At 37.4% G+C, this 62,256-nt stretch overlaps 1 protein-coding gene and 1 long non-coding RNA gene across 2 annotated transcripts; one reads left to right on the top strand and one right to left on the bottom strand.

The window, feature by feature from the left end:
- Positions 1-5,801: 5,801 nt before the first annotated feature.
- LOC149007322 (uncharacterized) lies at positions 5,802-6,214 on the bottom strand. The gene is made up of 3 exons (XR_016175345.1): positions 6,137-6,214; positions 5,978-6,053; positions 5,802-5,872 (listed from the first exon to the last, which is right to left on the bottom strand). It is a non-coding gene; the product is annotated as an uncharacterized LOC149007322 (long non-coding RNA).
- A 28,087-nt stretch (positions 6,215-34,301) lies between these two features.
- On the top strand, positions 34,302-38,803 carry LOC149007321 (strigolactone esterase D14-like). The gene is made up of 2 exons (XM_089166419.1): positions 34,302-34,798; positions 38,032-38,803. The coding sequence occupies exons 1-2, from the start codon at positions 34,413-34,415 to the stop codon at positions 38,477-38,479; spliced, it is 834 nt and encodes a 277-aa protein (XP_089022545.1). The 5' UTR covers positions 34,302-34,412; the 3' UTR covers positions 38,480-38,803.
- Positions 38,804-62,256: the final 23,453 nt, after the last annotated feature.

The following is a 62,256-nucleotide window of genomic DNA, read 5'->3' as shown; positions in this document are numbered from 1 at the left end:
CGAATCCCACAACTATGCAACCATTCTATCAACTATCTCGTACCTCTTCTAACTTTTTGGTGAGATTGAAGTCTAAGGTGGCATTTGGTTCTGCAATTCTGTTGAATTGGGTTCAGAATCATGTTTCTAGGGAATCATGAGTCTGTGGAATTAGGTTCTGTAGAGTCATATTCCTAAAAGAAGTCGTGTTTGGTTACCCTGATTCTGAAAGTGAATCTGTCAAAATTAGCATTTGGTTACCTTGATTCTGAAAGTGAATCTGCTTTGTTATTTTATTTGATTAACCAAAGAGCATAACAATAATTTACAAAATTCAATACATCAACCATGAAATTATTGAGACACATTTTTGGTCAAGATTAAATATCAGTAATTAAACATTAAACCTATTTTCACCCAAGTTATATGTTCCAACTTCCAACTCAGTACAGTTATTTAACGAGTTCATCCTATAAGCTTTTTGAACCCATGGTTGTTAGTAAGTTTTGGTGAAAGTGATGTCACTAGTAAGGTATTTGATCCTCTGGCATTAAAATGGTTTTTTTCTTGGGTTTTAATACACAAACTTAAGCAACTAATTCAATCCAATGCATCAATCTTATTTACTTTTATAATAACCTAATCCATCAACTTAAGCAACTTATTCCTTCCAAGTTGCACTAACAATTTGTTTGATTGTGTGTGTGAGCACTTGTTGAAAGGAAAAAAAAATGCCATTTTAACTGATTGTAATATTTTAAGTGACTGTAAATAGTCCCCTAGTCAACTTCCCTTGATGTAGTCCAAACACAGTTAACAAGCTATTTCCCATTTTGTCTTTGAGCTTAACTTTCAAACCAAATACTTGGAATTCTCAAGCACTTCAGTGTTTCGCATCAATCAATCAAATAGTCAACACAATAGCTTTGTTGTATGATTCAATCATTACCTATAAGAGTTTATTTCAAACTAAATACCATCTTGTCCCAAATATCATGATAAAACAGCACAACGAAGCCAAAATAAAAGAATTGAGAATTCAATTAGGTCTTCAGTTTCCCACAGGACCCACCGCTCTTAAAAAGGCCACCTAGAGCTACATTCGATTCTTAAGAGAAATGTTTTTACATCTTGGTTGCATAAAAAAATACATAACAAGAAAGTAACAAAACCCACACACATAAGAACAAGAATCCAATAGCCAACATTGTGATTCGGTCCATCAGAATTTGAATGTGCACGTGTTCACTTGGGGCTTGCCATCCAACACCCTTGGGGCTTGCCATCCAACACCCAAAATTTTTTTGTTGATGCTGTCATATGATGCTGAAGCTGCAGAACCCTCCTCAATTGTTTGACTCTCCCACATTTTATCTACCCAAATAAAATAATTTTGATGGCTACTACCATTTGGGCACCTATTAAATCTTCGACCTGGATTTTTTCTTGTTCTGGAAGTCATTAAGATCATCCTTCCTTGTCTGCAATAGGACAATGGAGGCTGTTGTTCCATTCCAAGTACAACCTTATGAAAATAAACCTGAAACAAATGACCCACCAACAAGAACATATTAATACACTAAACCAATATTTACCCACCTATATCTAAAAATTAGGCTTTAACTTCACCTGCATGGGATTCAGTTTCCACATTCAGTTTATTCAAGAAAAAACATTAATACTTATTAAACTTAAGTGGCTAGCTCTAATTGTATACAAATGGCAAAAAGATAGAGAGGAAACACACCCTTGAAAAATCCACCCACAAGGGGTCCAAAGGAAACTATTTATGGTTTTCCATGCACTTGTTCTTAGCTAGTTTAATGGTAAAATTTTCTTCAGGCTGCTCTCAATTTACAGTTCAGTTCCTCTCTGCTTTGCAAATGCACAAAGCAGCAAGTTAGATTTTATTTTATTTTTATTTTTTTTTTTTTCATTCATTTGTTATTACCTTCGTAGAACATCAAGCAATAAGTCAGTTCCTTGAAATTTGTTATTTCATTTAGCAAGGTTCATTCTTATTCCTACAAAGTTCACACCATACACAATGATTCATCTAGCTAGGTTCCTTCCCTACCCCTTATTCCTTTGTATTAGGAGAATATTCTGCACTTTGTGAAAGACTAAAGTAGAGTCTAGCTTTTATTTCCAGAGACACCAAAAATTCATCATCAACAAATCAAAAAGAAATGTCTCACCTTTTGGTTGAAGTAAAAACCTTGAAAACCAGCATTAACTAAATCAGCCAACAATGGATTTTGATTTTAACATCCTAAACAATGTCCAAATCTTCTCAAACATAGGTAACCAAGCTTACTGATTTCAAGACTTCACTAGCAAAAGGTGGTTGTTGATACATTTAACTAATTCACATTAAGAGCCTTCTATGGCAAAAGATAACCCATCAACTCTAACAGAGCAGAATAGAGAGTTAGCTGCTTCTTAATGATTATAAAGACAAATCCTAAAACCAATTTAACCAAAAAAAAAAAAAAAAATGTAAATCTGCAATTAACAGAACAACTATTTTTGGGGTTGATACTTTCATTAACAACTATTGAAGGCCTATTAGAGCCATGACATGAAGATATTACAACTGAATTCTTAGACAACACTACAAGAGCATTAGATACAGAAAGCCAAGTCTCAAGAGAAACTACTGAAGAAGAACTAAGAAGCCACCCCCTGGAACCCTGGTTTCTATCAAACCCTAATCTGCCTAAACTCCAGACTTTTAGTTCCAGTTCTGAATTTAAAATTACAGCAAGGTTTAGAATTGAATTCAATCAACCCTAGCTCCAAACCATAACCGAACCTAGTTTACTCTATTCCCAACTGTAGAACCATCATATTAAGCCCTAATCCCATAACCACAGGGTTTTAAAACCCTAACTTTACTACTGGTTCATTTGAATAAGATCCTGAAGGTAAACCCTAGATCTGGGGTTTACATCACCTTAGCATCTCTAGGCATATGTCTCAGAGTGCAAGTCCACATATTTTGTCTTTTGGTGACCTAACAAGATATAATGACATGGAACAGACATGATATTTGCATCACCATGACCTCTTGACATGAAAGTAACATGATATTCACAATATAAAGCCATAGTAGCTGACCTCATTGACACATTAGTTATGTCAACTTAGGAGGCCTGGGATACTATTTAATAAACACAATAGGCCATGTCAGAAACTATCACATAACCTGCAGATTAAATATGAACAGTAGCTGCAATTAAGAAAGCACATCCACATTTCCTACTTTTCAGATTTCGTTTGAATGAAGCATCTAACTACAAAGCATGTAACATGTGAAGTGTAGGCAGAGCAGGAACTTGTATAAAAAACTCAAGGTTTGAACTTATTGGTTAATGGCAAAACTTACTTGTATAAGAGCTTATCATTAATGAATGACACAATTAAAAAAGGATTGTGCCATATACCAGTTAACATAAGTCATTTTAAACATCTCAATAAAATTAGACATAAGTACCCCTCCAAATACATGAGTGTATCAACATAACTGCAAATACATGACTGTAGCCCAAAATATTGTGATCATTCAACAGCCCTAGGTAATTAGCCATATTTTTCTAAGAAGAACTTGATGACGGTTGCCCTATCCTCCTTTTTCTCCGAAAGTAATGCACCCGCAAGGTGGATGTGACTTAAAAAGAAGTCTTTTGCACGCATACGAGTCCCTAAGTCAATCTCCGTGACTGCATTAATGGCATCACATAGAAGATCCCCGATGTTGCCTTCAGCCTTGTCAGCTGCAGCCTTCTCTGCAGCTGCCTTCTCAATAGCAACCCTCTCTGCAACAATCTTCACCATGTCTATCAAAGCAACAGAGATATTCTCCAAGGGACCCACTACTTTCTCAACTCCTTTCTTCTTCTTGTTGGAATTTTCAGACCGATCATCACCTCTTTGCCTACTTCGAGATCAACTACTTTCAGCTGGAGATGGATGGGTAGACGACATGTCAACTGTATTAGTCTCAGGCTGAACACTCGAGTTGCCGATCTCATAGTCATCCAATTGGATGTTGAACTCATTGGCTAAAGGTGACTCCATTTGTGACTCATTCAAGAAATCTGCAACAGTTCCAGCTTGCAGGGAACGATTTTTAAGCAGATTCGCCCGATTCAGTGAGCGAAGCTGGCGAAACGGCGAAATATCGCGAAATTTCGGCGATATTTTCAGCCGATTCGCCATATTTCGCCATAATGTTTTTGGGTTTGAGTTTTGGTCCAAATGAGTTGAAATTTGGTGGGTAGCCTAATTTGATGCCAATAAACACAATGGAATGGTTGGTTTTGCTTAAAAACTCACTTAAATTGGTGTTATGGATCGGCATATAATCGACTGTATATACCGGTAAAACTGTAATTTTACAACCTTATTTTAAACAATTAAACTAACATAAATAAGCACAAAACTATTATATTAGTAAGAAAAATACAAGTATATAATAATACAAATACAACTACTCAATACCAAGTACTATGCCTTGGTGGATCCATGTCTTCGACTCTGCCTCCGTTGATAGTTGGGTACAAGGCCCATAGGCTACAACATTAAACTTCCGCTCCATTATTTTCTTGAAGTCATTCCAAGACATGTCATGCTGATGGTTGTTGACATACAAGGAAACCAGGCCTCTGTAGTTTTCATCATCCATGACGGTAAAACTACTCCCCTCAGGGGGGTAACGTGAACGGAGGTCTTCAATTGACATCGTAGCATCGAAAGGATATCTGTATGTTGCCTCCAACATAGCAGTTCTCTGTGAGCCAAATGGAGGCATAAGCGGGACACCCTGATGCTGATAACCCCAAACATCATTACCCCAACCACCATATGTCTTGCCTTCTGCGATGCCAAGCTCATGGAAGATCCATCATTATATCCATAGTGCGAACTCCTAGACGACATATCATCGTGTCCATAGCGAAGGGACACCATAGCCATACAGGTGTGGAGCCTACGGACTCCTCCAAGGTCATGGACCCCATCACTCCCCGACAACTTGTCCATCGGATCAAAATGGCCGTATGAGCCATATGATCGAGTATCATCACTATAACCATAGCCATACGACCCATACCCATGGTGGCCATGCATATGCTGCTGCTCCCCCCCCGAAACTCCCCCCTCCCTGGCCGATTGTAACTCGTAGGACGACCTTGATGAAGCTCACCACCATGATCGTCATCCTGGGTGGCATGTGTGTACTGAGTCTCTCTAGTGTATCTCTGGGGGGGATCTGTGCCTCGATAATGGAACATGATATCGTTCTGTACTCCTCCACCACCACCACCACCACCACCACCACCACCACCGTCGTCATCATCATCCCTCCGAGTATGACTGGGACTGGGAGCAAGGGTGTCATCTGGATCATCATCTTGCGTGCCAGGCAGCACCATCCAATCCTCATCCGCTGTGGCGGCAGCCGCCTGATGTACCTGCCCCTCTTGAGAAGCCATGTACTCATTTATATTAACTCCCGCAGCTTGAGCAATGATTGGGTCTGGCCTACCTCCAGGCTGGTCTAACACTGGCTCGCCCCTATCCAACAACCAATCCGTGAGTGGATGTTGGTCATCTGCAGTGAGCTCGAAGATATCATCGAGCTGGATGTCCTTGTCTTGCCCATTGTTAGTATTTAAACGGGTGTTCTCTAATTTTAGCCTCATGTTGTAGTGACAAAACACAAGGTCATTCAGGCGTTGACTTCCCAGCCTATTCCTCCTCTGCGAGTGAATCATCCCAAAAGTACTCCAATTCCTCTCACACCCCGGAGGCGAGCAAGTCTGGGAGAGGATCCGCACTGCCACTCTTCGGAGGTTCTCTGCATCGCCCCCATATAGAATCCACCACTCAGCTGCATTATCACAAATAATGCAAGTTAATACTTTAATTCTTAACAAAAATCCTACTTGTATCACTTATATGTAAAATGTAATGTAAATGTAATCATGCATCTAACCTGGATCATAATTTTGTCGGTTTTGAATAGCAGGAACTGAACCAAAGGTCCCCAGTGCATCTCTAAAGTATTTTATCTGCAATAATTTGTATTGATGGTTAGCTAAATTCTTTCACAAATAAAAAGCAAGTACTAAGTTCTAAGTTTTTAAGTTCTTACCTCCATATGGCAATTTGATTGGACCGTTACGTTTGGCTCTAATTTCCCAATAACCTCCATAACGGCACCGAGTAGGTCGACCGCAATCCCAAATTTTCAGTGTGCGATATTTTGGATTGAGATAATAGGCTGCATAATTCACAAACTCACAATCAAAGAATTAATATTTACTACAAGTTACAAATTATAATAATAAGTAGTAACACAGACTAACTACTTACCCGCCCTATGCATCGGATGCATCAGATGAGCGGTCCATCTACTATCAACAATGTTCAAGTATGCAGCAAAACCTCTGGGGTTAGCTCTTTGGATTCTTGTTTTCATTCTCTCCAGGGCTGCATATATGTGCGGCATAGTGGGCCCCCTGAGGGAGGAATCAACCATACGTAAGACCTTTATTATAGGATCTAAGGTCTCCAACACAATTTTCACATTCCTCCAAAAGTCATCAGACGAGATTGTCGTCGTGCGGTGCGCCCACTACTAGTATTGAATTATCACAAACACATTAAGTTAGTAATAAATAATTAAATACTACATACTAGATATTCATATTTCATAGTATAAATGTATAAGAAGTTAACAACTTGTTAAATCAAATAGTAGAGACTATAGATAAAAAATAAATAAAAATACTTACTTTGATCCAACCCATGAGAACCACTCCTCTGATGAAAACATGGATCTCAAGCCCGACTTCCGTTCCTGAATACTGTTGAGGGCGATGAAATTCGTGGCAAATCTCGTAGGACCGGGTCGCACTAGCTCACCATTGCATGCCTGCCTCATCATATTCAGAGCAACAATATGATTGTAGATGAAATTTGTTACCTGCTTGGCCCTCTCCACTGTGCTCTGGATAATATTGATCTTGCCGATGTCCTTTAACATGAGGTCGATACAATGAGCTGCGCAAGGTGTCCAATATAGGTTATATCCAGCTGTATTCATCAGTACCTCACCGGCTTTCTTGAAGTTGGCGCCATTGTCGGTGACAATCTGCACCACATTCTCCTTCCCAACTTCATCAATCACATCCTGCAAAAGTCCAAGAATATACCTGTGGTCTTTTGTCTGCCCAGTAGCATCCACAGATTTTAGAAAGACAGTCTTTCGATCACAATACACCATAAAGTTGATGATGGATTTTCTTGTCGGACCGGTCCAGCCATCACACATAATGGTGCATCCATATGTCTCCCAAAATATTCTCAAATTACTGATGTACTCTTGCAGCTCCTCCTTCTCCTCAGTCGGAAAGTGGTCAACACCTCCTTAGGGGTAGGACCAGGATGTCCAGGACCTGCCTTTGCAATAGTGTCAACCATATTACTATAATAAGGACCCTGTGCTGTATGTGCTGGAACCGCATTGTAGTACATCCACTTCGACACTGCCTTCTTCACTTTCTTCGCCATCCCTTTCCATGCACCTGTGATCTTGGGCTGCTTGGCCCCTTTATTTCTGAAAATATCAGGATCTTGCTCTAGGATAGGATCCGACCCTCGTGGATAGTCACGTGGACGTGATCCCCTTACATCGGCCGTAGAAGGGACCCTCTGACTCTGTGATCTGCTGAACATACCACGTATACCACCCCTGTCCCTAGATCCAGATGCTCCAGCCCCTGATCCAGATGCTCCAGCCCCTACAGGCCTAGAGGTACCAGCTCCTGTAAATCTAGCTCTGGCCCTCTCCTCCTCCTGGTACTGCATCGCCCTACTCTCAGCCATCGCCCGTCTAACATCCCTCTCCTCCCGCTCTCTCAAATCAACGGGATCAACCTCCTGATCAGAATCTGAATCAACTCTATAAGATGATGGTGCCCGCACGGCCTCATCCAATGCTTCATTTACCCTTCTCCTCTCTTGTTTCTTCTTCCCCTTGTCTTTCTCCATCTCCCTAACTGCCTTTCTGATATCCGCATTCACCTCAGTGCAGGTGGCCACATCTTTTGAACTACCAGTAATGTGAGCCTTAAACCTACTAATGCCACCAGAATTCAACTCCTTACCACAGAAGTTGCATCTTGTTTTACTTTTATTTCCATCGATTGCAACACAGTATTGCCATGCAGGATCAGCCCTCCCCTTCCTGCGGACGCCGCTCCTCGTGTGTCCGCCCCCGTCCCCGGCCCCCGTGAACCTGCTCCTCTCCCACCGCTAGACATGATAACAGTTGGTCTGTTGCAACAAAAATGATTTCACAAACAATTAAACAATACCAATATAATATTTTACACAATATATAAATTTTTTCCGACAAAAGAAAACGCTACCATATCAAAACTGACAATGAAACCATACAAGAAGCACTTAAAAATAATTATATAGGTATTCTATAATTTTCTATAATTTTCAAAATCATTTTCCTTATTTATTCCTAATTGTTTCTCTTTTTTCATAATTATTTATATTTTATATTCATATTTTAATAAATTTCAAAAAATCAAAAAATTATTTATTGGGTCGAAAATTATTCCGACTCCGTGAGTTTGTAGATTGACCCATGGGGATCCACATATATTTTTTCAATCACAATGCAACACATATATCATGCAAAAAGCAAGCATTTAAAATGTATAAAAATACAATTTTTGACGCCCCGAAAATAAATAAATAAATTACTTAGTGAAAAAAAATTCGACTCCGTGAGTTTGTAGATCAGCCTATTGTATTCAACATATATTAATTTCATACCCATCCAACAATATTATGGCATGCATTTTCAAAAAAATAGTTTAGTGAAGAACAGTTTACCTCTCGGATGAAAAACACCCAGATTTGTGTGAAATCTCGCTTGATCGTCGCGAATAAGGCTATATCCGTCAAGAATGAAGTGAGTACTGCGATTTTATGTCGAAGATCGGACGAAAATATGGCCAAAACACCTAGAACTAGGAGAGAGAAGCTCTGGATGGTGTGGGTGAGGAGAGAGAAAATCAAACGAAATTCATCAGATAATTAATGAAAAAATCCCAGCGAACCCGCATTTTATCGCCGAATTTCGCCGAGAAATCGGCGAAATCTCGGTATTAATCGCCGATATGGCGATATCTCGCAATCGGCGATATTTTGTAATTCTCGTTTCGCCCCCTGGTATCGTTTCGCCAGGGGGCGAAACTGGCGAATTTCGCCGATATTTCGGCGAAATTCGCCGAACTTTCTTTCCCTGCCAGCTTGACCGCCAGTTGCAATCTCATTACCTAGGGCTGCAGCAACCTCTAGGTGAATGAAACGCACCGAATGGTCCTTTCAATATTTCTGCTCCTTCAGCAAATTCAAAATATAAACATGTAAACTTTTTATCAACTATAGGGGCTGCCTATTCACTCACTTTTTCTGCTAATGTGCAGCGGCGAGGAAAGTGCTTTAACCTATAAAATGATGGTTTGGTGAAGATTAGTTGTTACCTTTACTTCAGCCCATAAATGGGGGGGGGGGGGGGCAGCATCAAACCTATTTTCCCTTGGATTCCATCCAAGTCCACTTTGTTTTTGCAAGTCGAAAAGTGCACGCAACCTACTTTTCCAAATCCTAAAATGATTGCGGCATTGCTCCCAATCATAATTGGACCCAAAATTTTCGTAGATTTCTTTTCTAATTCCCAACCAATGCTCCCTTCTTAGTCCATTATCTCCCGCCCTCCCACTAGAGTGGAAATGTAGGAAAGACTCTAGTAGAACAAGAGACACCTCGGTAGGCCATGAGGCTATGTCTCTTCCTCTTGAATGTGAGGCATTTTGAGAGTCCATCTGCTAAAATCAAAATTGAGTCATAAAAGTAAATACATCCGGCTAAATCATACTTCTAACATTTGAAGCAAATATAATTTGAGTTCTGACATGAAATAATACAACAAAGTTTGAGACAAAGTGAAATAATACCATAAAGTTTGAGACAATAAAAAAATAAGGTGCACTCCATAGAGTTCAAGTAATTTACAGCATCCTGATGTTATCTTAATCTAGGTCTAAGTGTTCAATTCTTAGTATGGTTCATAATTATCTCCACCATCTTGGCAGATTTAAATAAAGAAAAAGGCCTAACTCAGTTAACTGCCAAGTCAATCAACAGAGCTAGCCACATGATAATCTATATTGCTGTAGTGATCCTATCCAAAGAGCAGCGTTGTTAAGGGCCAATCAACAGGAAGCAAGTTTAAGCTTAATGATCAAATAAGTAAAAGGATATTGAATTCAAGTACATACATCTAGAAATTGGATACAACTGACAATCAAATTTAGGATCTTCTCCCATAGCTCATGTATCTCTTTAGGGCATCAAATAAAAATGGACTGAGGTTCGAATTTGAAGTAGGAAAAGCAAGCTGACACTCATAAGATGCAATTTTTTCTTTTTTTTTTCTCTTTTTAATTATAGAAAGGGTTTTTCCTCATTTGGTCAATGTGCCTCTATTAGCAAATCATATACACTAGGCAAACCATCAAGAACATCCCACCAATTTAATAAAAACCAAAAGAAAACTAAGCTAAATACAAATACCACTTAAGAACATCAAAACCAAATGAAAGATCACCAAAGGCTGTTTTTGGCATGGAAACCTAAGATGACAATGCATTCCAACATCATATAATCTCTCTCTGTATATATTCCACAACCCATTAAAACAAGGATGAAGTCCCAAGCAGAACACAACTAATTTTGGAAACCTTCAATCAATTTCAGTTTCAAACTAAGAAGAGGTTTGCTGCATTTGCTACCATTTCATAACCCACCTGGAAGGGGGGAACAAAGGAATTGAGAAACTTGTAAATGGGAATCAAATAATAATAACATACTTGAACCACTGAATTAAGAAACTATAACAAATACAAACCAAATCTCTAAAGAATAAGAAAAGAAAAGACTTTCAAAACTAGGACAGTTGTGGCAGGATGAAATAAAAATGGAATGTCTTACAAGATCAAAGACCTAGAGGCATACCTTGAGAGGATGATTATCAGGAGCCGAAGCCTCTGCAACAAACTGTGGTCCCAATGCTGAACCTCCGATAAAAGGGGAGAGAGAATACAAAAAGAAAAGAAGGAAAGAGGAAGAAGAGAAGAACAACTTGAACCGTCAATTGCAGGATTATCATTTGTGAAGTTTTCATTCTCTATCTTCTTTTTGAGAACTTTGTTTTCTATATTATTTTTTTGTGCGATTCTTTCAGTAGCCATGTTCTAAATTTCTTCAATTAGAGTTGTAGATGGATCCCTTTAATTTCTTCAATTCATAAGTTTCAATTCATGTGCTCTCTCTCTCTCTCTCTCTCTCTCTCTCTCTCGTTCTTAATGCTTTGGGGGTGACTGAATACCAATCTATTGATCTTTGATGCATTTTTTATGTATTTAATTGTGAAAATTCGTGTGTACTCAAGGGGAATTGAATGGTGAGTTGTTACACCTAGCGTGTCGTAGCTCTAGATGGCTTATTCGGCCTTGCCTGGTTTTCCACAAAATTTCATATTGTTTGCCAAATTACATCTGATTCATCACTGATAAGATGGTTTCGAGCAAATTAGGGACTTTATTACTAAAATAGGTGTAAGTGTCTATTTGAGGGAATTCTGCCGATAAGAAAAAGGGATTGATTGAATTTTGTTATTGAATTAAATTGTTATCCTTTGAATTAATTGGTGAAATTGAAACTCTGATATTTGTGCCACTTGATTTGTTACTTAAACTGCTTCAATTAGAAATAGGTTATAAGTAATTAAAAATTTGTATTGATTGGCTAGATAACTATAAGAGAAGTTAATATTGGTATGTAATTTGGGTTTCGAATTGGTCTTTGAGGGAATGATCTCTACTCTATCTATAATACTCGGTTTGATTCTGTGCACTTGCGGATTTTGTCGAACAATGTCTACTCACTGGTCTGTCAACTAGCCACGATTAGAATTCTTCTTGCCTTGGCATCTAGTGAACGCTATGTTGTGCATAAGATAGATATAAAAATAATCTTTCTTAATTGAGACCTAACTGAAGAAATCTACATGGACAAACCTAAAAGGTATGTCATGAGAGGTTTCAAACATATCAAGTTCGTAAATTAAATAAATCATTATATGGTCTTAAACAATCACCTAAATTATGGCATAAAAAATTTGACAAAATAGTAAAGAGCTTTGGGTTTCAAACTAGTAACTTTGATAAATCTTTTTACTATAAGTCTGTGTCAAATAAGGTCATAATTATTTTTTTATATGTAGACGACATGCTAATTCTTGGTTCTAACCATTCTGTAGTGAGTGACATTAAAGAACCATAGCTAAAGAATTTGACATGACGAATGTTGGTATTGTAGACACCATTCTTGGCATGAAAATAAGTTTTTCTGGGCAAGGAATTACCCTTATCCAATCTAGATATATTGAAAAACTAATCTCTAGATGGAGATATAGTGGATGCAAATACACTATTTGATTATAACAAAAGCTTATACCAAATGATGATAAAGCTATGAATCAATCAGATTATTTTAAATTGATTGATAAACTCATGTATGCAATGAGTTGCACTAGGCATAGCTTATACAATAGGCATGTTGAGTTGCTTCACTAGTAATCCTAGTAAAGAGTATTATGTTGCCCTCGAAAGTCTAATAAGATACCTTAAGGGAACTACAAACTACATCATTTAATATACTAGACATCCTCCAATTTTGGAAGGGTATTCTAATACATATTGGTGCTTAGATATAAGTTAATAACAAATCTACTAGTGGTTATATTTTTACCCTAGGTGGAGCAGTTAGTATGTGAAAATGTAAGAGATAGACTTGCATCACTTTGAGCTCTATGAAATTAGAATTATATGCTTTAGCCTTAATAGGAGTGAGGCAAAGTGGATAAGAGATTTGATCCTGGATACTCCAGTGGTTAACTTGAAGATAACATTTTTGAGTTTGATATGGGATAACCAAGCAATGACACCGATAATCAATAATTCACTATTTAATAGTAAGATGAGACAAATTAAGCTAAGACAGATCATGCTGAATTATCTTATTGAACAAGGAGTGATTACTTTGATTGATGTGAGATCAAAGAAGAACATGGTATACTCTCTTACAAAGGGATTGAACAAAGATTGCGCATTTAAAATTGTAATAACCCCCATGTTCCTAACCCGAAGCCCAAATTGTAAATTTGATTACTTAAGGCTCTATCAGAAGAAGTTGTGGGCCATCCGAATTGAAGCCCATGTTTTGGCTCCAGAGCCCATGGATCTGGATGGTGTTGACAAATAATTTGCCTTATTGGGAACTGGAAGAAGATCTAGCCGGAAATCGAATAGTTTGGTCAGATGGATATTGTTGCTTGTATCTCAAGATATTACGCAAGTGTACGTATCGCAATCAAGTAATAAATGATAAGTAAAGTATCGATCCCACGGAGAATTATATCATTAACTTTCAATGTAAAAGTAAAATTGATTTAAGTGAGATTAACAAGGTTGATTGGTGATTGACTAACTAAATAACCAAATGACAGGTAATAAAACTAAGGAACTAAAATGAAGATTAAGCAATTGAGGGAACTTAGTGAGTGAAAAGAGTGTTGGGAATCAAGTTTCCCCTCCCCTGAATTTTATAATGCAAGTACTAAAGTAATACTACAACCCCAAAATATATCAAGAACATGGAATGAATGGCAATATGATATTTTCCAATACACATAAGCTAGCATCCTAAATCAACATCTGCATATTCTTATGAAGAATTGATGTATGAATGCAATTTAAACCCAATCCAATCAATGGTAATGTGAGGTAATTGGGTATTCCTGCCCAACTTACTAATTAACACAACCTAATTAAAGATTATGCTAACTCACACAATTCAACAAACACCTAGACTCCATTAATTTTCCAATTAATGAAATCATAACATTCATTCAAGAAAGATCATTCAAGAACTGAAATTAGTCAATATAACATGCTGAATTCATTAACAGTAAAGTGGATTGCAATAAAACTAAAGAACACATGATTAGTTACATCTCAAAATTCAGGTTTAGGTACTACTATCATCCCAACACAGCAAAGATTTAGCCCATAACAGAATTCAAATACATAAAACCAAGTATAGTTGTCATGAGACTAGAAAGTAAGAAGATAGAGTTATAAAAACAAGAAGAAACTAAAGCTTCAATGCTTCCACACGAGCTCCAGCCTTCTTCTCCAGCAAATCAGCAACTCCAGCAGCTCCTTGCTTCCACAAGAGCTCCAGCATTCGTTCTCCACCTCTCCTTTCAGCCATGTGTTGCTATGTCCCTTGCCTCCTTCTCCTCTTTTGTCTCTCTTTCCTCTATAAATGTATTCAATCATTAGGGTAGAACCTAGTCATAGGATTAGAACATTCCTCCTGAGATCAATGGCTGAGAACTATCATGTATTTACAAGAATATTGTCCACTTAAGTTAGCCATTTCTGGTCATTTCCATTTAAATTGGATATGAGAATATTCTGTTCTGTTGCTGTATCAATGCTGCAGCAAACTTCACAACAAAGTTAGAGGACAGCTTCTTCTCCTATTATGGCTCTTTACCTACATTTTTCAAGAGAAAGAGAAATAATCAAATTCATCTACAAATCTGAAGAGAAATTCATGTAAGAGTGACAATAATGAACTAAACAAGATGCAACATGTTAAGACTAAATAAGACAACATCTAATGAATACTATCACTAAAATAAAAACAAAATACTCCTAAATCAAGCCATCTCAAGTATAAAGTTACCAATCTTAACTCTATGAAATATCCAATGAGAGAAAGGCCAAGTTGGAAGATGTCCACGAGTGAGGTAAGAGCCCTCCACATGTTGGTTAAGGTCATACTGAGCTAGGGATCAACTGGAAGTGCAAAACGCCCAAGTACATAGAAGTACTGAGGGCGGTTGCTTAAGGCAATTGATTGGAAATTGTGCTAAAAAAACCTTGTTTTGCCCCCGTCACCCTATTTAAAGCCTTCCATGACCTAACTTCATATTATTTTATTCCTGAAGGTTGTTGTGGACTGAGAAGAGTTAGAGAACATGTGGTTGGTTGAAAAGAGCCTCTTTTCGTGGAGAATCTTTCGAGTTTTCTTTGACTTTCGGACCCTAAGTGAAGGTAAATTTAACAACTCTCTTAATCTATTGAATTTCATCCTATTAGAGAGTAGTTACTCTTCCTCTAGTTCTGTTGTGGTGGTTTGGACTAATATTTTGTCTTTCCATCGATGACCTCGATTAGATCATGCCAAGAGGAACTGATTTATGTTCGATTTAATGGCAGATCTTATCGAAGAAGATGATGTAGATCTAGATTTTTCCCCTTCTATGATATGTAGTTTGAGTGGCTTCTCTGGTGTTCTAGGGACATGGTTTAGACGTGGATTAACCCAAATACAGATTGAGCATGGGTGATCCAAAGTATGAATTTAGGACTTGGAATTCTGCCCGAGACTTAGAGCAACCGGCTTAAGCAACCGGTTGGGTTCCAGAGGTTGCTTTGGAGTTGTCTTTGCTTAGTTTGAATCCCATACTAATGTAACTTTATGTTCTTAATCTAGGGTTTTTTTGGGATCATCTAGAGTATTTACTTTTGGGACATAGCACGTTTTTCCATACTTTTTCCATTAAGTAAGGTAAGGACACAATTGCATATGTATCCGAATTGCTTAATATGATGTTTTGATAATTATTTTAAGTATGTTAGTGACTTTAGAACTTTCTATAATTACTATCATGCTTGTTTACTCATTGAATATGATTGGTGAATAATGTGTATTGTATTTTACTTCTTTTGTGGAATGTGTTGTTATTTAGTGTGACTATGAATTAGGGAATACCTGGCTTGGTACTCCTAGCTTGGGATATCAAGGGTTGGGGTATGGGACACTATCCTCTGATCCCCCCCCCCAACTTGACTAGGATGTCTAGATGCATGGCTAGGTTACCCATACATGCTACTACTCTTTTGGCAAGGGTATTGAAGCCGAGTGACACATGATAGCAATGACGTGGCTTATGGGCCTCCAAAAGGGGTAACTAGTCCATGAGGAGACACGGTGGCCCAATGTTTATCATACAAATGGTAGGGTTGGGCTCATGGGTGTCCAAAAGACGGATTGAGTGTTGTGAGGAGACATGAGAGATAGTTTCCCCAACAATATGTGAATGACCATAGTGACACACCCCACCCGCCAGTCTTGGTTATCTGCTTGACAACCCGTGGGAGTGAACCGTCACAAGATCCACGGTCTTACCGATCAATAATAATAAATGCAAGTAAAGACAATCATGAGCAAGAATAAGTTCAATAATTAAATAAAATGATTACATGAGTCCAAATACTCCAATAAAATAATCAAGGAAAGAATAAATGATAAAAAAGAATATGAGTTCAGCGGAAGCAATAAAAAATAATTAAATGATCTTCTTTCCAATTTCTTTTTCTAAAGCTAGAAAATGTTTCTCATGTTTTTCAAGAAAAGGGGTTTTCCAATTCTTCTCCATACGATGGGCAAACTGCCTGGCAACCTGTCTCCTCCGCCCATCAATGGGTGCTATAAGCGCACTCCATGCACTCGCAGGAGCTCATGCAAAGGCTATCTCCATTTCTCATTGCCGGTGCCACATCCTTTTCATATGAGAAGGCTCCTTCATGAGAAACCAATCCATCTTCTGGCGTATATCCTCCATCTATACATGCTAATATAACATAGACAAATAAAAGAATGAGTTCTGGTGAACTCAGTAAGAACAACAATAATTCTCATCCATATGTCAACATCAATAGAAATGAATATATGATATGCATGAAGTGCAAAGTATAAATGCTACTAGATCTAACTGTGCAAATCTCTAACAATTGACATGCTTTAAGATATACACCAGCCCTCCTTTGGGTAGGTCTAGTCACTCTGATCCGGCAAGGACTGGCTACCTCTATAGGGATCTTCGGAAAATGGGTAAGTCCACACCTGGCTCTCAAACCATGGCTGGGGTTAAGTCAACACTCTCTCACCACGACCATTGGCATGAGTACTGGCGCATGTCGGGGTTTCTAATCCAATGCAAGTCATAATGGTAACATACTACATGAAGTCTAGATACATCCCCTATGGCAGCAACCAACTCGATTCAGTATCCTTTGCAACCTAGGAATGAGAACCCTCACGGACTGGTTAATGCTATTGGACTCCATTCCATAACCCTATGGTCATCCATATATTGTTAGGGCGGAATGCTCTCATGACTCCTCACGACACTTGGTCCGCTCCTTGGACGTCCATGAGCCTAACCCTAACATATGCAACCCTACCATTGTATGACCAACAGTGGACCACTAAGTCTCCGCACGGACTGTTTACCACTATAGGATAAAACATAGTCACATCACCGTCGTCATGGGTCATCCGGCTTCAATTCCCCTACCGAAAGGGTAGTAATATGTGGGGTACCATGCAACTTTAGACTCTACCTAGGTATGTCATCCAGAAGTTATGACAATGCTGGAGACATCAGCGAGCATGTATCCCATACCACAGCCCTCTGATTATCTCAAGCTAAGATATCCCAATGGAATACCATTTCCATCAGAACCACAAACCATCATCATCATCATACCACATGCATAATTGATAAAGTATATGTAAAGACAATACAAACAACAAGCATATAATAAGATTAGCATGATATTCATGGTTACAGCAGTATATAAAATGAAAGTACAGTATTGAAAGACACTAGACTAGCATGTTCAAGTCATTTCACAAAGATGAGGTTGTATGTCTTTACCTGTAAATAAGTAGAAATCCTCTAGATTGCAAACCAGAAACAATTATAAAACTTTTACTTGAAAAAGTGGACACCTATAAACAAGGTTACAATAATATGTAAGTCGAATGAATCAAATTGGAAAAAATCCAAAAGTTACTTGCTCACTGGAAACCAGCCGGTCGCTTAGGTTGAGCGACCGCCACTAGTGACCGCCCCAAAAACAATGAGTTTCAGATCTGAAACTCAGGCTTTTGATCATCCGTTTTCAATCCGATTTTTGAATGATCATAGTTCGAATTTCAAACCTAACACTCCCACAACCAAGGGTAATACGAAACCTAACAATTGACACCAAATTGGTTACCCAAAATCGTCCCCTTGATTAGATCAGTCCATTTTCACGAAAGTTGGGTTTCGTTTTCGGACTTGATCTCATCAAGAGCATTAAAAAGGTAGGTACTGTAATAAGAGGATCATGAACAACCAAAGAGGGAAACAAATCTACTTTAATCATAGCCAAGGGTAGAGTATGAATGAACAGGGAATCACTTACCTCAACCAAATAAGCTAGAAAAGACAAGAGAGCTTCTATGACACTAACAGCACTTCAGATCACCTTCCAACACGTCTCCACTGCCGCCTAACCACCAAAAACAGCAATCCCTAATATAATATTCGTAAAATAGGCGAGGGTTGCTATTTATAGAAGTTTGGGGGCAAAATAGGGCAAAACCCCGCAATCAAGAAGGCGGTCGCTTGGGGCGATCGCTTGGTCCAATCAACCGCTACTGGCAACTGCCCCCTAGTATATTGCTATACCAGGGTGCTTTGCTTAGGGGGTTGAATCCCAAGTACAACCTAACCTTAATGAACACATGGGGGAGGTCTTACCTTCATTCTAGACATCTCCAGACATCACTTGCCTTCTAGAGGTCCAACTACCAATCAAGATAGACTCTTCAAGAAAATACAGATCCATGGGTTTAGGGTATGGATCATGGACTTCTATCCGGACACTCCACAAATTTACCCGACTAGACCTTTGGGTTCTCAGACCTGCAATACGGATCCCGGGTTAGAAATACGAGGGTTGTTACACATAGGGTTAAAGAATGTGGTCCAAAAGGGGTAACCAATCCATGAGGATTTACATTCTTAGGTGGAGAATGATACTTGACCAAAATGGCATTAGGCATTAGGGAAGTATCTGGATCACATGTAGTGTGTTACCATATGACTTTGCATTGAGATAGAATCCCCAACATGCGCTAGTACTCAGACTAATGGTTGTGGTGAGAGAGTTTGGACTTGTACCCTAGCCATAGTTGATGATGAGGACCATACCTTTTACTCAGGATCCTAATAGAGGCAGCCAGGCTGTGGGGGCTCAGAGTGACAAGACCTACCTAGAGGAGGGCTAGTGTTTATCTTAAAGCATGTCTGCTTATATAGAGACTTGCATGGTTAGACTCATAGTTGCATTCATAACCTACCACTTCATTTATTCATTTCCATAATATTATGCTTTTATGGTTCATGTATGGAATTGTTGCCTTATGGAGTTCGTTAGAACTCATCTTTGTGGATTTTCTTTGTTATCTTCAAATGCCTTTACAGAAACAAGAGAAATTTCTTATGCATCGAAGACCCCTGAAGAGGTACTGGAGGCGCCAGTGGGACCTAGTTATGCTAAACATGCATGAAGCTTCCTGCGAGTGCATAGAATGCTCTTATGGCATCCATTGATGGAAAAAGAACTTTGGAGAAGGGCATGAAAGAGGGTCCTATGACTCCTTTCATAGAGAGACTTGAAGAAGAATACCCCAAATTGAATAGCAAACCATAAGGAGACATATTTATTATTTTGCTTCTGCTGATATTTTCCTATTTGATTCATTTAGTAGTCATTCTTGGATTTTAAAACCATTATTTTTATTAATTAAATATTAAACTATTTTTTTTGCCCTTGATTATGGGATGGTGTAGTGTAACTGAGATCGTGTGGCTGTAGATAACACCCATGGATTGACAAAAATTGTCGATTGCGGTGTGACAAAAATTGTGGGGGAGATAGGGTTAAAGACTATATAAGTATGTCATAATCCAACTCTATGTTATTTTGAATTGTTCGAATTTCATTTAGCCGTAGTTTGCATTCAGGACAATTTACATATTTCAGATAATCTAGTAGGATTGTGGAGTATAGAGGTGTGCGAAGTCATTCCACATTAATAATATAACAACATTTTTATGAAGCTTGAATACTTTATAATTTGAACAAGGATTCTGAAAATTATTAATATGTTTCATTAATTTTACTATTATCTTTATATCATTCCACATTTGATGATATGTCTTTCGTGGAAAGGTGTGTCATTCCAGATTTGATGATACAACCGGTAACTATGGTGGACATGATAACAATATCGTTCCAAATGGAAACATAGAATGACTCTTTGTAAAACAAACCATTTAGATCTTGTTCTTGTGTAAAAACTTGATGAAAACACAATATTTTGCATCAATTATTTGGATTGTACTAAGTTCTTTTTGTAGAATTAGATATTCGTATATACTGTTTAAATGATTGGATTCAAATGAAATTCATTAACAATTTATAGAGAATGATGAAAATGGGGGAGAACATCTTAATCTAGAGTTCAATGAGGATGATTTACTTGATGAGTAAAATTATTAAAGCCTACTAGGAACTATTAATTTTTTTCGTACAAATTACATAATTTATTTATGTAGAACATTTTTTTTGGTTTATATTTATTCTAAAACTCATGATTCTTGTTTAAGTTATTCATTTGAATTTAATTGGATATTATTCCCTTGAAAAATGATGATGATTCTATATTGAATTTGAACATTACATTTATGAGACTAATGCTAAAGTTTTTATGTAAAACATATGAGGATATTGTTGAGATATTTGAATCATACCCAACTTAGGGTTGAGGTATTCAAATTATACCCAACTTATGTACTAATATAGGCCATCGGATTAGTTACGATCCAACGATCTAATGGGTCTTTGTGAGAGAGTTTAATTAATGGTAAAACCTAATGTTGTTCTATAAATACTAGCTGGAATCAACGGTTTGGGTATTCCAAGCTAGACACTCATGGTGTAATGCTTTAAACAACTTTGTGCTTAAACCCTAATCTTTAACATTTTTTCCTCCCCTACATATGATCAAAAGTGTGTGTGCATTGTATCTTTAGCTGGTTAACTAAAAAGAATGACCATATACTTGAAGTAATGTAAAATTAATTTTATCAAGTCATTCAGTTGGCTGTAAAATTGATGTAATTTTCTTTTTAAGATTTATAAATCAACCTATTTTATGAATTTTCCTCCTCTTTTTGGACCATAGAATATTAAGACATATATATTACGTTCATTGCAAAACTAAATAGATCCTAACCACTATTTGTGATGTATAATATAAATTCATATTGAATCAAAAGAATCATGGCGGATTTAAACCACCATCTTCTTGAAACATGCTCGTGTTCCAAGTGGTCTACCACTTGAGCTAAAGATTCTCTTCTTTACGTGGGGTAGGAATTAGAGAATGATTTAGACTTTTTCCCCTTCCAAAAATAAATTGGTAGATGAAGAAAAGAAGATTTACCAAATCAAGTCTACAGGGAAATGAAGAATGTATCTGTATCTAAATCTATACCTTACAAATCCATCTGTAGAACAAAAACTACAAGCTGTGAACATCCAAAGGCAGGGCATAGAATAAATTTATAAATATTAAACACAACTGCAAATGAGAAAACTTTTGAACATATATATAAGATGAAAAACCAAAGAACAATGAGAGACCAACATTGGAATTTACATGTTCAAAATTCAGCCAAGCTTAGACATCTGTACTTCAATACTAGTTTGGCATGAGAACTTCTGAACATATATATATATATATATATATATATATATATATATTTAAGATAATTGGTAAGACCCAGTCCTAGAAATGAGAAAAGAAATATTAAGTGGCATCTAGAAGGTAAACCCATTTGAAAATAACTACTGAAGCTCAAAAGAACTACTTTTTTCTGAACTAGTAAGCTTCATATTTTGTTCATTCACTCATTATAGAAATTACTGGAAAAGAGGTGTTGTAGCTTGGAGAGGAACTACTTGTCTACCCCCCAAATTTCCCTCTCTCTATTCATTCTTATACAAATAGCAAATCAGTTACTAGGGTTAGAATCTCGCTTTCTACATAAGAAAATTTTAAAATATTTTTAAGAGTTGAGAGTGTTACCTAAAGGTGCTCACTAGTTAAACTGAACAAAGGACCCCAGTTACATCTCTTAGAGGAAAATTTCTTTTGATAGTCTTTACTGTTATTTCTCATCACTGTAGCCGAACAATCTTTGCTGAATAAACCAAGAGAAGTTACCATAATTTTGGCTGCAAGGAGAGAGGTTGAGTCCTCCCTTCTGCATTCTGCCCAAAATGGAATCCTCAAACATGAACCTCTGTTAGTACAAAAATAATACCAACGAATTCATGCATTAAACTTTAAAAATAATTAATGAACAGCTTTATACACAACTGAGAAAAAAATTAAAGAAGATGTGTAAACCATCTCACTGTAAAAGGGAAAACTTCAAGGGGCTACCCCAACCCAAACTCCCAGTTGAGGGTAGAATAAAATCATAAGAGTTTATAGTTATGATTTTATAGGAGGCTATAATGAATCTAAGGTGTACAAAATATAAAATTTGATAAAATTAGTGAATAAATTATCTACTGCATTTGCATGACACAGAAAAATGTGGCTTACTTGAGCGATGGTACAAATTTCAGTCCAAATCACTGAAATTTTGACTGGCATTTTTATTTTTTGAAAGAGCAAGGCGAAACCTGGGTAGAATTGAAAAAGTATTAGGGCTTGAGAGCTTCTGTCAAGGTTTTACCCTTTGAGTATTGACCCTCAAACCATTTTTTGCTCGATTTTGTGACTTCAATCTTGGTTCACCCTAACTCAATAATTCATTTGTCAAAACTTGTTGAAATTTGAGGGAAAACGTTAGAAACTCGTCGAAATTTAGGAGAAAAAGTTTCAGGTTTTGATGGAAATTTTGAACAAAACCACCATATCTCGGTTTCTTAACTGGTCAAAACTGGCCTCAAAACCGACTTGCCTTTAGTCGAAGCACAAGTTGTTTTCTGTTCAGGAGGTACTAAAAGCCATTTGTTTAGACGTTGTGGTGCCCTTTCGCACCTGAAAGCCTAAAGTATGGTAACCAGCTAACAAAAGAACCCAATACCCCTGAGAGGGAGCGAAAAATTAATGCATGTGTTTAGAAATCAAAAGCAACTTAGATGGAAAAGAAAACACATATTTAGAAGGAACCCAAGAAGGGGAAACAAAGTCTTCTATCAATTCACATAACTTGAATCTCCATGTGAGCTTAATGGCTACATTTAATACAGCGCTTCAGTAATTCTCTCTGCTTCTTATTTTATTTTTTCTTTATCTTATGCTATTTTGAATCTCTTTCAGCCTATTTGGATTACAGCATTTGTATATACTGTCCTGATACAATTTTTTTTTATCAAATCCCTACATCCAAGTTTCTTAAGATTCAGTTTCAATTGAGTGTTAAGAAAACATCCATTGCTAAAATGGATGAAATTCTCCACAACCATAACTGTGATTTTGAACTTTAGACTTGGTTCATTGAATCATCATTATTCTATGTGCGTCTGGTTTGTCTTTCTCTTGATTCTCTGTCATTCATAACACCTTCTACTCTTCTTAGTGACGCTTGTGCCCAAGCTTTATTCCCTTGTCTCGAAATTCTTCGCTCATCACTTCCAAGACAAACCTTGTGCTGAGGGCTTCTGCATAAGCAAAGTCTGGGAAGGCCAATTTTCCTATCCAGCAAGTAATGACTTATGCATTTATAATTTCAAAATAAAGCTTCTACTAAACCATCTATCACATGCAATCATGGTATCTCAAACGATCTTACTCAACCCAATTACATAAACCCCATTGGATGGTTTTCATTCCTGGGCACCTAGGCTTGCCACCCAGTATAAAAAGAGTAAGTTTCATGTACCCTTCTTGCATATACACGTCTTAAGATATTCCACCTGATCGATTCCTCATGAACAATTGTCAAATAATTGCTTAATAAGAGAAAATTACTTATTTTTTCGTATGCAATTTCATCCATCAAATTTATTTGTGTTAGAGAACTATGATTGCTAATGGGGATTTTGTTAAGTCAAGAGCAAATTCTACTCTATATTCCAAGGACTTTTTTGGGGTTATTCATTATGAAATTATCCAAAACATATGGTTTCAGGTTTTAAATCTCCGAAAGGAAAACCTGACTATATGAACCTTCATTAATATGAACTTCGATCCTGGAGACATATTTCCTTGGGTGGTTGCCGTGTCCAAATCACTCACTGTCCTACCAAAATTTTCCTGTTTTTCTTCAGGTGGCCCAGACCAACAAAGGAAACTAGAAACTTTCTACTTTCCTTTCTAGAAAGTAGAAACATCACACGTTTGAATTTTTGCGTGAGAGAAAAGAGAGAGACTCACACCCACCAGCCATCATGGGGTTGAGAATTTAACTGGAGTTCAGAAGATAAGGGTTGGGCATCATCATGGTTACAATGAATGTGGCTGAAGTCCCAACTGAATATTAGGCTCAGCATAAATGAAATAGATAAGAGGGCTTTGTAACAACCCAAGTTTTTTAAAATTTCTATACATATGCTTGCAAAAAAAAAGAAAAGGAATTTCTATCCAAAGGATATGACTTTCACAGTTGATGAGATAAGTCCTACACTTCTAGGGTGGATTCATTATCCCTCACGAAAGGCGAGTCAGGGAGAACAATGTGCTCCCTTAACAGTTTTAAACCACATAGGGAGTAGGTCCCATTTGTAAATATTAAAAAGAATGTAAAGAAATTTTTTTAATTAACCCCATCTCTTATTGTGTGGTTCAAAACAACCAGAGGATAACGGAGCACATTGTTCTCCTCTGACCTAAAACTTGAAAAGATAGTTGATTAGAACTCGTCATTTGGTTATAGGGTGAAAAAAGGTAACTTCATGTTTTTCTATATTATTCCAATTTTATGGGATGTCTCCAATGATAAAGCTTCATGTTTTTCCATACTATACCAACTTTGACACACTTTCGCTCAACTTAGGCCTACTAATTTAGGGTCGAAAATTTTCAACCAAAGCCCAACCTTGTTGGCCAAAATTGACCCTGTCTGTCCTTGATTAGTCTTGTTATGCCTTGATTTGCCCTAGTAGATCTTCACTAATCCTGTATAAGCATTAGATCATTAAAGAAAATACATGAAAATGAAATCTACCAAAGAGGCCGTTGTAAAAGGGGGGGAGGCGGGGGGGGGCTCCTTGGTGGGGGGGGGGGGGGCCGTGGGGGGGGGGGGGTTTGGGGGGGTTGGGGGGGTCTGTTTTTTTTTTTTTTTTTGGTGGGGTTTTTTTTGGGGGGGTTTTTTATAAAAAAAAAAAAAAAAAAAAAAAAAAAAAAAAACCCCTAGCCTCCAATGACTTAAATGGCTGAAGCGAAAAATCACCAAAAAATCAGGTCATTATGTTAGGAATAAAGTTAAGAGTTAAAATCAGGGCTAATTGGGCAAAGGCCTTAACCACAACCTAGCATACCCCAAACCGAGACTTGCACATTTTCAACCCTAACCCTATTTCAAGATTGAAAAAACATGTTCAAGATCTCTTCAAACTCAAGGCGGGCCAATGCAAGTTGTATTTTTCTTCTTTTTCTTTGTTAAAAAATTAGTCCCTTTTTTTTCGTCTCAAACATAAAGTGACTGTGGCCTGAACCCCTCCTCTCCCTGGGAGGAAAATATTAACATAAGGGTGAGGATTATATGAGCTAATGGAAAAGAGTGACTTAATGACCAGAAAAAAATTGGGAAAGTTTCTCTTTCTTCCCTAATACTTTTTCTCTATTTACTCTTACTCCCCCTCCCACTATTTACCCTTGTTCCGCCTACCAAAATTTTCACGTGTGGTTCCCCTAAAAAAATATACTTTTTTCTTTTGTTCTTCCCCGATATTCAAAATGGCCAAGTTACCTTTGTTTTTGTCTTTTTAATTTGTGATATTGATTTTTAATTTATTTTTTGTTACTTTACTTGGTTCTTTTTTTCCCTCTTTGTCGGAATTCACTCCTATTTCTTCCTGTTTTTCATAATTTTATTTATTTAATTTCTCCCTCCCTCTTTTTTTTTTAATAAGAATTCATTAGATGTGATTAAGATATGTTATTATTTTCTATTAAAACAACTAAAAAAATATATTTAAAATTTTTAAGAAATTCAAAACTAAGAAGAGTATAAAAAGTTGTTAAATTTTGAGATCTCAATCCTAATCCTCACCAATAAAATGATAAAAATGTCAATGGGCACTACATAGTTTAACCTTGTATTCAACCTGCTTTTAGGAGAACATATATTTAAAAATAAATAAATAAATAAGAAGAAAGAAGAAGAAGATAACTATCATTAGTACCATCTGAATCCATTTGAGGCTGACAAGATTATCCAATTCTATTTGTATATAATAGAATGTAAATATATCATTTTTTTTCTTCTTTCCTTTTATTTTTTTATTTTTTATTTTTTAAATACCAGGATAGATCTAGATATGACATGTTCAAAAGAGATAGAAATTTCCTTACATTTGACCAAGAAAACATAAGATTCATACATTTAGACTTTTTATGATTGCTCTACCTTATGGAGCAATGGTGATTGAAAGTTGATAGAAGCAAAGAAACAAGAAGTCCCCATCAAGAGCATGGCATTGAAAGTCATGTTTCGTGTAGCGTGCGAAGAAACCAACCTCATAATAATTAATAAGTACTTAAACTAATGAAATCAACTCATTTGATTAACATCAAAAAATTTCTTGAATCTACCCATACCACTAGAGAATTTTGCTCCCTCACACTCTTATCATACATTTTGAAGAAGGCCCCATCTTCTAAGTATGAACAAAGTCAGTGATAGTTGGATCCCCTTACTAAATATATGATAAAATGATGTGTACGTAAGAAGTGAGTAGAGGATCATAACTCCTTTTCTTGTAAGGTGAGAGTAAATGCAAAAAATTGTAACCCCACAATATAGGGTCGCCCGTTTTCATTGGAACATTTTCTTTTGCGGGGGGTGGGTAGAGGTGCGTAGATCCTATCTGTGTGACACCAATGTTCTTAATTTCAAATTGTGGAATAAAAGTGAGTTCTATCATGAACTTTTGTTTGTTGCAACATGGATATCTCCTGCATGATTCATGGCATTAAAAGTCCAGACTGTAGGAAATGACCACTACATTGAAATGTTAACTAAGGTGGCATATCCACAACTACCTCAAGCAATACAAGAATCATTGTTATGAGATGAATCTACCTAATTGAAATAATTGTTTATCCCTTTATTTAAAGTATTTGAATTACTTTTAAGAAATATAATTAAGCTAAGGATGTCATTAATGGATCATGAAGCTAAGGAAGTGAAGGAAATAATGTAGACTTCAAAAGCCTTGGTCTATTGCCTTGTTGGTGAAGCAACCCACGCTCCCTTTGAGATTTCTAGTATCATTATTCATTTTAGGGGTCTAAAGATATGTTTGCTTCAATGGCAAAGGAGAGGAAAATAAAAAAAAAAAAAAATAAATAAAGTATTTGTGTAAGAATAGAAATCATGAAGATTCAAAAACAAAAGAAGAGGAGTAGCTACAAACCATAGAGGAAGATGAAGACAAGTCAAACACAGGGTTTTGCTCAAGGGTATTAATTCTTGTCTTTTTGAAAAGTTGAACTTGCTTACATTAACATTTAACTTTGATTTTCTAACAGCAAGGGAATCACTGATATATTTCTCTTTCAGGGGGCTAATTGACAAATTATATAACTCAAAGAGTGACATTGATTTTAAGGGGGTAACTCTGAGGATCGTGCTGAAAATTTTTCTTAAAAAGAAACCATTATAGTGATGCAAGTTTCAAAACTATGTCTTTTGGGATTGGACTCAACAAGAGCAATCCCACTAATTCCCTCTTTTGGGGGCACAATCCCACTAATTCCCATTGCTTCTACTTTGTTCTTAGTCGAGCTATTGGAGGTTTGTTTTTCTACCAAAAAGAGGTTATTGGGGGAATTATCATCTTCAAGGTTTACTGTTCAAGGTGCCTATAACTTGTTCTTGATTTTTGTCCCTTCAATTGTATAGATGCATGGTATCGATGCATTAAATGATACACTAGATGGAATTAATGTGGGGCTTTTTTGGGATGGACGTATCCAATACATTAGCTCTGGAGGACTAGGAACTAGGAGTGACTTAAAAGTGCATGTCTATGGATTGTGTATTGGGTAGATCAAGTTCAACTTTCTAAAAGCCACTACCAAAAAATTTGGTGCAACAAGAAATAAGCTTTTGGTCTATTATCCCACCAAGAAGAAATATGGCTTCTAAATCTCACCACTCTTTTGGTAGAAATTGCAACAAAGTGTTGAAAACACAAACTTTTGTTCTACATGCTCATGACCTTGTTTACTAAGCATTATCTTCTGTAGATAATAGTAGGAAAGAGATGAGCTTTAGTGATCTATGTATTGTAGTTATTAATCGTATGTTTTAATCTTTCATTAAAAAACATATTAGAAAAAGGAAAAACAAATCTGATGCGAAAGGTTTCCACACAAGTAAGATCAGGGGCAACAAAAGTCTTAAATATTGATTGGATATTAAGGTATCATTTGTTTGAAGGATTTGAAGTGGGATGGAAAAAAAAAAAGGTGGGTAAAAAAGCAAAATTTTATATTGTTTGGTTGGGCGAGAAAATGAGTAGATTGTCTTGTGACATGACATTTCACTTTTACTCCCTATCTCTATTAAAGTCTTGGTACTTAGATTTTCAACTTTTTCAAATTTTTTTTCCTTTTCCTTTCATGTTCTCCTACCCCACTACCAATGGACCCCTCATGTTTATTTCTCAGAGTCCAAATCCTCTACTCTCATGGATATAAATTAATTCCAATCAACATGGGTAATTGCTTGACAAGTGTATAATTTAAAAATATGATCCAATTTTTTAGGAAATTAGCAAAATAAATTTTATTTCTAAATTGATAAAATCTAGAGTGTTTTACTTGGCACCTGCTTAAGTTGGGCTGAAACTCTTGAGTGCCCCCTTAAGTGGAAGAATATTATTGATTACCTCTTTTTCACAACTTGACAAATTACCTGTTACCCTTTGTTAGCCCTCAACCAATTTTTTGTTAACTCATAATAAGTGATTCCGCCCTTATTTCTAAGTTCAGAGATAGAGAGAAGGGGAAGGGGTGTGGCAGAGGTGAAGAGGGGTTAGAGATAAAGGTTTGAGGGAAGCATTTAAGACATTTTACATAACAAGGGCTTAATGGTCATTTCAAATAGAGCCATTAAATACATTTTATGTGATGAAGTGCAAAAGAATCATTTTTAGGTTTAAAGTTACTAGAAAATTGATTGAGGGCTAATAAAGGTCACAGTTAATTTATCAAAATGTGAAAATGGAGCAGTCAAGAGTTTCAACTCAAATGGTCAAATTTCACTCAAGACAGCTATGCAGGCCATTTGTGGTTCTAGCTCTAAAGTAGTGTGGGCTTGAGTGGTTTGGGTAGCTAAGAGCCAAACTTGTTTCTCAATGATTGCTTGGTTGGCAATTGGTAGAAGGTTGACAACGAAAGATCGCTTATTAGCGTGGGGAGATCCTATTGATCATAGATGTCTATTGTGTGGAGTTGGTAATGAAAGTTGTAAGTATTTATTTTTTGATCGTGACTTCTGTAGAAAGGTGTGGTCAAACATTCTTTTGTTGAATGGTCATCCCAACCACTCAATTGGTTGTTGGAGTGATGAGATTACATGGGTTGCAACCATGATACAACCTTCACCGAATTTCCACAGTTTCGGTGCATGGTGAATTGAAACAAACCCTGAAACTCGAGTTTGCAATATATCACCGAAATTTTGTGATATATTGCTGAATCAACCAATATATCGCCAAATTATCAATATTTTACTGATTTCTCGCGATTTTTAAGTGATTTCTCTCGCAATTCTATAGTAAAATCTTTAGGTCAATGGAAAATTTTACCAATTATGTCCTAATGATTCAAGACTCAAAAGGCAATGTGCCAAATGTGATTAGGGAGGAAAATCTATATAGAATTATTTCTAGAAATATTCTAATTAGGAAGACATTTTATAACAAAATCTTCAAGATTAATGAGCAATCTTTCCAATTATACTCCAGTGATTTAGGCCTCAAAAGTCAACGTGCCAAATGTGGTTAGGGAAGAGTATATACATTAAAGAATTTATGAAAACAATTTAAATTATGAAGGGATTCTGTAATGGAATCTTCAAGGTCAACGAGTAACTTTTCCAATTATGTCTAAATGATTTAAGCCTCAGAAGGTAATATGTTAAATGTGGCTAGGAAGGAGAATTTAAATGGAAGAATATATAGGAAATAATTCAAATTTATCAAATATTGACATCAAATTAGGATTGACAACAAAAATACCCCCAAAATGGAGGGTCGAAATCTGTCGAAATTTGGGCCAAATCTCGCCTAAATTTCGGTGAGATTTTGCCATTTGCTTGGTTCACTAGGTAGCGAACTGGAAAACTGGAAAGAAATTTCGTTCATTGGTTGCAACTCATTTTCCAAGAGGAAAATGTATATAGGCGGCCAAATGTTTAAGCTTTAATGCCATGGTCCATTGTTTATGTAGGGAAAAGAATAATCGTTTTCATAATAGTGGTGTGCAAACAGTGGAGTAGGTGACTTGTAAAATCATTAGACTAGTTTAACTTCAGTTTATGGGGGATCCCTTAGTGGTGAAAGACTTGGCAGGTAGTAGACCTTTATTTGATCATTGGAACATTAGTTGTTCCCTTTTGAATTACTTACCTTCAGTCCATCATTGGTTGCACCTCTTGAGGGCTCGTTGGCTGTGAATAATGATGGGTCGGTGTCTAAAAAAAGGGAGGGTATGGGGCGATTGTAAGGGATCACGTAGGGAATGTCATCTTTGCACTTGCAGCTGGTTCATTGGAAGACAACATTCTTATATGTGAGCTGTAGGGGATGAGAGCAAGTTTGTTAGAGACCATGAAGTGTGGTTTTAATATGGTGGAGCTTCGATGTGATTCTCTTAATGCTGTTCAAGTTGTGAATGAAGAGACTGACCTTCCCTAGTATATCATGGGAATTGTTGAGGATAGATATTTGGAGGTTGAGAGATGAGTTGGCCCATCTTCATGTGGTTCATCTGGTTTGTGAAACCAATCGTTGTGCTGATTATTTGATGAGCTTGATTTCAATTCCGGTGGAGATTCAGTTGGAGCATGAACGGTTTGTCCGATAAACATCCCATAATGGTTTATGAATAAATAGAGGGTAGACGGATCTTCCATTATTAGGTTTGTATTAGCTTAATATTTTATTAATACAATATTTTCACCTTAGTTTAAAAAAAAAGAAGAAGTTTCAACTCAACTTAAAGAAGCTAAGTAAAAAAGTAAAAAAGTTTAAAATCTATTTTTATTAATATAAAATTTGTTAACTTAGGAAAATTAACAAAAATAGACTCAATAATGTTTTAAAATTCTACATTTATTAAGTATCCACCCGTGTACACTAAAATTAGTTCCTTCATGGGTGGAGGATCCGGGGTGTTTTTAATTTTTCACTATTTATAACTTGCAACGAATGGTAAGTTGATGCGAAGAAAATTGCACCGGACCATCGAACCAGGTTGGCTCGCACTTTCTGTCCGGTTAGACCATGATTGGGACCCACTCTAACTTAATCTCACGATCGTATGAAGGCGCCGCATTTTGGTTACAAGCCATGAACAACCTCTTGAATCTTGTGGAAGGTTGAACTAACTTAATTATAGGAAGTAAATAGTTAAGGCGGAAGGGGAATCATGCCAAGATGGAAAACCAACTACACCCCTAAATATCTAGGGAAGAACCCTATGATCGGACGGTCACATGTAAAGATCGAGAACTCATTCAACAGTCGAAAATTGAAGGTAAAAATCTATATAAACAAGTGACTTATTCACTCTAGAGGTATCTGAATCGTTTCCTAATATTCGTATTCATATTTACGCTCTATATCTAGTTAGAGCTTTGTGATCAGTTCAGTAACTGACTTAAACTTTGAAGATGGTTTCCTGACCCCTACGGTCGAGCCACGTCTAACTATCTTTTGCAGGTTATCTTCATAGATGTGAAGGCTTAACAAATTCTAGACAAATCATAAGAAATTCCATTTTCCTTTTTTTATTATTTTTTTATTATAATTTAAATGAAACGCAAAGCAAACCACCATTTTCATTACTAACTTTCAGACACTACGTCCAAAAGATGAAGCAAATTCCATTTGGAATCTCATATATGCGAATAATAGCTTTCAACGAGAGCCCACGGTCAAACACAGAATTGTAAAGAAAAGACCAAATCAGGGACTAGAAATGGAATCTCTTTCTTGGTCAAAAAGTAGAAATAGAATCTAAGGTAAAGTCAAACTGTTATTATCATTTCTGGGTAAAAATAAGTGGGCTTTTAGCTTTACAATAAATTTCTATTTTTTTCTTCCAGAAATCAAAAGAGCCAAATTTCTAAATTTAGGTAGCTGTCACTTGTCAGGCTTCAATTATAAAAGAACGTGGTGGGTCCTACCACATCAATGGCGGAAAAAGCTACTCTTTGGACTTATCTTCGCTGCAGATAGGTTAAAGAGAGACAAATCGTCCCCAAAGCACGCGCGTGCCTCCTCCCCTCACATTTGACTTGTGAGTTGTGGCCCCTCGTTTCCTTGAAATGTTTCTCACTAATCTCTTTATTAATCATAGTTATTTAACTTAAATTTAATTATTTACTTGTAATGACTATATCATCCTTATCAATATAATGAATTTAATATACATATCTTGTATACATTTGAAAGGCTAAATAAGGTTTTTTTTTCTTCATAAGACTAGGAATTTAATATACATATCTTGTTTTAATTTATTAAAAAATAAAATTATTACAAACAATGGCCTTTATATTATAATGATTCAGAAGCTAAGAATTGATCATATGCCAAATTTTTGGAAGTTTTTTTTGAAAGGACAAACTTAAACAAGAAATTTGTCAAAAAGTCCCTTGAATTAAAATTAATCACAAGTGATTCAAATGCACTCTTGAATTTAACTTTTATGTTTAACGATGTTGGAGAATGATAATTTTTATTTAATAGAATGAATCATTTATGTACTTAGTTCTTATGAATTAAATCCATGAAGAACATATACCCTAGTTGAAGGTTGTCGATTAGTTTTGAGGAATTAATTGGTTCTTCATTAATTTCATTTAGTACAAAATTTTTTACTAGTACCTAAGTTGTGAGAAATTTTTGGTGTCACCAAAACTTTCAGTTAGAGAAATGAACTCTTGAGAAAGAAAGGAAGCGAATTATTCAATTTCTTTGACCAATCCAAGGTAGAATAAAAATTTTTTTGATTAATTAGTGTGACAGGAGTGAAATCTAGAATCTCTATAGTTCTTGGTTATATGCTTGTAAATTTAGTTTTGAAATGGGCAATAATTTAAGAGTTTTTTTACTTTACCCTGGACTGAGGATAGTATTATCTTCAGAGTTCGGGTATCTATACAAATGAGTAGAGGACTGTTTTTATTTATTTTTTTGTATTATTCCATTACATATTTAGGAAAGAAACCTAACTCTGAGTATATATGGGAGTTTAGATCAACTCCCCTAAACTACACAATGGGGGTGGGGCCTATATGCGGCCCACTGAGATTTCTACCTTAATTTTTTTTGTTAATATTACATGTTGGCCTCACCAATATTGTGTGGGAGGTAAACGTCATGAGAACACATTGTTCTCATCTTCGACAAGAAAGTGATCTATACTATACATATAGTCCACTCTATCAGTGTTCAAAGATTGATCATTTCTTAAATATGTCATAGAGGGATGTGAGGAGAGCATAATTCTCTACCCTAGTAGGTAGAAATTTCAACTCCAACCTCATATCTCTCCACCACGCTTTTAGAAAAGGTGTCCAATTTGTTTACATTTAGAAATGCACCTCTCCTAATTATGTGGTAAACAGACATGAGAATAGTATTATCCTCTACTCTAACTGGAGGATAAAGAATCCAAAAACATATTCTAAAGTCAACAAATTACTCCTGGCTTACTATTTATTGTATCATTTGAAAGAGGCCTTGATGATCTTACATACGCCAAGACAAAATAACTCTTTTTACATATTTCTCTTTTTCTCACTCCCTTCAGGCTTCCTAAATCCTTCAACTTACGAGTATCTGCTTCTTGCTTTCCTTCTGCTTCTGCTTCTTCTGCTGCCAAAGATGGTATTGACGCTGGAGGAGAGTCTTTCAAGCTCCATGAACGCGAGGATAATTGGATCGGGGAAAGAAAGCGTGGTGTTAGCTCATGGGTATGGAGCAGATCAATCAGTTTGGGAGAAAATCCTTCCACACTTGGCTCAAAGTCATCGTGTGCTTATCTTTGATTGGTGTTTCTCTGGTGCTGTGAAGGATCTGAATCTGTTTGATCCTGATAAGTATACTACGTTAGAGGCCTTTGCTGATGACCTTATTGTTCTAATGGATGAGATGAAATTGACTTCCTCTGTGCTTGTTGGCCACTCAATGTCTGGTATGGTTGGATGCATCGCCTCCATTAAAAGACCTGATCTCTTTAAGAAGCTCATACTATTTGCAGCTTCTCCAAGGTATTTTGTTACTCTCTGCAGTATATTACTGATTAATGATGCAATTTCAGTTAGTAATTTTATGTGGAAAAGAGATATATAGTTTGCCATCAAAACAGCCTCTCTGGAAGAAAAGTGCTGAGGTAAGTCCCCTCTGGACTCTATTTGTGTAGAAGCCTCTGGCATTTTTGCTCTAGGATCATGTTTTAGTGGTGCATCTGACATGATGGTGTCTCTGGTGCCAACTGGATGCACACCTTGTGGCTTTTATTAAATCCTAGCCGCTCAAAACACCATGTATACATTTAACCAACTTAGTGAAACAAAATTGATTTTTCTTTGAAATGAATCAAATCATGTTTGAGTAGATGGAATTGAATAGAATCCACGTGACGGGCATCTTATAGTGGTCACCATGATGACCACCACGTCAGATGCACCACTGAAATAAGATTCTTTTTCTCTATGTAGAGATTGTTTGTTGTCTAGTCGTGTAGTGCTTGCACCAGCATGATTACAAATAAGAACATGTTAAAAGCATTTGATTGGATATAATTTAATTTTTGAAGAATTTGCTCAATCAAGGATTGATATAAAAAAAAAATTTGAGAGTTTTTTGCGGGGTTCCCACTTAAGTGAGCCTCTAATTTTTGACTACCCACTTAAGTGGCAATTTCAAATAACTCATATATCTCTATTAATGAAAAAATCAAATTGCCCCTTAAGTCATTTAAGTGACCCGGTGGGCAATGGGAGAAATCTGCCCTGCCAGAAACCCTACATCTCTGATAAAAGAAAGAAGGAAAGGAAAAGAGAGAAGAAAAGTTAAGTTTTCTATGAGAGAGTTTTGAGGTTTTGTTAAGCTTTTTAGGAATTCGAAATTTTGAGTTTTCTGGATGACAGTGAAATGTCAACGGAGCAAGCAAACTACAGAGCTACTAACTGCTGCTACCACCACCAGTCTCTCCTTTCTTTATCGATATTTTTCTTTCCCAATGTACTCGATTTTATTCCACGTCAGTGACCTGAGTGACCGATAGAAGTAGAACCATGGAACTATTTTTAGGTGAATTTCACTGGTTTAGCTACTGAGTGAACCGAAAGTTTGCTCCGAAACGAGATGAGAGAGATTCGGCCGATTATCGCCGCCGGCGGTCTCCGACTGTGCGTCACCGTGAGAGAAAAAGAGAAAAAGAGAGAGAGAAAGCTTGCCTTTGGAAAAAAAACTCGCAGATGATAGCTGGAGATGTTAGGGACGACTGATGAAGGTGGGAGAGAGAGAGTTAAAAGACAGATTTTTGTTTAAAAAATATTATTATATTATTACTTTTACATGACTGATTGATGTTTTGTACTTTTATAAGAATTTCTTATATTATTTTTATACTGTTTCAACTTTACATTTATTACATGGATGCTCGCACCTTTTGTAATTATTTCTTATATTATTTTTATCAAATTTACATTTATGTTACCTGGGTAATCGCACCGCAGACTTTAATAAGTATATTTTGATTTTTGAAATTTGAAAAACCAGGCAGCGAGATTTCGCCATATCGTCCGGTTTGCTGGGTAGTGAACCGGGCGAAATGAACGATACTTCGTTCCTTGAATAGAACTCCCTATGAGATTTAGGGAGAGTCAAATCGATTGAAACCCTAAAAATCCAAAGTTACCCAACTTCGATCGAAACCCTAAAATTAATGTCGATTATGCTCGATTGAACCACTACAAGGTCAATCTTTTCCTTGGGCTTGGGTGGTTTCATGGGTTCCTCCATTAACGCTTTTGGCATCCTCAATTTGAGTTCCAACTCCGAAGAATATGACAATTTTCGACGAGGTAGGAGGGAAAAGCTGAATTGATGGCGGTTCTCAATGGTTTAACTCTTAATCCATCTGAACTTTCTTTTTTCACCTACTTCGCATTCATTTTGTTGGAATACTTGCTCTTTTCCTTCTAGCAGTCGGGTTCATTGCATTTGTGCTCTAGGTTTTCCACTAGGATGTATAGAGATAAAAGTCTGAGGTTTCTTGGTCATTTGCGGAAGCATGGAACCGCGGATTTTAGGGTGTTTGGGTCAATTGAAATAGACCAGTTCTCTGAAGTTAGTCTTAAATCTTGCAAGGAAGGAAAGAACCCTTGCAATGGATTCGCTCCCCTGTTGCAGAAAGCTAGGGTATGATGAAGATCTTGTTGTACTCCTATTGTGGGTTTTTAAACTTTTTACACGATTTTTTAGTAAAAGAAAAACTGAAATTTTTAGAGGAGATGAAAGATTGCTAAGAGGGTTTTGTTAAATTTTTGGAAGAGAGAGGGCTGATCACCACCAGGGGAAGGTGGGGTGGTTGATTGTCGCCCGCAGGGGGAGGGGTGATGATTGCCAGCAAAGTGGGGTTTCTGGCAGGGTATGAGAAGAAAATGGGTGAAGAGATCTCCCTTCACCCACCTAAGGGTTGGATCACTGAAGTGAGGGGCAATTTGGTCTTTTCATAATAAAAGGAGTATATGAGTCATTTGAAATTACCCACCTTAACTACCAAAGTTTTGACCGTTAAAGTGGATAATTTGCAATTTACCAAGTTGATAAAGGTGGGCGCTAATGCAAATTTAGCCCACTTAAATGGGAAGTCAGGAATTAGAGGTTCACTTAAATGGACGCCCTGCAAAAAACTCAAATATTTACGTTTCTTCTTGAATTCATTATTATAATTTAAACTTTTGTTTGGACTCGATAGTCAAGACTCAATATACTTCAAGCTTGGAAGCACTTCACTCTTAAACGAATATTATATTTTGATCTTAAGCTTTTAAATAATAAATATAGGCAGGGTGAAAGGGGCTTCGCCACCAGCCCCAAGGGGATTTGAATTTTGACTTCCTAAGTGGAAGCATTGGTTTTTTGTCAACTGAGTCACCCCTCGGATTTATGTTGATCTTAAGCTATTGCTTTATCTTGACTCTTAATTTCAAAATTCAACACAACCAAATAGCATAACCAAATTTAAACTGGATAGTAATTGAACAAAAAAACAGAATTAATAGAACCCATGTAGCACTATGGATACCACAAGCACCACGAAGTTAGATGCACTACCATACACTACCTAAGCAAGATCCTTTTTTTTTTTTTCATAAACCCTAACCTTATTCTAGTGTAAGGTATCTCAGCCCAGATCTAGTTGGAGCCCTAAGCTGCTGTTATTGTAATGGTAATGGACTAAATTAAGACCTAAAAGTTTTTGGATTTGTAGGTACTTGAATACAGAAGATTATGAAGGAGGGTTTGAGAAGTCAGAAGTGGAGCAATTGTTATCAAACATAGAATCCAACTTCCATGAATGGGCACCACGCTTCGCTGAGCTTGCAGTGGATGCAAGAGACACCCTGTCAGTGGAGAAGATGGGGAAACTCTGGGGACAAATGAGACCTGAAGTTGCACTTTCACTGGCCAAAACCATCTTCTACAGCGACTACAGAGACCTTCTTCAGAAAGTTCACATTCCATGTACCATTGTTCAGACCAGCAAAGACTTCGCTGTTCCAATATCTGTTGGGTATTATATGCAGAAGCAGATTAAAGGAAAGACGACCGTGGAGATCATTGAAGGTGATGGACATTACCCACAGCTTACGGCTCATCAGTTGTTCCTTGATGTTCTTGATAGAGTTCTACATGTTAATTCTGAAGAGCATAATTAAAGAACATAAATGAAGAGAAAGGAGTTGCGGGCTTTGATTGCATTTCTCCAGTTTACCACTTATATTTCAAAGGTTTCAATGTAGTTTTTAATGTTAAGATCGTTTATGCTAGTAGGGTTGTATTGTAGAATGTAATTAGGATAGTTAATTAAGGACTTTTCTTATAATACAAGAGGAGTCTTAAGTTTGTCTTAAGTCTATTGTTGTATTTTACCAAAAATAAACTCTATTGTTGTATGGTCTTGGTAGTTAATCATTGATGGTAAAAAAAGATTGTAACTATAGTGTTTTTACTGGTGGCTCCCTTAAGTGGGAGCGAAATTAAAGGCGCCTGCCTTAAGTGCCAATATGATACTGTTTGTTCACATTTTTATTATAGGTGGCTAACTTAACAGAGTCAATAAAATGACCAAAACACCCTCATAAGTATCAATTTACTAAACTACCCTAGTATATTCCCATACTCAACCCTTAGGTGTGTGACGGAATTTTTCCTTCATCCATCTCCTTCCTTCACTTTGTGGGCCAAAAATCACCCACCACCACAAAAACCACCACATCCCTTCCTTTGTTGGAAATCACCCACCACATCCCATGCCATAGCCTCCTCCTCCTCCTTCTCCTCCTTCTCCCTAGGTTAGATATTGTTATTTATAGTGGGCCCCCTTTGGGCCTAAGGTGGAGACAAAGAAGTTGGGTGCTCCTAAATAACTGGATTCTTTTGGTTGAGTGCATATGGGACTCCCATGTTTCTTTCCTTCACTTAGTCGACTCTAAGTGGGGCTCTAATTTAAGCAAATAGGGTTGAGGAGAAAGAATATTATAAATAGAAGGAAGGAATACAAAATAACCAATTGAAAATTTTGTATTGCATCTCTTTATTCTCTTAGTGACTTCTCTGGAAGAAGTCGATCCTGAACTTCCATTGTTGTGGTTTTGCCGATTTGAAAACGTGGAAAATAACATGGAGTGTAGAATACGAAAAAGGAAATCAAGGGAATTGGAACACAAAGTGACACTTCTTGTATCTAGGTTCATTGCATTTAAGATCTCTGAGGTATATGATCCTAAATCTATTTTTGCAGTAAATGTTTAACATTGGTATCAGAGCCAAGTTGTGGTTAGGGTCATCAGCAATGGTTAGATTTTTATATAGGGGTTGGTTAATTTATGATGACATTTGTGGGTATTAATTTGTTTTTCACCCATTAGTGATTGAAAGCGAATTCACTGTCAAAGAGATCATCGTGCCATATAAGAATTGGGCAACAGTAAATTATTTAAAAGAACTTTAGGATTGCATGTCTATCTTGTTTTTAGAATTCACTTTGACCAATGGCCTTACCCTAAATCCAATCTACCATTTTTGTGGCAATTGCACTTATTCTGAATTATTATCTTGTTCTAATCGGTATTTTTTTCTTTTTTGAAAAAACTAATAAATAAAAGATTGTTCAATTTAACATACTTTATACTCTCGTCGGTCTTCCATATGTGATGATGAATTTAGGGGGTGTAGAAACACAAAAGCAGAGAAGTTTTGAAGAAAAAAAAGATAGAATAAGTAAAATCGAATTTATTCTTTTAAGGAAACCACTTTTGAAAGGTTTCTAACTTCGGCAGAAACCTCTCAAAGTGGAGTCATATCATGTGAGTTAGAATGAAGGAAAAAATTTGAAGAAAAATCAAAATATTTTTCTCAATTTTTGTGTGATTTTTGTCCTTTATTGAAGGAAAAATAAGTAGAATTGGCATTTTGACCGTCTCCATCCATGGTTAAGACAAATATGTCATTAGTAATATAAAAAGAAAGATTTTTTGAATGTCAGTGACGTGTTGGTCTCTCTAATTAAAAACATTACAAAAATCAAAATAGTTCTTTTAATGTTTTTGTTTCTTTCTACTGATGTTATTAAAAAACATGAATAAAAAAATAAAATAAAAAATCTCTTTGTTAGAGGCATATTTCTTTTTAAATTAGATATATATAAGAAATTTTAAAGCTTAAAAGAGATGAGAAGTTTTTGAATTTCTCTTGGTTTGTTAATGTTTTTTGTGAGATTTTGACAAAGATGTGATGGGCTTGGTCTCCACCATTAGAATTGTTAACTTCATCATGGGTAAAAAGAAGTTTAGCTTTATGTTGATGACATCAGACATTAAAAGAACAACTATGGGGAATATTTTATTTATTGGCCAAAAAGATTATGTATTTTATTTATTTATTTATTTATTATATGGAGAGATAACTTCTCTATATTAAGAAATAAAAAACGAAATATTAGACTACTTTAGCTATGGAGAATCTCTATAAAGTTTTATTTATGCAATTGTTATGTATGCATTGAATATTTTTGGGATTTGGATTTTGTCACATATATAGAACTTTATATTGGCAAAATTATACCCTCCTGTGGTGATTTAGACCTTTGATTTGCTCCATTTGTCGGTTGTGGAATCAATCTCTTCCAAACAAGCCATAGATGTTTATTTAATTATTTTAATTGGAAGAGATTTTATATGGTGCTCGTCAAATAACATTTTTTATTTTTTAAAAATTTGTTTTTATGTCTGTGTTAGAGTAAGTATTTGAAAATGATGCAAAAGGTGGTACACCTTAATAGTATTGTAGTAGGATTACATGTGATATAATTAAAAGGGTTTTACTTTCAACTATATTTCGAAGCCATGTAAAGGATTGTCACCACACTACGCATCACACTCTTATACTGACTAACTGGATGTGTCATTTTAAAAACCAAATCTTGGGCTTTTCTAGTGGGACTCATGCAAACCCATATGTTTGGCACAATCTTTTGGTTGTGGAATCTTAAAATCTTCTTTATTTGTTGAAAATCACTTAAATTTATAAAATATATATATATATATATATATATATATATATATATATATATATATATATATATATATATATATATATATATATATATATATATATATATTGTTTTCAATTCACTCTTGTGAGATTTGATTATGAGCTTAACAAGCTTTTTGTCTCATTGTGTGAGTTGGAAACCATTAATTTTAATTAGGATTTTTTGAGAAAGATCTAAATGTATATTGAGTGTTCTATTACGCATTGTTGAATTTAGTGATGGCTAACTTGAATGAAGTAGACCTTGACAAATGTTTTGAGTTAGATGAGACCAACTCTAACATATGTCATCATACCTGACTTCTAAAATGAAGAAACTCGAAGAGGGTAATACTACTCGGCATTGTCAAGAAAAGAATGCATATGAAACAGTTTAGGAAATATGATGGATATGTTATTTCATGCTTAGCAATATACATGAAGACTTCATTAGTGTATATGAGAAATACTCTACTGCTAAGTCTAAATGGGATTAGAAAAAATTAGAGTATGGAGGTAATCAACTATTAGGTTAAGGGCTATGACTTTGAAGTTGGATATGTATCGTAAGGACCCCAAACATACCATACTTGAACACCTAAGTCTTGTCAAAGACATGATTAGAAACTGGATGATGTCGAGAACACCCTTACAAATGAGCAACATGTTCAGATAATTATTAAGAAACTACCTGATTACTTGGCCCAAAATAAAAATGTTTCTCACACATAATAATGATATAAAAACTTTCAATGATGTCACCGCTTGTGTGAAACTGGAGGCGGGGCACCAAGAAGTGACCCTAAAACAAATCTTTGTCGCCAAAAGGGTTAGCACAAGACATTTGGGTCTAAGTGCAAGAGACAATGAAGTAGGAAATCAAGTTAAGGTTCTGAACTAAGCACCAAGTGGAGGCAAATCTACCAAGCAGCAAAGAGGCAAGCATGGTAGAAAGAGAGATCCTTGCAAAGTCAAATGTTATCTATCAAAAGAGGGTACACTTTACTCATGGTTGCACTGGGTCGAAGAAGGTGCCATTTTCAACGCTCTCTTTGTATACTATTATGTGTATATATGTTTTGGTTGCTTATACCTAGTTTGAATGGATTGTGAAAAGGAACAAAAAGGCATATTGCTAGAGATCGAGGGGGACTTATAGATTACAGGACTTCTAGATGGCTCCCAAAATATCTTCATATGAATTAGCAAGAACGAAGTAGTACAGTGAGGTGGTATGCCTAAGCTTGCTTTGCACACTAAGTGCACCTTACTTTTCCATGACTTGCTAAAAGCATTAGAAATCCAGTGTAATCTAATTTCAGTTTTAGTACATTTTTGTCTTTATTAAATTTCTTAATATTTGATAGTTATTTTGGAAATACATTCCAATGGTAGTTTGTTTGGAAATTATGACTTTAGAATGGTTTCATCAAGTTAGTTTTATTTAATCTAGCTATTTCTACTTCATCTTTTGTAATCCATATTTATTATGATCTTGTATATTCTTTGAGCATGCTAGATTAGGACACATGAATTGTGACAGAATTGCCAGACTAGCTAGAGAAGGTCTTCTTGACTCAGTCGCTAAGGCGAATCTATCGATATACGAACATTGTTTAGCTGGTAAGGCTCATTGGAACCTTTTGAAAAGGCATCCCAAATTATAGAGCTTATCTATTTAGAAATTATGGACAATTAATGTGAAGGCAAATTTGAAAATTCTTCTCTATCCTGTAACAAAAATAATGTAGCAGGGATTAGAAATATTTTCACTTATAGAGATGGTTAGATTGATGATGGAACAAGTCAACCTCCCAATATCTTCATGAGGAGAAGCTTTTGTCACTATCTGTATCCATAGCAACGTGTCATCATAGTCAATTTTCTCCACTCCCTATGAAATGTGAAGAGGCGCAAAGGTCATCTTGGAGCATATGTGACCATAGGATATGTAAGCGATAGTCATTGTACCTCCTATAAGTGTAGAAGACTTAGCCCTAGAACTAAAAGGACAATCTTTATTAGATACTTTAATTGCTCAAAAGGCTATGTTTTATGATGAAAAGTAAATTGGAGGAATGACACATCTAGAGTCTTGCAATGTTCATTTTTTGAAAATTAATTTTCAAGCATTAAAGAAGCTAGCATGGATCTTGAAGTTATGAGATAGAGATTGATGAAAGTATCTCACATATTCTAGGGGAGGATGGAGAATTAAAATCCATTATGCAATTGCTAGAGAAGACAAGATTTGTCACACCCCACCTGCTGACATCGGACCCATCCGAAAACCAGTGGGTGTGATCCACAGCCACAAGATCCTCAATTACATCATTAGTAATAATATACACAAAATGCCATAATCACGAGCAAAGAAAAATTCAATAATAAGTTAAAGAATAAACGGTTCCAAAATCCAAGGAAATAACACAGAATGATATCAAAAGAATGTCTTAAAGGAGTGTATCAAAGATAGGTAAGAAAGTATGTATCAACGGAAGTAAGAATTATCCGAAGAATGTTTCATCATGTTTTATTATTGTCCTACAACTACTCTATCTCATATTTCTCAATCCACAGAGTTATGAGACCTTCATTCATGGACTTGTCCAACTGGTAGACAACCTGGGGTCTCTTCCTGTCAATAGGTGCCATAACAACATTTCATGCACTAGCATGAAGCTTCGTGTTGATTTTGACCAAATCCCATCAAAGACTCTAGTACCTCTTCAGAGGTGTTCTCCCATGCATGAGGAATTTCTCCTAATTTTGTATAAACATACGAAGAAAACAGAGATAATCCATAAGTATGAGTTCTAATGAACTCAATAAGACAACAATTCCATATATGTACCGTAATCACCTAGTGAATAGCATATGAAATAATGAAATGTAGAGTTATGAAATGCATTTAGTTATCTAACCATGAGAGTCTCTATTTATGCAAGCATGCTTTAAGATATAACACCAGCCCTCCTCTTGGTAGGTCTCATCACTTTGATCTCTCCTAGACTGGCTACCTTTGTTGGGATCCCGAGTAAGGGGTACGGTCCTCATCATCAACCATAGTTGGGGTATAGGTCTAGACTCTCTCACCACAACCATTGACCTGAGTATTGGCGCATGTCGGGAATTCTAAACTCAATGCAAGGTTCTATAGTAACACATTAAATGTAGTCCAGATACCTTTCCTCATACCTAGTGCACTGTTTATGTCACGCCCCACCCGTCGGCATCGGACTCATCCGAAAACCAGTGGGTGTGATCCACAGCCACAAGATCCTTAATTACATCATTAGTAATAATATACACAAAAGGCCATAATTATGAGCAAAGAACAATTCAATAATAAGTCAAGGAATAAATGATTCCAAAATCCAAGGAAATAACACTGAATGATATCAAAAGAATGTCTCAAAGGAGTGTATCAAAAGTAGGTAAGAAACTATGTAACAACAAAAGCAAGAATTATCCAAAGAATATTTCATCAAGTTTTATTATTGTCCTACAACTTCTTAGGGTACTCTATCTCATATTTCTTGATCCACGGAGTCATGCGACTTCCTTTCATGGACTTGTCCAAGTGGCGGACAACTCGGGCTCTTTTCCCATCAATAGGTGCTATAAGAGCCTTTCATGCACCCGTAGGAAGCTTTGTATTGATTAGGACTAGATCCCATCAACACCTCCAGTACCTCTTTAGAGGTGTTCTCCCACGCATGGGAAATTTCTCTTGTTTCTATACAAACATCTGAAGAAAATGGAGATAATTCACAAGGATGAGTCCTAACAAACTTAGTAAGGCAACAATTCCATTTATGTACCAAAATCACGTAGTAAATAGCAGATGAAATAATGAAATGCATATAGTAATCTAACTATACGAGTCTCTGTTCAAGCAGACATGCTTAAAAATGTAACACCAACCCTCCTTTGGGTAGGTCTCGCCACTTTGATCCCTCACATATTGGATATCTCTATTGGGATCCTGGGTAAGGGGTTTAGTCCTCATCATCAACCATGGCTGGGTATAGAACCATACTCTTTCACCGCAACCATTGGTTTAAGTACTGGGGCATGTCGGGGATTCTAAACCCAATGCAAAGTCCTATGGTAACACACTACATTTGGTCTAGATACCTTTCCTCATTGTGAAATCCCCCAAAATCCTAAACAAGAAATCCATATTGTAGGTCCGAAAACTTGGAATGTGGAAAAAGGCAACTGTGGGCCATCTAGGTAGAGACCATTAGATTGGATTTTGGACCAATGGAATTATATGGAGATGATCTTGAGTTGGGATTTCTATAAGAAATTGGAAGCAAATTCAACTCGGACGTTGATGGATTTGGTAGATGGATCAAGTATACTGTGATGATGCATGTAGAAGGTCTCGAAAAATCAAGAAGGACTCTTTTATAACATATAATAGGAACTAAGGTAGAGTTAGGGCATTTAGGGCCTTAACTTTGCTTCTGAAACAAAAGTTCCATGGCTGGTTGCCTACCCTGGCGCCCCAAGTGACCAGCCTAGTTTAAGGGGAAAAGGGTGATTTTGGAAAAAGTGATTTGTGTAGCCCTATTTAATTTGTTTTCATTCTAAACGTGTCATTATGTTCTAAAGCGGTCATAGAACATCAGAGCTCATTAGAGAACACACCCCAAGGTGAAAGACAGAGTGGAGAGCATCAGTGAAGGTTTTCGAATGACAATTTGCTTTCTTAAAGGTTAGTATTCGTCTACTTCATTCTAGTCCTCTTCTATGATTGATTCATCCTACTGCCAAGACCTAGTTGAAGGCTTCTAGTTGCTGTATCAACCTAATTCTTCAATCTTCTTTACTCTAGAGTGAATCCCCATTCACTCTGGCTCATCTGTGAATATTTCGGATAGATTTTAGAGAAGACCTAATATAGGATTCATTAGGTTTTCATTCTTTTTGTTTTGTTTGATCTATAAACTATGATAGATCATGTTCTAGTATGATTTCAGAATTTTCTAAGTATTTTCGGAGTAGTATATAATCCAAATGAGAAGCTTTCTAATGATATGAGCCAAATTTGTCCGTACATAGAGGCTGGTTAAATGGTCTGGTGCCCTGGATGACCACACCCATGGTCTGGCTAATTGCTTGCCTAGGTTGCCCTAGGCAACCAGCCCGACCAATCACACCCTGTTGTGTTGGTCTTTTGTTTATCTTTTCAATGTCATAACACTAGGGTTATTTCTAACCTTGAACCAACATGTTAATATGAATTTTTGGGAAGCGTGAACATAATCTTTGACCTATTTTACAAGGTTACAAATCAATGACAAGGTGAGGATGTTCACTTGCAGATAACTATTGTTACATTCTTGATTGTTATGAAACTTGCTTATATGTTTACATGTTGTTATTTTAGGGTTAAGGATTGAATATTATGACTCTAAAATTTCAGATATAAGTGATTAATGATGCATTTGATATATGGATCAACATATGACTTTATGGACTTATATTGACTTATGAATTGAGAATGCGATTGAACCTTCATGCTATATGGATGTAAGTCGTGATTGTGAATTGGGGAATTCCAATTGGGTGTTCTATCTTGAGACATCAGTGGAGGTGGTATGGGACACAATCCTATGATGTCCCTCGGCGCTTTTCACAATTACTGAATGCCATAACTAGGAAGTCTAGCGGAGTTGGTTAGAAACCTCGTCATTTCACACCCTATTGGTGTGGGTATTGATGCCGAGTGACCCGTGGCAATAGTGTGGGGGTAGTGGGTGCTTAAGACCGGTAACCAATCCATGAGAGGACACAACCACATTTTGGGGCCCATTCATTGGTAGGGTTCCATACAATAGACTTGGGCTCATGGGCACTTAAGACTGATAGCTAATCAGTGAGAGGACATGAGAGCTTCCTGTCCATTATATGTGGTGACTAATAGGGTTAAGAGAAAGCATAGTTCAAGTTGGTTGGTGCCATAGGATACATTTACTCTAGTAGGGGAGGATACTGAACTAAGAGAGTGAAATGCATGATGGGAGGTATCTAAACCTAGGTTGATGTGACTAGACTTGCACTGGGATAGGTATAACCCTGACACGCGCTAGTAGTCATACCAATGGTGTGGTGAGAGAGTGGTGGCCTAAACCCCAGCCATGCATGGTGATAGTCCGAGAGGGATGCCTTGACCCCTTACTTGGGATCTCAAGACCAGTAACCAACTCGTGAGAGATTAGAGTGGCAAGACCTACCCAGAGGAGGCTGGTGTTCTATCTTAATGCGTGTCTACCATTAGAGACTAGTGTTCGTTAGAGTATAGTTACATACTTGCATTTTGCCTCATGTCATATTGCACCATGTGATATTGCTTATTTGTCTGTGAAATACTTGCTGAGTTCTTTTAAGCTCACCCTTCGGGGAATTTGTTGCTTTAGAATTTGTTGTAGATCCAGATGTAACAGAAATTCAGGAATACGAGACATCAGCAACCGATCCGTATGGTGTACAAGATTTTGGGGACTACGCTTTCATAATGAAGAATGTTTGTGTCTCGACTGCGCATTCCAGAATTAGTTCTACTCGTGAGTTGATTTATACCATTCGTGATACTAGGATTTTTAAGTTTCAAAACTATATTTATATAACACTTAGGAAATTTTGAATTTACTTTATTCCTTTCTAGTTGTTTAATTTAGTTTTGTCATCACTCCTCGCACTCTAATTTTGTTTTTAGATCCTTCTGAGATCTTTATTTCTTAACATGTTTCTTTATTAATATTATAACATTGAATCATTCTTACTCGTGATTGGACTATTGTGTGTAATGGTTGGTGATTGTCTAAGACCTGATCTGTGGGGCTCTAGATCGCAACCTCGGGTATTCGGGTAAATGGATATTGGTTGGGTGCATGTGACACTCATACCTAGTGCACTATTAGTCCAATATCCTTCTTCACCTAGGAATGTGAATCCTTGTGGACTAATGACCTTTGTTAGATCCCATTCCTTAACCCTATGGTCATCCACATATTGTTGGGGCAGATGCTCTCATGTCCCCTCATGACACCCAAGTCGTCTTTTGGACGCCCATGAGCCCAAACTTAACATATGCAACCCTACCATTACATGATAAACAATGGACTATTGAGTCTCCTCACAGACCGGTTATGTCACATCCACCCAGCCGGTACCCTTCTTGGCATACCCGGTATGTGATCCACAGTCCAAGGATCAAGCATTGAGGGACCATGCCTCCCACATACGCGATAACACAATCATGAACAATGATAAGCAAGGTAAAGCAATAAATAATAGATATCATGAATAAGATACGAATAGATAATCAGAGTGCGGAAATAAATGATACCAAGTGTATAAGTGTGATTATAAGAAAGAGAGAATGAGCGAAAGCCGCTCTCTCAGTGGCAGCAGAAAAGTAGTAAAATCAAATTAAGTTACAATCCAACATCTAAAGAGTAACTTAGTGAAAGTTAATTACATATCCCAGTGTTTAACAAAAATCCAGGGGAATGGGGCACTAAGCAAGGGTTTCTTCTATCTTAATAATTATATCTTCATAGGTGTGGACGAAGAAAGCTCAACATGGCCGCTCCCTCACCACGGTGGGGCTAACCTTGGTACGCAGTGTAATCCTCCTCAGCACCATAACCCTGATCTTCATGGTAGCTACCACCCAGAGGATAGTATGTTGAATCATAGTCCATCTCGTAGGTTGCACCATCAGAGTCTTCAACACCTGCGAGAAAATCTAACAACATTTGCACAAAAGGAATGAGTTCAAAAGAACTCAGCAAGTCAGTTATTCCATAATTCATAACCATATAAGTACAAATCATAACATGATGCAATATGACACGAAACACATGATGCAAGTATGATTCTAACTTTATGAATGCCGGTCTCTATGGTAGACATGCTTTAAGTCATAGCACCATATTTCTTTGGATAGGTTGCACTCCCACACACCCTCAACCATCTAAGATATCTTGGGTTGCCGGTTGGTAATGGGTCCTGCATCCCTCTCAGACAATCCGTGGCTGGGGTTTCGGTCACCGCTTTCTCACATCACCATTTGGTCTAAGTATTGGCGCATGTCAAGGTGAAGCCTAACCCAATGCAAGTCATATACTCAGTCGTATCAAATCAAATCCAGATACGTCCATTCCTCCTCAACCATTTAAGATATCTTGGATTCCTTTCCGGTATCCTTCACACTAGAGTCAGCGTATTCCCTCTAAGACTATGGACTCATCAACCTTATTGCTCATCCACAAATAGTATACGGGAAGCTCTCACGTCCCCTCACAGATCATTTCATCGATCTTGAGTGCCCGTGAGCCCAAGTCTAGCCATTTGCAACCCTACCAATAAATGGCTCCCACAATGTGATTCATGACCTCTCACGGATCATTTCACTGGTCTTGAGTGCCCACAAATCCCCACTGCTACCACGGGTCATTCGGTCTCAATACCCTTCCGATTCGGGTTTGACACGACAAGGAAATTCTAGCCATACTACTAGACAATCCTATGTATGTCATCCAATAATCCGGGAAAGTGTCAATGGGCACTTTCGGAGAACATCCCATACTATTCCCTCAGATGTCTAAGGACAGAAGCGTCAATATGACACTCCCAATCCCAAATTATACCTATCCAAACACATTCTTCATATCATCTTATCAATATGGTGCATTCCATAACTACTGGTTGACATACCTAGGTTTTGTCTAAAAGTGTTTGGCTAGGAAACCCTGTCACATCTTACCCTATCGAAAGGGATATTGAGGCTGAGTGACCCGTGGCAGCAATGGGGATTTGTGAGAGCTCAAGATCGGTAACCAACCCGTGAGAGGAGAAAATCACATTGTGAGGGCCATTCATTGGTAGGGTCGCACATAATAAGCTTGGGCTCATGGGGGCCCAAGAATGAGAGAAGCATGAGGGGACTTGAGAGCTTCTCGTTTATTATATGTGTATGGATGACCAAAAGGGTTAAGAGTCTATGTAGCCGAGAAGGAGACGGTGACTCTAGGGGGAAAGGTAGTTGAAAGGATCGCGAGAAGCGAGGAATGGGCATATCCGACCCTGAAGTAGATGTGACTCAGTAGATTATGTGCATTGGGCTAGGTATAACCCTGACACGCGCCAATACTCATACCAATGGTGGAGTGAGAGAGTGGTGACTTAAACCCCAGCCATGGAATGTCCAAGAAGGATACCCTGATCCAATTACCGCAGAGAACCCAAGAGACAAAGATTGTTGAGGGAGAGTGACTAAGACTGCCCAGAGGAGTATGGTGATTTATCTTAATGCGTGTCTACCAATAGACCAGCATATATAAAGTTAGAAGCATACTTGCATATAGTTTCATGTCATTTGCATTCACGCCTTGTTCCTGTTATTGAGATTATGACTGTTATAATTGTTAATTGAGTTAAATTGCTTGCTGAATTCTTTTGAGCTCACCCTTCGGGAAACATGTTTTCTTTAGATTGTGTTGCAGGTACTGATGACTGCGAGATCCTAAACTACGAGACCACGACGTGTGACTCGTATAGTTTTCAAGATGTTGGCGACTACGAGCAATACAGCGAAGCAAACCCTTGTGATGATGGAGCATACCAAAATTAGCCAGATCTTGGAGTTTGAGTGTCCCGTGCTGGAGACGGAGACATCTGAGTCTAGATATTGTTTGCTAGATATAGATACTCATTATGTTTAGTTTTAGACCGATCCTTAGTTTCCTTTATTTAATTCAGTTGTAATACTTTAGAGTTTTGACCTAACTTCCGCTTTTGACCTATAGAGTTATTTATGCTATACTCTAAAGTTATTCCTTTGATTGGTATCGTTTTATTGTGCACTCTGATATACTTTGAGATTTGTCCTGAGATTTACTTTGATTTGTTTCTTAATATAATTATACAATGATTGTTCTTTGCTCTTGATTATATTATTGTGTAATGTGGGTATATGATCGCCCTAAACTTGACCATGGGACTGTGGATCACACATCTGGGTATTGTGATTAGGGTACTGGCTGGGTGGATGTGACAACACATCACTCGGAATTATCTCATTATACCCTAAACTATTCAATTATTCCCAATTACACACTCTTGATCCCTCATAGTGAGCAATGTGAACTATCCTCATATGATGTATTCATGACTTTGTCAAATGACAAGTCACTCGGGCAATGAGTCACATCACGATTATAGTATGAAAAGTTTTCTGATAGCCCTCATGCCATTTGGATTAATCCCAACTACTTTCCCAGCCTTGCCCTATGAGAATGCATCATCCCTGATCCTAAGGAACAAGTTATAGTAGCATCATTGGGTGTCCTCTTTGTGGCATAGTCTAAGGTGAAGGGCACAATTAGGATCAACAAAATGTGATCCTGATGGCTCACATAGTGACGAAACAAGGATCCATTCAATCACTCTCATCATCGATCGACTTTAGCACATGCAACAAACATGCATGTTATAGTGTAACTCCCACTGATATGGGCATGTCACAAAAGAAGAAAAAAAATGTCATACGAATCTTGGTTCAGTCGCTACCTAAAGTGCCTAACCTGATTCTTTCACAATTAGTCCCTTAATGACCAATTATAAAAGATTCACATTAGGCTATAACACAAGCAACACACAAATGTGATGATTCTATGTTCAACCATTGATGTCTCATCTTAGTTCCAACTAAGGCTCCTGGAATTGGTTTAAAAGCCCCCTAAAGCCTTACAAACCCATAGGCTCATCTTGCTCACAATCCACAAGCTGTCGTACTATCAGTGTGTAGCAGCACCACATCATCTACATGTAAGAATTGGTTGAGACTTCTCAGAATCTTCTAAGCTAAACTACCTCTTGAACAGCTATTGAGCACGCAACATACTCAGCCTCCATTGTGGACAAAGCAATGCAAGTTTGCTTCTTGCTGCTCCAAGTAACAGCTCCACCTTCAAGGACAAAAACGTAACATGAGGTAGACTTCCGCTCTTCCTGATTGCTGCCTCAGTCAGCATCACTATAACCTCTCAACCTCAAATCTAAACCACTAAAACTGAGCATGAGATTTGTCATCCCACGAAGGTAACAGAAAATCCTTTTTACCGCCTGCTAATGGGTAAGTCCTGGGTTACTCTGGTAACGACTAACCATCCCAACAACATAGCAGATATCTGGGCACGTGCACATCATCACAGACATCAAACTACCAACCGCAGAAGCATAGGGAACTCTTAACAGTTGATTTTTCTCTTCTTCATTCTTAAGGCATTTATCTAGGCTCAATCTGCATGTTTTGTCCTTTAGTATGTCAATGGGCTTAGAGTTTTGCATATAGAATCGTTCAAGGACTTTCTTTCAATAAGTTTGTTGAGATAAACCAAGAAAATTCTTTGAGCGATTCCTCACTATCTTGATGCCTAACACAAAGTTGGCTTCATCTCAGATGTGGAGAACAACCACTCTTTAGTTGTGACAATCATATCAATGTCATTCCCTGCTAAAAGGATATCATCGACATATAAAGAGAGAACTAAGAATCTTTTCTTGGACCACTTTATATACACACAATGGTCTTCTTCAATCACATCAAAGCCATTCGAAGTTAAGGGCGATCATATACCATTGTCTGGATGCTTGTTTTAGGATTTAGGAATCATGTTTATGATTCTGAAGTTACAGAATGTAAGTCATTTGTTATTGATATTGATGTATGGATCAACATGTGACATTATGGACTTAAATCGATTTATGAATTGGGAATGCGATTAAACCTTTTACTACTTTGTGGAAAATGAATGTATGTTGTGATTGTGGATTGGGGAATACCTATTTAGGTGTTATAGTTTGAGACATTAGGTGACGTGGTATGGGACACTACCCTCTAATGCCCCAACACTTTTCACGATTACTGGTTGCCATGACTAGGAAGTCTAGAGGAGTTTGGTTAGGTACTATGTCATAGCACACCCTATCGGCGTGGGTATTGATGTCAAGTGACATGTGGTAGCAGTGTGGGGTGCTAGACGCTTAAGACCGGTAACCAACCCGTGAAAGGACACAACCACATTGTGGGGGCCATTCATTGGTAGGGTTGCATATAATAGGCTTGGGCTCATGGGCCCTCAAGACCGGTAACCAACCTGTGAGAGGACATGAGAGCTTCCCTCTCATTATATGTGGATGACCAATAGGGTTAAGAGGAGGTGTAGTCCAAGTTGGTTGGAGCCTTAGGATACGTTGACTTTAGTAGGGGAGGATACTGAACCAAGAGTGTGAGATGCATGAAGGGAGGTATCTGAACTTAGGCTGATATGATTGAGTAGTTGACTTACATTGGGCTAGGTATAACCTTGACACGCACCAGTACTCATACCAATGGTGTGGTGAGAGAGTGGTAACCTAAACCCCAGCTATGGTGATAGTCCAAGAGGGATGCATTGACCCCTTACCCGGGATCTCAAGATCGATAACCAACCCATGAGAGATCAAAGTGACGAGACCTACCTAGAGGAGGCCGGTGTTATATCTTAATCCGTGTCTACCATATAGAGACTAGCATCCATTAGAGTATAGTAGCATTATTGCATTCCACTTCATGTCATGATGCACTATATGGTGTTTTGACTTAAATTATGATTATGGTTATATGTTTGTGAACTATTGGTGAGTTCTTTTGAGCTCATCCTTCGGGGAAATTTGTTGTTTTAGATGAGTATGCAAGTGAAGAAGAATCTCAAGCTCTAGTTCAAAGATATTTCTCGACTATTATACAGTTGAGGAAAGAATGGGAACTGACAGTGGCTCGTGGTACGATCCTAGTACTAGTGTGGAGTACCATTATGGCTCCGATCAACAATAATAGAAGACGCCTCATTCACCAATGGGACTACGAGCTAGATAATGACCCTAAGTTGCAGGTGTAAAAATGATTGGAAAATAATGCGAAACATTAGAAGACTTGGGAGTTTTGACTATACTTTTCCTTTCCAGTTGATTACTTTAGTCATGTCATCATTTTCGTACTCATATTTGGTTTTGATATCCTTTTGAGATCCTTGTCAGTTGATATATTTCTTTATTAATATTGATGGCATTGATTTATTATTGCTTATTATTGGTCAATTATGTGGAATGGTTGGATCACTCCCTGGGTATTTGGGTGGATGGATACCGGTTGGGTGAATGTGACAATTCATGCCAATGGTGCGGTGAGAGAGTGGTGACCTAAACCCTAGCCAAGGTGTGAAGTGATTGAACCCCTTACCTGGGATCCCAATAGAAGTAATCAGTCCATGAGGGATCAAAGTGACTGTGAAATCTCTCATGACCCTAACCCGAAAATCTATATTGTAGGTTTGAAGACCCAAAGTGAAGGAAGAAAACAGCTCTGGCTATCCAAATTGAACCCATTGGATCTTACCTGAAACCAATGGAAGTAGATGGTGATGTTGCTATGATTGAAACCTTGTCTGACTTTGGAAGAAGATCTAGCTTGAATGATGACGGACTTGGTGAGTGGACCACGAGTACAGTAATGACACAATTCGAAGGTCCCGAAAAACCACCTGAGACCCTTCTATAACTTGGAAAAGGACCCAAGATGAAGTTAGGACCTTTGGATGACCAAAATACACTTTTGACCAAAAGAGGTACAGGTTGCTCGATTGCCTTGGTCGCCCCCAACCGACCAACCCTGGCAACCAACCAGTACCAGGGCAGTTTTGCCACCTTTTGGAAATTAGGTTTCCGAAGCCCTATTTAATCAATTTTTGTTCTCATTCGTGTCATTGTGTCATAAGGCTGTCAAAGAATGTTAGAGGCACTCTAGAGCTCTCTCTCCAAGGCCAAGGAATATTTCCAAGTATCCGTGAAGTTTTCCGCTCGATGAATCTTTTTCTTCAAGGTTTGCAATCACTCTCTTTCTTCTAGCCCTGCATTCTTCTATTGTTTCTACCCATTGATGATAGTTGGAGAAGACCTTAAGTTGTTGTAATGGCCTACTCTTCTATTCTCTTATTTTTAGAGTGAATTCCCATTCACTCTAGTTCTTCCTTGAACTTCACGATGTGATTTAGGTAAAAGCCTAGCATGAATCTATATAATTGTATTCTCTTCAATTGTTTGATTTCCAATCCATGCTAAACAATATTCGAAGTTGTTTTTAGATCTTAATATATTCTTATCTTAGTCCTAGAGTAAATCCCCATTCACTCTAGTCTTTCCATGAAACTGCGGATTGATTTGGATAAAACCTATTGTCACACTCCACCGCCGGTCTCAATTACCCACCCGACAACCCGTGGGAGCAAACCATCACAAGATCCACAGTCTTACCCATCAATAATAATAAATGCAAGTATAGATAATCATGAGCAAGAATAAGTGCAATAATTAATAGAAAGATTATAGGAGTCCAAATACTCCAATAAAATAATCAAGGAAAGAATGAATGATCAAAAAGAATAATGAGTTCAGCGGAAGAAAATCAAAATCAAATAATCTGCTTTCCAGTCTCTTTCTCTAAAACTAAGAATTGGGACTCAAGTTTAGCAAGGTGAGGGGTTCTCCAATTCTTCTCAAGACGATCAGTAAAATGTCTAGTAACTTGTCTCCTCCATCCATCAATGGGTGCTATAAGCACACTCCATGCACTCACAGGAGCTCCCACACAGGCTATCTCCATCTCCTATTGCCGATGCCACATCCTCTTCATACGAGAAGGCTCCTTCATGGGGTACCAATCCAATTTTCGATGCATTTCCTCCATCTGTATAGGCTAACATAACATAGAAATAAAGGAATGAGTTCTAACGAACTTAATAAGAACAACATAATTCTCATCCATATGTCACACCATCAGAAATGTATATATGATATATATGATGTGCAAAAGTATGAATGCCTCTAAGATCTAACTATGCAAGTCTCTAACAGTTGACATACTTTAAGTTATACACCAGCCCTCCTCTGGGTAAGTCTAGTCACTCTAATCCCGCAAAAACTAGATACCTCTGTAGGGATCCTGGGTAAAAGGGTTAGTCCACACCTAGCTCTCAAACCATGGCTGAGGTTAAGTCAATACTCTCTCACCACGACCATTGGTAATGAGTACTGGCGCATGTCGGGGTTTCTAATCCAATGCGAGTCATTATAGTAACACACTGCATGAAATCCAAATACATCCCCTATGGCACCAACCAACTCAGTTCAGTATCCTTCACAACCTAGGAATGAGAACCCTCAGGGACTAGCTACCGCTATTGGACTCCATTCCATAACCCTATGGTCATCCACATATTGTTGGGGCAAAAATCTCTCATAACTCCTCACGACACTCGGTCTGCTCCTTGGACATCCATGAGCCCAACCCTAACATATGCAACCCTACCATTGCATGAACAACAGTGGACCACTGAGTCTTCGCATGGACTGGTTACCACTGTAGGATAAAACAGAGTCACATCACCATCGTCACAGGTCATCCGACTTCAATTCCCCTACCGAAAGGGTAGTAGTATGTGGGGTACCTAGCCATGTAACTCTAGACTCTACCTAGGTATGTCAGCTAGTAGTTATGATAGTGCTTGAGACATCAGCGATCATGTGTCCCATACCACAGCCCTCTGATATCTCAAGCCAAGATATCCAAATGGAATACCCTTTCCATCAGAACCACAATACATCAACCATCATCATATCATGTTCATAATTAACAAAGTATATGTAAAGACAATACAAACAGCAAGTACATGATAAGATTAGCATGCTATACACAGTTACAGTAGTATATAAAATTAAAGAACAGTATTGAAAAACACTGGACTAGCATGTTCAAGTCATTGCATAAAGATAAGATTGTATGTCCTTACTTGTAATCAAGTAAAAGTCTTCTAGAAAGCAAACCAGAAACAATTATAAGACTTCTAGTAGAAACAAAGAACACCTATAGACAGGGTTACAATATTATATAAGTCAAATGAGTCAAATTGGATCAAAGCCAAAAGCCACATGCTCTCTGGAAACCAGCCGATCGCTTGGCTCAAGCGACCGCCTTGAGCAACCGCCCCAAAAACAAGGTGCTTTCAATCCGAAACTCAAGCTTTTGATCATCCATTTTAATTCTGATTTTGGGACGATCTCAATCCGAATTTCGAACCTAACACACCCATAACCAAGGGGTAACATGAAACCTAACAATTAACGCAGATCAGTCACCCAGAATCATCCCCTTGATTAGGTCCATCCTTTTCACAAAAGTAAGGTTTCATTTTCGGACAGGATCTCATCAAGAACATTAAAAAGGGGATACCATAATGAGAGGATCATGAACAACCAAAGAGTTAAACAAATCTACTCTTTTTAATAGCTAAACAAGGAGACTGAGCAAATGGAGATTCACTTACCTCAACCAGATCAGCAAGAAAAAGAGGGAAAAGCTTCCAGATCACCAGCAGCACTTCGCTCACCTTCCAGCACTCTATTGCCACCTAACCACCAAAAACAGCAATCCTGAATATAATATTCGTCAAGTGGGCGAGGGTTGCTATTTATAGAAGTCTGGGGGCAAATTAGAGTATTTTCTCGCAAGCAGAACCAGGCGGTCGCTTGGTTCAATCAACTGCCTCAAGCAACCGCCCCCTAGTATATTGCTATACAAGGGTGCTTTGCTCAAGGGGTTGAAACCCAAACACAACCTAACCTAATTAACACATGGGGGAGGTCTTACCTTCAATCCAGACAACTCAGACACCACTTGCCTTCTAGAGGTCAACTTCCAAGCAAGGCAAGTTCATTATTGAGAGAATCCAGATCCATGGGTTCAGGGTATGGATCATGGACTTCTATTCGGACACTCCACAAATTTACCTAGCTAGACCTTCGGGTTCTTGGACTTGCAATACGGATCCCGGGTTAGAAATACGGGGGTTGTTACACCTATATTAGGACTCGTTAGGTTTTCGCTTCGTTGACCATTATTGATGCCTAAATCATACTAGATAGTCTCCTACTATTATTTTTGAGTTTTCTAAATAATTTTGAAATGTTTGGGACCCAAACAATGAGTTTCCAATCAATTTTGGGTTTTACTATCCATACACAGCACCGTTAGTCAATTACCTTGGCAGCCCCAGGTGTCCAAGCTGGGCGACCAAAGGGTACCGAGATAGCATAATCCCCTGTCTTGACCTCCTTTTATCTCCAAACCTTTAGGGTTTGATCCTAACATTAAATCATCGTATTATTAGGGTTTATTTGGCAAGTGTGAACCTACCTTTTGGTCTACTTTTCGAAGGTTACAAGACGACAACAAGGTGAGGACGTTCAGTTACAAATAACATCAGTTACTTTTTATTTTTGAATGCATGATCTTATTTACTGTTTTAGGACTTATTCATGATAGATATGCCTTTGTAATTTCAGTATGTTAATCATTATATGATATGCATATTTTTTATGAATAAGAATGTTTGGAATGTGAATGGATTATGATATGACGTTGTATTTGGAATCATATTGCAATGTGATTGCCAAGGTTGTGGTTCTGGAATGGGGAATGCCCTTTTGGTGTTTCTGAATTGGTACATCAGTGGAGGTGGTATGGGACGCTTTCCTATGATGCCTCTAGGTGCTTACCATGAATACTAGATGACATACTTAGGACTTGTCTAGAAGTGTTTGGCTAGAAACCCCATCATATCTCACCCTATTGGCGTGGGTATTGAGGCCAAGTGACCTATGGTAGCAATGGGGATTATGGGCACTCAAGACCGGTATCCAATCCATGAGAGGACACAATCACATTTGGGGCCATTCATTGGTAGGGTCGCATTATAATAAGTCTGGGCTCATGGGTGCTCAAGACCAATAGACAACCAATGAGAGGACATGAGAGCTTCCCGTTTAAAATATGTGGATGACCAATAGGGTTAAGAGTTCGTAATTTGAGTTGGTTGGAGCCATAGGATACGATGACTTTAGGAAAATGGTACTAGAACAGATTGCGAGAGGCAAGGAAGGGAAGTATCCAACCCTAAATATGATATGACTCAGTAGATGGCATGCATTGGGTTAGGTATAACTCTAACACGCGCTAGTACTCATACAAATGGTGGACTGAGAGAGTGGTGATCTAAACCCCATGTATGGTGATTGTCTGAGATTGATGCCTTGACCCAACTATGAGCCGTGAGGAAGAGTGATTGAGACTGCCCAGAGGAGTATGGTGTTCTATCTTAATGCATGTCTGCCATTAGTGTCACATCCACCCAGCCGGTACCCTATCTGGCATACCCGAGTGTGTGATCCACAGCCCCGAAGATCAAGTATCGAGGAAATCATCCTCCCACATAGGCAATAACATAATCATGAACATAATACAATCAATGTATAATAATATGAACAAGAGATCCAAATAAGGAAAGAAATGACAATGTAATTAGAGTGCGGAAAAATGATACCAGATGTATATAAATCAAAAAGGAGTAGTAGTGAGGTGGAATCTCACTCCAAAGTTACAATGGAATGTAGTTCATAAATCTAAAAAGAAACACAATTGTTCTAAAAGGAAAGTAAAGAAAAGAAAGTCAAACTAAACTAAGAGTCTTCTATTTATAAAGGACGTCTTCATAGATATAGACTTCATCAATCAAACTCGGACGTTCCCACTCCACATTAGGGCTAATCATGGTACGTGTCATGATCATACGAGGAATCAACAATGTAATCCTCATTGTTGCCAACACCTTGCGTGTAGTACGCTTCTTTAGCTTGGGCTTCCTCATATTGCCCTTCATAGTATTCAGTACTGTTAGAGTAGTCTAACAAAAGAGATTTGCACAAAAAGGAGTGACTTCGAAAGAACTCAGCAAGGCAAGTTAATCCACAACAACATAAATAACATGATTGCAGAACATAACATGATGCAATTCGATATGAAACAGACAATGAATGTATGAATCTAACTCTATGTATGCTGGTCTCTATAGGCAAACATGTTTTAAGTCATAGCATCATACTTCTTTAGGAAGGTCTCATCACATAACGCCATTTGGTAGTGGGTCCTTCATCCCTCAGAACAATCCATGTGTGGGGTATAAGTCACCGCTCTCTCACATCACCATTGGTCTAAGTAATGGCGCATGTCAAGGTAAAACCTAGCCCAATGCAAGTCATCTACTTAGTCATATCAACTCAGATCTAGATACGTCCATTCCTCTCCCCTGGCAATCCTTTTCGGTATCCTTCACACTAGAGTCAGCATAGTCCCTAACTACAGACTCATCAACCCTACTGGTCATCCACAAATAACAGATGGGAAGTTCTCATGTCCCCTCACGGATTGGTTACCGGTCTTGAGCGCCCATGAGCCCAAGTCTACTATTTGCAACCCTACCAGTAAATGACCTCTCACGAGTATCCACAATGTGATTCATGTCCTCTCACGGATTGGTTACTGGCCTTAAGCGCCCATGAATCCCCATTGCTACCACGGGTCGTTCGGTCTCAATACCCTTCCGAATCGGGTCTAATATAACGGGGTATTTCTAACCAAACACTGCTAGACAACCCTAGGTATTAAAATCAATAATTCGGGAAAGTGTCAAAGGGCATCATTGGAAACATCCCATACTATTCCCACTGATGTCCAAGGACAGAATGTCAAAAGGACACTTCCCAATCCCAAATCATACCTAATCAATCACATTCTCAAATCAATCACCACATACACAACCAATATCTCATCATATAGAAAGATTCACATAAACATGATCAATCGCATATTGATATGAATAAGTATTCATAATCAAAAGAATACATGAATCATGATGCTACTGTAGTCAACATACTTATATCAGTAATAGAATAATAAGAAAATACATTTATAGAATTGAATCTAATAGAATCCAAGAATAGAAACTAAGATTCATGCAATCTATGTAATTGCGGAAATAAATGTCCTTACTTAAATAGTGTAGATGAATATCCAAAGATCAAAGAGAGAGGTTCCAAACCTAGCAAATAAACCCTAAACAATCATAGATACAACATTAGGAAAGAGGCCTAAAAGATTGGAGATCAAACAAATCAAATCGAGCGAAAAACAGAGCTACTGACTTGCTTGGTCGATTGGTTGGTAGACTGGTCTAGTCGACCAACCAGTCAACCACCTGAATCAGTACGAAGCAAAAATGTGAATTTTGATCAGAAACTCAATCTACAAGATTCGAAACTATACAAAACTTGGAGGAAACCTCTAGAACAGTATTCTAACACTAAAGGAGTATAGATTAGCCACTAACAATGATAAAAAAAACACTACCTACCAATTTGAAATCATGATTCTCTAATTTGGTAAAAACCCTAGTTTTCGATGAAAAATATACTATGAATCCAAGGGAAAAACTGGAGATGATCAGATCTCATCCTAGTAGAAGAATCAGAAGTCATTCACAATTCCATCATGAAAAACAGATCTAATCATGCTAACAAATTGGATAAAAAAGGAAGTTCATGGTTTCATGAGGGTTTTACAAGGATCATGGCGAAGATCAATGTAAATGTCATAAAACCTTGAGAATGGAAGGAGATCAATGAAGTGATGGTTGCAAACATAGAATGCAGCATCATCTTCATAGTCTCATCATAGAGATTAAGACGTAGTAAGAATAAATCACAAACAAGAAGAGATCACTAACCTTTGATTGAAGAATCGGAGATGAGAGGCTTGAGATCTTGCAAAAGTTCTTTGAATTCACCAAGGAAAGCTTTGAGAGAGTCTTCCCACGTTCTCTGAGAGTTTTGGAGGGAGAGGATACTAAGAAATACGAAGTTTACTTAAATAGAAAGCGAAAAGCCCTAAACG

This window comes from Hakea prostrata, chromosome 8 (genome assembly GCF_041222555.1).
Source record: "Hakea prostrata isolate BN-2017 chromosome 8, UWA_Hpros_2, whole genome shotgun sequence".
NCBI lineage: Eukaryota > Viridiplantae > Streptophyta > Magnoliopsida > Proteales > Proteaceae > Hakea > Hakea prostrata.
This window is presented reverse-complemented; position numbering and strand designations above follow the sequence as displayed.

Bases quoted from the DNA above. Each gene is read 5' to 3' on its own strand.
- LOC149007321 (XM_089166419.1), top strand. From the start codon at position 34,413: ATGGTATTGACGCTGGAGGAGAGTCTTTCAAGCTCCATGAACGCGAGG. The intron at 34,799-38,031 runs GTATTTTGTTAC...TTGGATTTGTAG, and splicing joins CTATTTGCAGCTTCTCCAAG to GTACTTGAATACAGAAGATT.